Source organism: Somniosus microcephalus, unplaced genomic scaffold (assembly GCF_052327205.1).
Source record: "Somniosus microcephalus isolate GS21.2 unplaced genomic scaffold, FLI_Smic_1.0 scaffold13, whole genome shotgun sequence".
NCBI classification, from domain to species: domain Eukaryota; kingdom Metazoa; phylum Chordata; class Chondrichthyes; order Squaliformes; family Somniosidae; genus Somniosus; species Somniosus microcephalus.
Window position 1 is genome coordinate 342,070 of NW_028225200.1, and position 53,027 is coordinate 395,096.

Here is a 53,027-nt window from a genome sequence, read left to right on the forward strand (position 1 = left end):
GTGGGTTGTCAAAACTGATTATTATGGGGATACCACGCACCTCCCTCATAATGTGGGGTCGCCGGTGGTGGTGGGGGTGGCAATGGCTCCTGTGTGGACTGACCGCCGTTCCAACATTCCTGTTGAGATTGCCAGGCCTGATCATCCTGAGTGTAACCTCCTCTGCCCCTATGTCTGCCACGTCCTCTGAAACCTCCCCTGCCCCTGCCTCTCTGGCCTGGATTAAAACGTGGTCTTGCCCCTTGAAATGACCATTCGTTTTGTGGTCGGGACAGGCAATTCCTTTGCCAATGATGAGGACTACCACAAGTAAAACATCCGGAGTTGGCTGGGGGAACCCATGTCGCATTCATCTGGGGGCCCTGTTGCTTGGGAACCTGGGCAAACATTGTCTCTTTATTCCCTCCCTTACTGTCTTTCTCCTCTTTTTTCTCTTTTCCCAAACTTTCTTCAACCTGTACAAGCCGTTTATGAGTTGCATTTGTAGTTCTCTCCTCCCAATTTTCAGTGGTTAATTTATAGGCAGAGGCAATTTCAGGTTTAAGGCAAGATAGAATCAAGGCATTATACTGAGGAGAGTTTTTGTCTTCATCAAAATCGGCATCTCCTGAGTACTTGCTATAGACCTGAGAGAATCGCTGAACAAAGTCCTCTACCCATTCCTCTTTCTTTTGTTTAGTATTTATTATTTTAGAATAGTTAATCTTCGTCTTCAATCCATCCCTAAATGCACCTCCCAAATAATCAATTCCCTGTCGGTCTGTAACTGCGCTTGTTGGATGACTTATTTCAAAGTCTGTCCATGAGGTGTCTCCTAATTCCATCTTAACAGCATTAAATTGTGGTCTAGTTAGGCAATGTGCGATCAAGTCCCACATATCTTATGCATTTCCCTGATAAGCTACAACCATTTGTTGTAACCAATCCCATGTTCTTTCTGCTCCCTCGGTTTCTAAATTTGGGCAGTCCTTTCCAAGAGCACACAATTCTCCTGGTGAACATGGTTTATACATTTCTACCGTACGCCCTAATCCATCAGGGTATTCCCTAATGGGGACCATTGTAGGGTCTCCGTGTCCTCGGGACCATCCTCGTGGTGTCGCTGGGGACCCGTGGTTAGGAGTACCACTTGGGGTTCCACCAGTTGGGGCCATTTGAGCTCCTAAGGGTGTCAAGGGAGAAAAGGGAGGAGCGGGATTGGTGGAATCATTAGGGTCCATATAACGCGAGGGATCGTATTGTGGAGATCCAGGGGAAAGATTGACTGCTGGAGCCAATGCAGTAGGAGTTACATAGGGTGAAAATTGTGGGATCAAAAGGGGAACTAACATCTAGGGGAGCATGCCTCTGTGGGGCCACATGAGGGTCAGACCCTAAATTTTGAGAGTTTAAATAGGGGGTGGATTGAGCTTGTGGTAATGGAAAATGGCCCCCTAATGGGATCGTTTGTCCTGCTGCCACTGGTGGGGTCGGTAAATTAGATAACCCGAGAAGCTGTTGTTGCCGAGACTGAGCTGAAGCCAATAATCCCCCCAATTTTACCAACATTTGAGTAATAATTTCATCATCCTCTGATGCTGCATCGTATGGCAGTTGTTCAAAAGCTTGTTTCACAGTTAACATATCCTGCTCTACTTTATCCGCAGCCGCCCTCGCATCTTTAGCCGATTTCTCAGCCATCGGGTACATTCCTTCCTTTCGATCTTTTATACCTTTTTCTCATTTTTGTTTTTCACGATCTTGTTTCAGTTTTAAATTGTCGGCTTTACATTCTGCTTTAAGCCTGTCTGGGGATTTTTGCACACCAAACTCACCTTGCAATAATATTCCCTTTGCTTGGGCGTTACTTTGCCGTGAGGCAAACTGGGACTTTTGATCTCCGTCAATTTACTATCTCCTGCCCCCATATACCCGCCCTTAGTACGTACTTGATTTAGTTCTCCGGACTCGAACCGGTTCAATGTGCCTAACCCTTTCCTCGAAGGACTCGAACCTTCTTTATTTATGGGACTCGAACCCAAGGGACTTTAACCTAACATTTTAGTCTGACTTTGAGAAAGTGTTATCTCCCGAATTCCTACCTAAAGGATTCCGTCGGCACGAGGCCAGGATCACAAGCGAATGCGCCAAGTCACTTCGTAACAGAGCAAAAAGGTAAAAATCTTACCTGTGGCCACTTAGTTGCTCAGTCGTCTGAAAGCGACTCGTCAGCCTAGACCGCTGTGATTTAGACCGAAGTGCTTTGGAATCCCATCCTCATCGCCAGAATTGTTAACTCCTCGCAGTCATTGAGGAGGATCTACCCCTCCCGTGGGGGATCAGGGTTTGCTGCTTTAGGAGACTAAACAAGCTGGTCAGTCTATCACTTTCTCAGTAATACACAAAGTCAGAAACTGTAAAATAAGTAAAGTTTTATTAAGGTAATCCGGTACCTGGACTCACTCTGAGAAACCCTTTGTGTCTGCACACAAGTGTGCCTTCGCAAGAGTGAGCCCCGAGACCCACGGAGCTACAACATTTATACATTTTCATACACTGCAAGTCATGGGAAAACAGGAAACTAGGCGATCACGCGTTCCGTGAGTTACTTGTTTTTTTACAGAGTTTTGCTTAAATTTCACATTCTTTTTTAAGACATAAGTGGGCGAACTTTCAACAGATAGTGACCATGAGACTGCTACGCCAGTTATCTTATGTCACCTTGAGTGTGGTTAGGGAGTAGAACATTCTGCTCCTTCTGTTCCTTCTTATCTACTTCTACTGCAGTCCAATAGTCCTGCATCAGTTTTTTTTACATTTAAACTTTTAACCCATGTCAACTAGTCCATCATGCCTTGCAAGGCATTTGTAAGGCAGTATATGATTAACCTAACTTATCACCCCGACCATCAGGAACATCCTTCCTGCATCTAGTCTGTCTAGTCCTGTTAGAATTTTATAAGTTTCAATGAGATCCCCTCTCATTCTTCTAAACTCCAGCGAGTATAAGCCCCATCGACCCAATCGAAGTGTGTGGTGATGCATTTTGGCAGAAGGAACAGGGAGAGGCAATATACACTTAATGGCACAGTTTTAAACAGTGTGCAGGGACAGAGGGATCTGGGAGTTAATAGGTCACATACGAATTAGCAGCAGGAGTCGGCCACTCGGCCCCATGAGCCTGCTCCGCCATTCAATAAGATCGTGGCTGATCTGATTACTCCACATTCCCACCTACCCCCGATAACCTTTCACCCCCTTGCTTATCAAGAATCTATCTACCTCTGCCTTAAAAATATTCAAAGACTCTGCTTCCACCGCCCTCTGAGGAAGAGAGTTTCAAAGACTCACGACCGTCTGTGAGAAAAAAATTCTCATCTCTGTCTAAAATGGGCGACCCCTTATTTTTAAACAGTGACCCCTAGTTCTAGATTCTCCCACAAGAGGAAACATCCTCTCCACATCCACCCTGTCCAGACCCCTCAGGATCTTATATGTTTCAATCAAGTCACCTCTTACTCTTCTAAACTCCAGCGGATACAAGCCTAGCCTGTCCAACCTTTCCTCATAAGACAACCCGCCCTCTGAAATGGCCCAGCAAGCCACTCAGTTGTAAACAACCGCTACGAAAAACAATAAGAATAAAACCGGACGGACCAACCGGCATCGACCTCGGAACCAGAAACGACAACGGCAAACCCAGCCCTGTCGACCTGCAAAGTCCTCCTTACCAACATCTGGGGGCTTGTGCCAGAATTGGGAGAGCTGTCCCACAGACTAGTCAAGCAACAGCCTGACATAGTCATAATTACCGAATCATACCTTACAACCAATGTCCCAGACACCACCATCACCATCCCTGGGTATGTCCTGTCCCACCAGCAGGACAGACCCACCAGAGGTGGTGGCACCGTGGTATACAGTCGGGAGGGAGTAGCCCTGGGAGTCCTCAACATTGACTCAGGACCCCATGAGGTCTCATGGCATCAAATCAAACATGGGCAAGGAAACCTCCTACTAATTACCACCTACCACCCTCCCTCAGCTAATGAATCAGTACTCCTTCATGTTGAACACCAATAGGAAGAAGCACTGAGAGTAGCAAGGACACAAAATGTCCTCTGGGTGGGGGACTTCAATGTCCATCACCAAGAGTGGCTCGGTAGCACCACAACTGACCGAGCTGGCTGAGTCCTAAAGGACATAGCTGCCAGACTGGGTCTGCGACAGGTGGTGAGGGAACCAACAAGAGGGAAAAACCTACTTGATCTCGTCCTCACCAATCTACCTGTTGCAGATGCATCTGTCCATGACAGCATTGGTGGAAGTGACCACCGCACAGTCCTTGTAGAGACGAAGTCCCGTCTTCATGTTGCGGATACCCTCCACCGTATTGTGTGGCACTACCACCGTGCTAAATGGGACAGATTTCAAACAGATCTGGCAACTCAAAACTGGGCATCCATGAGGCGCTGTGGGCCATCAGCAGCAGCAGAATTGTATTCAACCACAATCTGTAACCTCATGGCCCGGCATATCCCTCACTCTACCATTACCATCAAGCCGGGAGATCAACCCTGGTTTAATGAAGAGTGCAGGAGAGCATGCCGGGAACAGCACCAGGCATACCGAAAAATGAGGTGTCAACCTGGTGAGGCTACAACACAGGACTACTTGCATGCCAAACAATGGAAGCAACATGCGATAGACAGAGCTAAGCGATCTCACAACCATCGGATCAAATCAAAGCTCTGCAGTCCTGCCACATCCAGTCGTGAGTGGTGGTGGACAATTAAACAGTTAACAGGAGGAGGAGGCTCCAAAAATATCCCCATCCTCAATGATGGTGGAGCCCAGCACATGAGTGCAAAAGACAAGGCTGAAGCATTTGCAACTATCTTCAGCCAGAAGTGCCGAGTGGATGATCCATCTCAGCCTCCTCCTGAGGTCCCCAGCATCACAGATGCCAGTCTTCAGCCCATTCAATTCACTCCACGTGATGTCAAGAAACAGCTGAAGACACTGGATACTGCAAAGGCTATGGGCCCTGACAACATTCCGGCAATAGTACTGAAGACTTGTGCTCCAGAACTAGCTGCGCCCCTAGCCAAGCTGTTCCAGTACAGCTACAACACTGGCATCTACCCGGCAATGTGGAAAATTGCCCAAGTATGTCCGGTCCACAAAAAGCAGGACAAATCCGACCTGGCCAATTACCATCCCATCAGTCTACTCTCAATCATCAGCAAAGTGATGGAAGGTGTCATCGACAGTGCTATCAAGCGGCACTTACTCAGCAATAACCTGCTAACTGACGCCCAGTCTGGATTCCGCCAGGGCCACTCAGCTACTGACCTCATTACAGCCTTGGTCCAAACATGGACAAAAGAGCTGAACTCAAGAGGTGAGGTGAGAGTGACTGCCCTTGACATCAAGGCAGCATTTGATCGAGTGTGGCATCAAGGAGCCCTAGCAAAACTGAAGTCAATGGGAATCAAGGGGAAAACTCTGCATTGGTTGGAATCATACCTAGCACAAAGGAAGTTGGCTGTGGTTGTTGGAGGTCATTCATCTCAATCACATGACATCACTGCAGGAGTTCCTCAGGGCAGTGTCCTAGGCCCAACCATCTTCAGCTGTTTCATCAATGACCTTCCCTCCATCATAAGGTCAGAAGTGGGGATGTTCGCTGATGATTGCACACTGTTCAGCACCATTCGAGACTCGTCAGATACTGATGCAGTCCGTGTCCATATGCAGCAAGACCTGGACAACATTCAGACTTGGGCTGACAAGTGGCAAGTAACATTCGCACCACACAAGTGCCAGGCAATGACCATCTCCAACAAGCGAGACTCTAACCATCACCCCTTGACATTCAATGGCATTACCATCGCTGAATCCCCCACTATCAACATCCTGGGGGTTACCATTGATCAGAAACGGAACTGGACCAGCCATATAAATACTGTGGCTACAAGAGCAGGCCAGAGGCTGGGAATTCTGCGGCGAGTGTCTCACCTCCTGACTCCCCAAAGCCTTTCCACCATCTACAAGGCACAAGTCAGGAGTGTGATGGAATACTCTCCACTTGCCTGGATGAGTGCAGCTCCAACAACACTCAAGAAGCTCGACACCATTCAGGATAAAGCAGCCCGCTTGATTGGCACTCCATCCACCACCTTCAACATTCACTCCCTCCACCACCGGCACACTGTGGCTGCAGTGTGTACCATCTACAAGATGCACTGCAGCAACTCGCCAAAGCTCCTTCAACAGCACCTTCCAAACCCGCGACCTCTACCACTTAGAAGGACAAGGGCAGCAGACGCATGGGAACATCACCACCTACAAGTTCCCCTCCAAGCCACACACCATCCTGACTTGGACCAGTATTGCCGTTCCTTCACTGTCGCTGGGCCAAAATCCTGGAACTCCCTTCCTAACAGCATTGTGGGTGTACCTACACCATATGGACTGCAGCGGTTCAAGAAGGCGGCTCACCACCACCTTCTCTAGGGCAATTAGGGATGGGCACTAAATGCAGGCCTAGCCAGCCAGCGACACCCACATCCCATCAATAAATAAAAAAAGGATAAGGGGTAAGCCATTTAGAACAGAAATGAGGAGGAATTTTTTCACCCAGAGAGTGGTGAACCTGTGGAATTCTCTACCACAGAAGGCAGTAGAGGCCAATTCATTAAATATGTTCAAGAAAGAGTTGGATATATTTTTTAAGGCTAAAGGGATCAAGGGGTATGGGGAGAAAGCAGGGACCGGGTACTGAGTTTGGATGATCAGCCATGATCGCACTGAATGGCGGAGCAGGCTCGAGGGGCTGAATGGCCTACTCCTGCTCCTATCTTCTATGGCCTAGAAATTGAGTTTTGGCTTAGCCAGGGCTTTAGCGCCGGAAGTTAGTGCCGGCGCTAAGTCCCCCTGCGCGCGCCAAAAATTCAGCAGGGCCGCGCCCAAATGGCTGCCGGCGCTACTGAAGGGTCTTTGCGGCGGTAAATCGGCGCTAACTGCCGTTTCGCGCCGCAATTCCGGCGCTGCGGCACCCGATGCGGTGCGGCAGGCTCGGGAAGTGCAGGCCTCCTCCTTCCCTTAAAGAGGAGCTGCCTGCACCCGATCGCGGCCCGCGAAAATCTTTTAAAAAATGAGCCCGGCACCTCGGACAAGTGCCGGGCTTGCTTCTGTTCTGGGGGGGGGTGGGGGGAAGTCCGGGGAGGGAGCTGCGGCCAGGCGGCCGGCGGGAAAGCGGCCGGCCGCCGCGGGGCCTTTAATGCGCCGGCGCAAAGACTCGTAAGACTCTGTTGCCAGAGTCTTAGTTGCGGCTGTCACGGGCGAGGCGGCCGCAACTGAATTTCGGCGCTGGGGCCCGTCGGCATGGCAACCGGGACGCTGCGCACACCGATGACGTCATCGGTGCTGGCGCAGCGCTACCGGTCTACCGCGGCGTAAGGGCCCCAGGCAATTTCGGCGCCGGCGCCAAATGCAGCGCTAGGCCCTCTAGCGCCGCAAAATCGGCGCTAAGGGCACTCAATTTCTAGGCCTTTGTTTCTATTTATCTGTTCAGCCTTGGTCAGTCTGCAAAAACTCTGAAATGTTTCATAATGAAATCAGGGAATCAAAAAGCTGAGGTGAGGCAATTTAAAAAGACAGTCCCTGACCAGAGATTGCTGGATGCTGTCACTCGGTGCTCACAAGGATAGAATGTCCCATTCCCCAGGCACAGACATCCAGCACCTCGATCACAGCAAAAATTCACAAAACAATGGCAATATAACTTGGAGCAGAGATGGTTAAGTGGAGCTGTGATCGAGGTGCTCAAAATGGAATGCACTGCCTGAATGGGAGGTGGAAGCAGATTCAATAGTAACTTTCAAAATGGAATTGGATATATACTAAAGGCAGAAATTTGCAGGGTGGTGGGGAAAGAGCAGGGCAGTGGGACTAATTGCATCGCTCGTTCAGAGAGCCGGCACCAGCACGATGGGCCGAAAGGCATCCTACTGTGCTCTATGATTCTATAACATCAGCTTCTCTCTGCTCACTAGTACTGAGAGAACAGGGAATAATCTTTAAATCCAGCCCAGTTATTGGGGGCTTTTAACATTAACAAGCCCCAGTTGCCTGAATGTGATTAAAGGCATCGGAAACAGTGGAATCGACCCACCGCAGTCACACTGTGGACACTCTGGTGTGTCAGCGGGTGGGATACACCAGGGAATCCCTTTCCACACACTGAGGTTGACTCTAATGAGCGGGAGTCCCAGGGTTTCGGATACCAGATAATCAAGCTCACAAGAACACAAATTGTCTCTCCAGACTTTATTAAGGGCGCTGCATAACACAGGCCGGGTGATAATTCCCTCAATCTGGAGAATAGAAGTACAGTGGATTCACGCGCGATCTTCTCGAGTCTGTTCCAACTGGCAACGGCTTAAGTGGCCTGTTCTTATACACAAGCTTGGTTACCGCTCAGGAAATGGGATTGTTTGGACCCGTCTGTTGACCGCCTCCTGAACTCCTGCTAATTCAGGGAATTTAGTCCATCTGTGACCAGACTATAACCACAAGCCCGTCTGGTTATCACACCTATACAGTCCGTGAGGTTATTATCAGATTCACACCCAGACGTTGTGCCTTCACTTGTCTGGCACTTCATCCCATAACACGGGTACAGGGGCTCAGTAATGTTTCATTCATCAGAAAAAGACAAAGTACAACAACATACTGGTCAGCTTAACAGAATCTCATCATATTTATGGGGCTATAAATATAAAAGCCACTAAAAGATCCAGGAGGGAATTCAGGAGAAACTTCTTTACCCAGAGAGTGATGAGAATGTGGAACTCGCTACCACAAGGAGTAGTTGTGGACAGCTTTAAGTTCCTCGGAGTCCACATCATGGAAGACCTCTCCTGGTCCTTCAATAGCTCCTCTCTGGTGAAGAAGGCCCAGCAGCGCCTGTATTTCCTAAGGAGGCTGAAGAGATGTAACCTGTCACCGCTGATCCTCTCTAACTTTTACCGCTGCACTATAGAGAGCATCCTGACGAACTGTATCACAGTATGGTATGGCAGCTGTAGCTACTATGACCGGAAAGCCCTGCAGCGGGTAGTCAAAACTGCCCAACGCATTACCGGCACCCGGCTACCGACCATAGAGCACATATACCAGAAACGCTGTTTACGGAGGTCACGGTCCATCATCAAAGACCCTACCCACCCCAGCCACAGTCTGTTCGCCCTCCTGCCATCTGGGAGACGCTACAGATGCATTCGCACCCGTACGACCAGATTTAGGAACAGCTTCTTTCCCAGGTCTGTCATCCTACTGAACTCCACAAATAAACTCTAAAGCCTGCACATCTGCCAATGCACTTTATTATGGTTATGTTTATGTTAATGTATTACAAGCCAAATGTATGTTGAATGTTTAAATGTCTTAATCTAAATGTACACTCTCGGGAGCCGCAAGCCTACATTTCGTTGTACTGCACTTGTGCACTAACAATGACAATAAAGTTGATGATTATTATTATTGAGGCCAATGGTATAGATGTATTTAAGACGAAGCCAGATAAACATAGGAGGATATGTCGGAGGAGGCTCGCATGGAGCATAAACCCCGGCATGGACCAGTTGGGCCGAATGGCCTGTTTCTGTGCTGTACATTCTGTGTAATAACATGAACAGTCCACCGGCGCGCTCGAGGCCTTCCGTGACCGGTGGGTACCGGAGGGACTGGCGTGCATCATCACCACCGAAAATAGAATTTTAATTTCATTTAAGTTTCCTTTAAACTTTTTTTTGTTATGTTACAGGTTTTATTGGTTGTGATGGTTGACTTTTAATAGGCAATTGCCTGTGATAAGGAGAAAAACAAAAATAACATTAACAGTCAAATCAAGGGAATCATCAGCACAACAGATTGAAAGATTAAACAGCAGTCCAAGAATTTATAAAACATTCATCCATTCCACGTTCATGTCACCCCAGCTGTCTGCAGGGCCCTGCGTTACAGAACAGTGTGAACTCGCTGGTGTCTCAGCAGGTGATTGGAGCGTTTAAAGCTCTTCCCACAGTCAGAACATGTAAACGCTCTCTCATCAGTGTGAACTCGCTGGTGTTGCTTCAGGTCCCCGGATCTTTTAAAGCTCTTCCCACAGTCAGAACATTTAAACGCTCTCTCATCAGTGTGAACAAGCTGGTGATCCTTCACATCCCCAGAGCGTTTAAAGCTCTTCTGACAGACCGAACATTTAAATGGTTTCTAATCAGTGTGAACAAGCTGGTGTCTCAGCAGGATAGATGAATCAGAGAATCCCTTCCCACACACAGAGCAGGGAAATGGCCTCTCCCCAGTGTGAACCCGCTGGTGTCTGGTCAGAACCCTGGAGGTTTTAAAACTCTTCCCACAGTCAGAACATGTAAACGGACTCTCATCGGTGTGAACAAGCTGGTGTCTGGTCACAGCCCCGGAGTATTTGAAGCTCTTCCCGCAGTCAGAACATTTAAACGCTCTCTCATCAGAGTGAGCTTGCTGGTGTCTCAGCAGGTGGGATGGATAAACAAATCCCTTCCCACACACGGAGCAGGTGAACGGACTGTCCCCGGTGTGACTGCGCCGATGAACATCTGACGCAGATGGGGAACTGAATCTCTTCCCGCTGTCCCCACCTTTACCCGGTTTCTCCCCGGTGTGACGGTGCACGTGTCTCGCCAAGGCAGGCAATCGGCTGAAGGCGAGTCCACACATGGAACACGTGTGCGGTTTGTCAGCACTGCAATCGCTGCTCTCTCCTTCCATGTGCAAAGGCCGATGATATTCAGGCCCTGATGAATCGAGCGACTCTGTCTGATCCTGAGGTGATGTTTGGTCTGAGCTTCCTGTCTGTAAATGCTCCATTTCTGAAACCCTGTAAAAGGAGTGTAGAAAGTAGTAAGAGGGAGAATGTTGTCTCATGTCGCTCTTTCCCAGCCCAGGGGCAGTGAAGCTGATTTTCAGGTTCCAGTTGCTGTCCCCAGGTGAGAGCAGCTCAGTCAGCACAGAGCTGGGGCTGGAATCTGGGAGAGTGGCCGCAGGCAGCACAGAGCTGGGGCTGGAATCTGGGAGAGTGGCCGCAGGCAGCACAGAGCTGGAGCTGGAATCTTGGAGAGTGGCCGCTGGCAGCACAGAGCTGGGGCTGGAATCTGGGAGAGTGGCCGCAGGCAGCACAGAGCTGGAGCTGGAATCTGGGAGAGTGGCCGCAGGCAGCACAGAGCTGGGGCTGGAATCTGGGAGAGTGGCCGCAGGCAGCACAGAGCTGGAGCTGGAATCTGGGAGAGGGGCCACAGGCAGCACAGAGCTGGGGCTGGAATCTGGGAGAGTGGCCGCAGGCAGCACAGAGCTGGGGCTGGAATCTGGGAGAGTGGCCGCAGGCAGCACAGAGCTGGAGCTGGAATCTGGGAGAGTGGCCGCAGGCAGCACAGAGCTGGGGCTGGAATCTGGGAGAGTGGCCGCAGGCAGCACAGAGCTGGAGCTGGAATCTGGGAGAGGGGCCACAGGCAGCACAGAGCTGGGGCTGGAATCTGGGAGAGGGGCCGCAGGCAGCACAGAGCTGGGGCTGGAATCTGGGAGAGGGGCCGCAGGCAGCACAGAGCTGGGGCTGGAATCTGGGAGAGGGGCCGCAGGCAGCACAGAGCTGGAGCTGGAATCTGGGAGAGGGGCCGCAGGCAGCACAGAGCTGGAGCTGGAATCTTGGAGAGGGGCCGCAGGCAGCACAGAGCTGGGGCTGGAATCTGGGAGAGGGGCCACAGGCAGCACAGAGCTGGAGCTGGAATCTGGGAGAGGGGCCACAGGCAGCACAGAGCTGGGGCTGGAATCTGGGAGAGGGGCCACAGGCAGCGGGCCTGGCAAAGGGACAATCACTGATTGAATAATAAACAGGGGTAAGGGCACACTAACCTCACATCAGATATATCTATAGCTTAAGTAGACAGATTTTAAGCCAAACGATGGGACTGATGGCTGCAATTCCTGTGCCATGCGGGAACTCTGGGACGCTTCACGTGTCCTGGTGAACCGCGTGTGCAGGAAGCGCCTCCCGTGGCTGGAACTCGAGCGCGGGGTCTCTGAGCTTGGGGAGCGGCTGGAGTCACTGCCGGGCAGACGGGAGGCTGAGAGTTTCCTGGAGCGCACGTTCCAGGAGGTGGTCACCCCACAGCCACAGAGAGTTCGTGGGAATTGTAACTGGGTGGCCGCCCAGCAGGGTTTGAGGAGGCAAGGCAGTGCAGGAATCCCCCGGGAGTGCGGCACTCTCAAACCGGTTTTCAGTGCTGAATCCCGGTGAGGGTGACGACACCTCGGGGGGACAGTGCAGTCTAGAGCGCATCCACTGCACTGTGGGGCAAGGCCAATTTCAGTGGGATGAGAATGGATCTGGCCCGGGTAAATTGGAATCAAAGATTGGCAGGCAAAACTGTAGAGGAACAATGGGCTGCCTTTAAAGAGGAAATAATTCAGGTACAGTCGAGGTACATTCCCACTAAGGGGAAATGTAGGGCAACTAAAGTCAGAGCTCCCTGGATGACGAAAGAGATAGCAAGATGAAGCAGAAAAAGAGCGTGTATGACAGATGTCAGGTCGAGAATACATCTGAGAATCAGGCTAAATATAGAAAGTTCAGAGGAGAAGTGAAAAAGAAAATACGAAGGGCAAAGAGAGGGTATGAGAATAGAATGGCAGCTAACATAAAAGGTAATCCACAAGTCTTCTATAGGCATATAAATAATAAACAGGTAGTTAGAGGAGGGGTGGGACCGATTAGGGACCAAAAAGGAGACCTACGCACGGAGGCAGAGGGTAAGGCTGAGGTACTAAATCAGTACTTTGCATCTGTCTTCACCAAGGAAGAAGATGCTGCCATAGACATAGTGAAGGAGGAGGTAGAGGAGATACTGGATGGGATAAAATTGATAAAGACAAGGTACTAGAAAGGCTGGCTGTACTTAAAGTAGATAAGTCACCAGGGCCGGATGGGAAGCATCCTAGTACGCTGAGGGAAGTGAAGGAAGAAATTGCGGAGGTACTGGCCATAACCTTCCAAATCCTCATTAGAAACTGGGGTGGTGCCAGAGGACTGGAGAATTGCAAATGTCACACCCTTGTTCAAAAAAGGGTGTAAGGACAAACCCAGCAACCACGGGCCAGTCATTTTGACCTCGGGAGTGGGGAAGCTTTTAGAAACAAAAATCAGGGACAAAATTAACAGTGTGGATTAATTAAGGAAAGCCAGCACGGATTTGTTAAAGGTAAATCGTGTTTAACCAACTTGATGGAGTTTTTTGATGAGGTAACAGAGAGGGTTGATGAGGGCACTGCGGTTGACGTGGTGTGCATGGATTTCCAAGGCGTTCGACAAAGTGCCACATAATAGGCTTACCAGTAAAGTTGAAGCCCATGGAGTAAAAGGGACAGTGGCTGCATGGGTAGGGAATTGGCTAAGTGACAGGAAACAGTGAGTAGTGGTGAACGGTTGTTTTTCAGACTGGAGGAAGGTACACAGTGGTGTTCCCCAGGGGTCGGTTCTAGGACCACTGCTTTTCTTGATATATATTAAAGACTTGGATGTGGGTGTACAGGGCACAATTTCAAAATTTGCAGATGACACAGAACTTGGAAGTATAGTGAACAGTGAGGAAGATAGTGATAGACTTCAAGTGGACATAGACAGGCTGGTGGAATGGGCGGACACGTGACAGATTAAATTTAATGCAGAAAAATGTGAAGTGATACATTTTGGTAGAAAGAATGAGGAGAGGAAATCTAAACTAAAGGTTACAATCCTAAAGTGGGTGCATGAACAGAGAGAGCTGGGGGTATATGTGCACAAATCATTGAAGGTGGCAGGGCAGGTTGAGAAAGCAGTTAAAAAAGCTTACGGAAACCTGGGCTTCATGAATAGAGGTATAGAGTACAAAAGTGTTGAAATGATGAAGAACCTTTATAAAACACTAGTTCGGCCTCAACTGGAGTATTGTGTCCAATCCTGGGCACCACACTTTAGGAAGGATGTGAAGGCCTTAGAGAGGGTGCAGAAAAGATTTACGAGAATGATTCCAGGGATGAGGGACTTCAGTTACATGGATAGACTGGAGAAGCTGGGGTTGTTCTCCTTGGAGCAGAGAAGATTGAGAGGAGATTTGATAGAGGTGTTCAAAATCAAGAGGGGTCTGGACAGAGTAGATAGAGAGAAACTCTTCCAATTGGCAGAGGGGTCGAGAACCAGAGGACACAGATTTAAGGTGATTGACAGAAGACCCAAAGGCGACATGAGGAAAAACTTTTTGATGCAGCGAGTGGTTAGGATCTGGAATGCACTGCCTGAAAGGGTGGTGGAGGCAGATTCAATCACCGCTTTCAAAAGGGAATTGGATAAGTACCTGAAAGAGAAATATTGCAAGACTTCAGATTCCTGGGGCAGGAGGGACCAGTTCTGGGGCAGGAGGGACCTGTCCAAGGTGGACGGGTTGCACCTCAACAGAGCTGGGACCAATGTCCTCATGGGGCGGTTAACTAGTGCTGTGGGGGAGGGTTTAAATTAATTTGACAGGGGGATGGGCACCAGGATGAAACATTAGAGAAAAGAAACAAGGTGAAGAGAGGACTGGGAGAGACAAGTAGCACTAGAGAGACAGAATTGCTGGTCATCTTCCAAAATTCGATAGACTCTGGAACAGTTCCCATGGATTGGAGGGTAGCTAATGTTACCCCACTATTCAAAAAAGGTGGTAGAGAGAAAACGGGAAATTACAGACCGGTAGTGGGGAAAATGCTAGAGTCCATTATAAAAGATGTAATAGCAGAGCACTTGGAAAACAGTGACAGGATCGGACAAAGTCAAAATGGATTTACAAAAGGTAAATCGTGCTTGACTAATCGACTGGAATTTTTTGAGGATGTAACTGGTACAATAGATAAGGGAGAACCAGTGGATGTGGTGTATTTGGACTTTCAGAAGGCTTTCGATAAGGTGCCGCATAAGAGAACAGCGTGTAAAGTTAGGGCACATGGGATTGGGGGCAAGGTACTGACTTGGATAAAGAACTGGTTGGCAGACAGGAAGCAAAGAGTTGGAATAAACGGCTCTTTTTCCGAGTGGCAGGCAGTGACTAGTGGGGTACCGCAGGGAGCGGTCCTAGGACCCCAGCTATTCACAATATATATAAATGATCTAGACGAGGGAACGAGATGTAATATCTCCAAGTTTGCAGATGACACAAAGCTGGGTGGGTGTGTGTGCTGTGAGGAGGATGCTGAGAAACTCCAGTTTGATTTGGACAGGTTGGGTGATTGGGCAGAAGCATGGCAGATGCAGTATAATGTGGATAAATGCGAGGTTATCCACTTTGGTGGCAAAAACAGGAAGGCAGATTATCAGACCGGCAATAGATTGGGAGAAGGGGAAGTGCAACGAGACCTGGGTGTCCTTGTGCACCAGTCGCTGAAGGTAAGCATGCAGGTGCAGCAGGTGGTTAAGAAGGCAAATGGTATGTTGGCCTTCATAGCGAGAGGGTTCAAGTACAAGAACAAGGATGTCTTGCTGCAGTTGTACAGGGCCTTGATGAGACCACACCTTGAGTATTGTGTGCAGTTTTGGTCGCCTTATCTGAGGAAGGATGTTCTTGCCATGGAGGGAGTTCAGCGAAGATTCACCAGGCTGATACCTGGGATGGCAGGAATGACGTACGAGGAGAGATTGGGTCGATTGGGCTTATACTCGCTGGAGTTTAGAAGAATGAGAGGGGATCTCATTGAAACTTATGAAATTCTAACAGGACTAGACAGACTGGATGCAGGAAGGATGTTCCCGATGGTCGGGGCGTCCAGGAGCAGGGGTCACAGACTAAGGAAAAGGAGTAAGCCATTTAGGACAGAGATGAGGAGGAATTTCTTCACCCAGAGAGTGGTGAACCTGTGGAATTCTTTACCACAGAAGGCGGTGGAGGCCAATTCATTAAATATATTCAAGAAGGAGTTGGATATATTTCTTAAGGCTAAAGGGATCAAGGGATATGGAGCGAAGGCAGGGACAGGGTACTGAATTTGGATGATCAGCCATGATCTCATTGAATGGCGGAGCAGGCTCGAGGGGCCGAATGGCCTACTCCTGCTCCTATCTTCTATGTTTCTATGAACCCCAGGACCAGGCCGTTATGGGGAATAGGTATGCAGATCTAGGTGCAAAACTAGCTGCGGAAGAAATGCAACCAGAGGACGCGTTCAAAAACGAAATAAATATGGTCATGATAGTGCGGCCCTCCCTCAGTACTGCCCCTCCGACAGTGCAGCGCTCCCTCAGTACTGCCCTTCCGACAGTGCAGCACTCCCTCAGCACCGCACTAGCGTGTCAGCCTCGCTTTATGTGCTCAAATCCCTGGAGCAGGATGTGAACCCACAACCTTCTGACTCTGCTATCCACTGAGCCACAGCTGATTCCAGTCTTTTACACAGTTTCATCATAACTTCGTTGCTTTTTGCACTCTACGCCTCTCCTAAAGCAGGGGAATTATGATGAATTGTTAAAGTTTTTTTTGCAGAGTGACCAAGGCTGTGTGTAGGAAACAATTGTGTATTTGAAAGCAGCTTGTATTGTGAAGCTTGTGCCCCTTTGCCAGGCCCGCTGCCTGCGGCCCCTCTCCCAGATTCCAGCCCCAGCTCTGTGCTGACTGAGCTGCTCTCACCTGGGGACAGCGCGTCACAATCGGCCCCAGCGCACCTGAGCTGGAGAGGAGGCCCCGCCCCCTTGCCGCGCCGCCATTGGTTGGAGGACCAGGCCGCCCAGTTCAGTCCTCCCAGCTCAGCCCTCTTCCTATTGGTCAGCGCTCCCGTCAGTCAGAATCACATTGCTCCGGCTCACTCCGCCATCCCGCGCGGCTCAATCCGCTCCGTTCGGCTTCCGCGGAGGTCCCGTCCTCCCGACTCTCAGGTTTGGTTTTACTCGTATTTTACTTTATAATCTCGCTCTCCGATCCCCCCCTTCTCACCTCGATTTAAATCGATTCCCAACACTTGACTTTAGCCCGGCCGCTGATTCCGCCTCTTCCCCGGGCCCGGCCTTCCGGCTGCTCCCCGGAGGCCCCGCGCAGGCGCACTGGCAGGGGAAGGGAGGGTGATTGACAGATGACGATTGATAGAAGCGCCTGCCCGCGCTGTGATTGGTGCAGAGGAAGGCAAGTGGGCGTGTCCGGCCCCCGGGCCCACGTGGGGGAGTCAAAGGCTGGCTGGAGCGCATGCGCAGCCCGCCTCGCACCGTTGGGAAGATTTTCAAATATTTTTTTTTGCGAAACAAATTGAAAACACTCATTAATTTCCCCAACCTCCTCCCCTCTAAAGTGCGATTATTATTATTTTTGTTTTTCCTCATTTGTGTGGGGTGTCTTTCTTTTACCATGCGGTGGCGTGCGCCGATCCAACCGACCCCTGGGCGTTGCGTGCTGACGTCATCGCGTAATCGGAGGGGGGTTGATTGACGCGAGGCGCCCGCCAATCAGGAGCGCGGAAAACGCTGGGAGGACCGGGCGGGCTGACGGTCTTCCAACCAATGGCGGGGCGGGACCTCGGTAGGCTGAAGGCCGCTTTCCTGCTTTCATTGTCTGCAGGAGCTGTTAAAGGGAAGGGGAGGAGGGGGCGGAAAAAACCCAGCTTGTGCGTGTTTATTCCTTTGCATTACCTTTATTGCAAGGCTGTTCATCAACTGCATTCATTTAAAAATAAGTGAACCTTTTCTCTTTTCGACTTTTATCCAGAACAAAGAGCCCTGGTGCTGTGAACATTTTGGTGGGCAGCCACTTTTAAAGGGACAAAGACCAGCATTCTTCCTCCTCTCTCTCTCTCTCTCTTGTGAGTATTTGTGGTGGGTGAGAGGGGGGGCGGGTGAGTCAAAGGGGACTGCGGCCCCTTTTCAACAACAGTGCGTCGGCGGGAATCCTGAGCGGCAGAGCGGGGCTATAAAAGTCCGAGAGACCAGGTAAGGCCTCAGTGCGTCGGCGGGAATCCTGAGCGGCAGAGCGGGGCTATAAAAGTTCCAGAGACCAGGTAAGGCCTCACCGCGTCGGCGGGAATCTCGAGCGGCAGAGCGGGGCTATAAAAGTCCCAGAGACCAGGTAAGGCCTCACCGCGTCGGCGGGAATCTCGAGCGGCAGAGCGGGGCTATAAAATTCCCAGAGACCAGGTAAGGCCTCACAGCGTCGGCGGGAATCTCGAGCGGCAGAGCGGGGCTATAAAAGCCCCAGAGACCAGGTAAGGCCTCACAGCGTCGGCGGGAATCTCGAGCGGCAGAGCGGGGCTATAAAAGTCCCCAGAGACCAGGTAAGGCCTCACAGTCTCCAGTCTGGAAGGAGAGAGGTAAAAAGTAATCCAAGTGTGACGTCACCAGAAAGCGGGTAAGTGATTGGTTGGTAAATATTTCTTCCTTTTAAGCTTAAATCTCTTTGGTTTATAGTTTCTAAGGTGTGATATTCACCATCTAGAATCGGGGCAGAGGATATTTAAGAATAATATTAATAAATTTAATTAATTACATAGAATGGGAGAGCAGGCGATGTGTTGCTGCTGCAATATGTGGGAGCTGGTGAACACCATTGATGCTCACCGTGATCACATTTGCAGTAAGTGTTGGCTGCTCAAGGAACTCCGGCTCCGTGTTGAAGAGCTGGAGTCCGAGCTTCAAACACGGAGACACATCAGGGAGGGGGAGAGTTACCTGGACTCTGTGTATCATGAGGTAGTCACACCAATTAGATTAATTAATTCAGATGTATTCCGTGGCCAGGGTCAGGATGGTGTGACTAGAAGTGAGGCAGGTACGGGGATCCAGGAGGTAGTGTTGGAGGAGCCGCAGCCCTTGCACTTGTCCAACAGGTTCGAGGCTCTTACTCCCTGTGGGGACAGGAGCAGGGACTGCAGGGAGGATGAGCAAACTGGCCACAGCACCGTGGAGCAGGGGGCCATTCAAGTGGGGGGAGTTAAAAGAAATGTTGTAGTGGTAGGGGATAGTATCGTTAGGGGGATAGATAGAGTTCTTTGCAGCCGAGAGCGAGAGTCCCGAAGGCTGTGTTGCCTGCCCGGTGCCAGGGTTAAGGACATCTCCTCTGGACTGGAGAGAAACTTGGAGTGGGAGGGGAAGGATCCAGTTGTCGTGGTCCATGTTGGTACCAACGACCTAGATAGGACAAGGAAGGAGGTTCTGCTGAGGGAGTTTGAGCAGCTAGGGGCCAAATTAAAAAGCAGAACCACAAGGGATTATTACCTGAGACACGAGTGAATTTGGCTAGGACAAATAAAATTAGAGAGTTAAATGCATAGCTCAAAGACTGGTGTGGGAGAAATGGGTTTTGCTTCCTGGGACACTGGCACCAGTACTGGGGCAGGAGGGAGCTGTTCCGTTGGGACGGGCTTCACTTGGCCAGTGCTGGGACTAGAGTCCTGGCGGATCATATAACTAGGGCTGTAGAGAGGGCTTTAAACTAACTAGTGGGGGGGAAGGTTCCTAGAGAGCAAATAATAAAAATGACAACAGAGAAGGTCATAGACTTAGGTAGCAGTGGGGAAATTAAAAACCAGAGCGTGTCAGGAAGGGGCAGAAGGTATGGAGTAAAAGGTAAAGTAAATAAAGGGCAAAAGCAGGAACTAAGTGTCACAAAACATCTTTGAAAGTTCTCTATCTGAATGCACGTAGCATTCGCAACAAAATAGACGAGTTAATGGCACAAATAACTACGTATGGGTATGATCTTGTGGCCATTACAGAAACATGGCTGCAGGGTGACAATGCCTGGGAATTAAACATACCAGGTTATTTAACGATCAGGAAGGACAGGCAGGAAGGAAGGGGAGGTGGGGTGGCTATGTTAATAAAGGAAGGAATCACTGTAATACAGAGAAATGATATTGGGTCAAAAGATCAGGATAATGAAACAGTTTGGGTGGAGGTAAGGAATAATAAGGGGAAAAAAACACTAGTGGGTGTAGTCTATAGGCCTCCGAACAGTGGCAACTCTGTTGGACGGAGTATCAATCAGGAAATAGTTGAGGCTTGTAATAAGGGAACATCTATAATTATGGGGGATTTTAACTATCATATTAATTGGACAAATCAAATTGGGCAGGGCTGCCTTGAGGATGAGTTCATTGAGTGTATTAGGGATGGGTTTCTTGAGCAGTATGTAACTGAACCGACCAGGGGGCAAGCAACCTTAGATCTGGTCCTGTGTAACAAGATGGGATTAATTAAAAATGTCCTAGTAAAGGATCCCCTTGGAATGAGTGACCATAACATGGTTGAATTCCATATTCAATTAGAGGGTGAGAAGGTTGGATCTCAAACAAGCATGCAAGGAGACTATGAAGGTATAAGAGCGGAATTGAGTAGAGTGGATTGGGAAAATAGATTAAAGGGTAAGACGATACATGATCAGTGGTGTACATTTAAGGAGTTATTTTACAACTTCCAAAAAAAAAATATTCCCCTGAGAAGAAAAGGGTGCAAAAGAAGACAGCCATCCGTGGCTAAGTAAAGAAATTAAGGATAGTATTCGACTAAAAATAAGGGCATATAAGGTAGCCAAATCTAGTAGGAGGATAGAGGATTGGGAAAACTTTAAAAGACAGCAAAAAATAACAAAAAGATTGATTAAGAAAGGGAAGATAGATTATGATAGTAAATTAGCAAAAAATATAAAAACAGATAGTAAGAGTTTTTATAGTTATATAAAAAGAAAAAGGGTGGCTAAAGTAAATGTTGGTCCCTTAGAGGATGAGACCGGGAAATTAATGGTGGGAAATATGGAGATGGCAAAAACACTGAATGAATATTTTACATCAGTCTTTACAGTAGAAGACACTAAGAATATCCCAACACTGGACAAACAGGGGGCTAAAGGGGGGGAGGAGCTAAACACGATCAAAATCACTAAGGAAGTGGTACTCGGTAAAATAATGGGACTCAAGGCGGATAAATCACCTGGACCTGATGGCTTACATCCTAGGGTCTTGAGGGAAGTGGCGGTAGGGATTGTGGATGCATTGGTAATAATTTTCCAAAACTCCCTGGACTCCGCAAAGGTCCCGGCAGACTGGAAAACTGCTACTGTAACACCCTTATTTAAAAAGGGCAGTAGACAGAAGGCTGGAAACTATAGACCGGTTAGCCTAACATCTGTGGTAGGTAAAATTTTGGAGTCCATTATTAAGGAGACAGTAACAGGACATTTGGATAATCATAATTTAATAGGACAAAGTCAGCATGGTTTTATGAAGGGGAAGTCATGTTTGACAAATTTGCTGGAGTTCTTTGAGGAAGTAACGTATAGGGTGGATAAAGGGGAACCAGTGGACGTAGTGTATTTAGACTTCCAAAAGGCATTTGACAAGGTGCCACACAAAAGATTATTGCTTAAGATAAAAAATCACGGGATTGGGGGTAATATTCTGGCATGGATAGAGGATTGGCTATCTAACAGAAGGCAGAGAGTTGGGATAAATGGTTCATTCTCAGACTGGCAATCAGTAACTAGTGGTGTTCCGCAGGGGTCAGTGCTGGGTCCCCAACTCTTTACAATCTATATTAACGATTTGGAGGAGGGGACCGAGTGTAACATATCAAAGTTTGCAGATGATACTAAGATGGGAGGGAAAGTAGTGAGTGAGGAGGACATAAAAAACCTGCAAGGGGACATAGACAGGCTAAGTAAGTGGGCAGAGATTTGGCAGATGGAATACAATACTGGAAAGTGTGAGGTTATGCACTTTGGCAGGAAAAATCGTAGAGCAAGTTATTATCTTAATGGCAAGAAACTGGAAAGTACTGAAGTACAAAGGGATCTGGGGGTCCTGGTGCACGAAACTCAAAAGGTTAGTATGCAGGTGCAGCAAGTGATTAAGAAGGCCAATGGAATGTTGGCTTTCATTGCTAGGGGGATAGAATATAAAAATAGGGAGGTATTGCTTCAGTTGTACAAGGTATTGGTGAGGCCGCACCTGGAATACTGCGTACAGTTTTGGTGTCCATACTTAAGAAAGGACATACTTGCTCTCGAGTCAGTACAAAGAAGGTTCACTCGGTTAATCCCGGGGATGAGGGGATGGACATATGAGGAGAGGTTGAGTAGATTGGGACTCTACTCATTGGAGTTCAGAAGAATGAGAGGCGATCTTATTGAAACATTTAAGATTGTGAAGGGGTCGGATCGGGTGGATGCGGGGAAGATGTTCCCGATGATGGGTGAAACTAGAACTAGGGGGCATAGTCTTAGAATCAGGGGCTGCTCTTTCAAAACTGAGATGAGGAGGAACTACTTCACTCAGAGGGTGGTAGGTCCATGGAATATGCTGCCCCAAAAAGCTGTAGAAGCTACATCATTACATAAATTTAAAACAGAAATAGACAGTTTCCTAGAAGTAAAGGGAATTAAGGGTTACCGGGAGCGGATCTCTTGTATTGCACGCTAATCTCTTATGTGGGACCTTATCGAAAGCCTTCTGAAAGTCCAAATACACCACATCCACTGGTTCTCCCTTATCTATTTTACCAGTTACATCTCAAATAATTCCAGTAGATTAGTCAAGCATGATTTACCTTTTGTAAATCCATGTTGACTTTGTCCGATCCTGTCACTGCTTACCAAGTGCTCTGCTATTCCATCTTTTATAATAGATTCTAGCATTTTCCCCACTACCGATGTCAGGCTTTTTCTCGACCACCTTTTTTGAATAGTGGGGTAACATTAGCTACCCTCCAATCCATGGGTACTATTTAAAACCCCCCGAACAGTGCTAGCAAACCTCCCCGCACGGATATTTGTCCCGCTCTGGTTCAGGTGCAACCCGTCCGACTTGTACAAGTACCACCTTTCCCAGAAGCAGGCCCAGTGATCCAGGAAACTAAAGCCCTCCCTCCTGCACCAACTCTTTAGCCACGCATTCATCTGCTCTATCCTCCTATTCCTATACTCACTAGCACGTGGCACCGGGAGTAATCCAGAGATTACAACCTTTGAGGTCCTGCTCTTTAATCTGCTACCTAGCTCCCTAAATTCTTGCTGCAGGACCTCATCCCTCTTCCTACCCATGTCATTGGTCCCAATGTGAACCACGACCTCTGACTGTTCACCCTCCCCCTTCAGAATGCCCTGAAGCCGTTCAGTGACATCCTTGACCCTGGCACCAGGGAGGCAACAAACCATCCTGGAGTCACGTCTACGGCCACAGAAACGCCTATCTGCACCCCTTACGATAGAATCCCCTACCACTATTGCTCTCCCACTCTTTTTCCTCCCTTCCTGAGCAGCAGAAGCACCCCCGGTGCCAGGAAGTTGGCTGCTGCTGCCTTCCTCTGGTAAGTCATCCCCCTCAACAGTATCCAAATCGGTATACCTGTTTGAGAGGGGAATGGCCACAGGGGTCCCCTGCACTACCTGCCTGCCTCTACTGCTCTGCCTGATGATCACCCATTTCCCTTCTGCCTGTGCAGCCCTTACCTGTGGTGTGACCAACTCACTAAACGTGTTATCCACGACCCTCTCAGCATCGTGAATGCTCCAAAGCCCATCCATCCGCAGCTCCAGCGCCGCAATGCGGTCTGCTAGTAGCCGCAGCTGGATGCATTTCTGGCACACGTGGTCATCAGGGACACCGGCAGTGTCCCTGAATTCCCACATAGAGCAAGAGGAGCATAACATGGGGCTGGGCTCTCCTGGCATGACTTACCCTTTAATTAATTTAAATTATTTCACTGTCACCAATTAAAGATAGCTCTAAGGCGCTTGTATGGTCTACCAACAGTCGCTGCTACACCAGAAAAGACCTTCGTAACTATAAACTACAGAGTTAAAGTTTAAAAAAGAGAAATACTCACCAACCAATCACTTACCTGCTCCCTGGTGACGTCACACTCTGATTACTTTTTACCTCTCTCCCCGCTGCTGAGTTAGTCGGGCCTCGCCTCCCTCCTGCTTTTGTACTGCCGCCTCGGTGCTCTCCTGGTCCGATCTGGTCGGGCCTCGCCTCTCTGCTCCTTTTATCTGCCGCCTCGGTGCTCTCCTGGTCCGATCTGGTCGGGCCTCGCCTCTCTGCTCCTTTTATCTGCCGCCTCGGTGCTCTCCTGGTCCGATCTGGTCGGGCCTCGCCTCTCTGCTCCTTTTATCTGCCGCCTCGGTGCTCTCCTGGTCCGATCTGGTCGGGCCTCGCCTCTCTGCTCCTTTTATCTGCCGCCTCGGTGCTCTCCTGGTCCGATCTGGTCGGGCCTCGCCTCTCTGCTCCTTTTATCTGCCGCCTCGGTGCTCTCCTGGTCCGAGTGTCCAGTGTTGGGATATTTTTAGTGTCCTCTACTGTAAAGACTGATACAAAAGGAAGGATATTAACTCGGATGAAACGGAATCTGTATGGGTAGAAATGAGAAATAGCAAGGGGAGGAAAACGTTAGTGGGTGTGATATATAGGCCTCCAAATAGTAATATGGAGGTGAGGGAAGGCATAAAAAGGGAAATTAGAGAAGCGTGCGATAAGAGCACAGCTGTCATCATGGGTGACTTTAATTTACATATTGATTGGACTACCCAAATTAGTAAAAATTCTGAGGAGGAGGAATTCCTGGAATGTTTTCGGGACGGTTATCTGGACCAATATGTCGAGGAGCCGACTCGAGATCAGGCCATTTTAGACTGGGTATTGTGCAATGAGAAGGGACTTATCAGCAATCTTCTTGTACGAGGCCCCTTGGGTCAGAGCGATCATAATATGATCGAGCTCTCAGTCGAGATGGAGAGTGAGGAAATTGAATCAGAGACTAAGGTCCAGAACTTAAATAAAGGGAATTACGAGGGTATGAGACGGGAATTGGGTAAGATTGATTGGGTGGTGTTTCTGGGGGGATTGACAGTGGATAGACAATGGCAAGCATTCAAAGATAGAATGGAAGAATTCCAGAACATGTTTATACCGGTTTGGCATAAAAATAAACCTAAAAAGGTGACTCAACCGTGGATAACGAGGGAAATTAGGGACAGCATAAAATCAAAAAAAAGGGCATATCAACTGGCAAAAAAAAGCACCAGACCGGAAGATTGGGGGCAGTACAGGATACAGCAAAAGAGGACAAAGGGATTAATCAGGAAGGGGAAAATAGAATACGAAAGTAAACTTGCAGCAAACATAAAGACAGACTGCAAAAGCTTTTATCGGTATATCAGGAGGAAAAGACTGGTAAAATCCCAAGTCGGTCCCTTGCAGTCCGATTCGGGAGAATATATAATGGAGAATAAGGAAATGGCAGACCAATTAAACTCATACTTTGGTTCTGTATTCACAAAGGAGGACACAAATAACCTCCCAGGAATATCGACAAACATAGGGACTAATGAGAGGGAGGAGCTGACAGAAATTAGTATCTCTAGGGATATGGTGTTGGGTAAGTTGAGGGGACTGAAGGCCGACAAATCCCCGGGGCCTGATAAACTACATCCTAGGGTACTTAAGGAGGTGGCCCTGGAGATAGCAGATGCTCTAAGGATCATCTTCCGGAACTCCATTGACTCGGGAACAGTACCCGTGGATTGGAGGGTAGCTAATGTTACCCCAATATTTAAAAAGGGGGGTAGAGAGAAAGCAGGGAATTATAGACCAGTAAGCCTTACATCGGTTGTGGGCAAAATGCTAGAGTCCATTATTAAGGATAAAATAGCGGAGCACTTGACAAATGGGGAAAGGATCGGACAGAGTCAACATGGATTTACAAAGGGTAAATCGTGTTTGACTAATCTGCTGGAATTTGTTGAGGAAGTAACTGGTAAAATAGATGGGGGAGAGCCAGTGGATGTGGTGTACCTTGACTTCCAGAAAGCCTTCGATAAGGTTCCACACAAAAGATTATCATGCAAAATTAAGGCTCATGGGATTGGGGGCAAAGTATTAACGTGGATAGAGAACTGGCTGGCGGATAGAAAACAGAGAGTTGGAATAAACGGCTCGTTTTCGGAGTGGCAGGCAGTGACCAGCGGGGTGCCGCAAGGATCTGTCCTGGGACCCCAGCTGTTCACAATATATATAAATGATCTGGATCAGGGAATTGGATGCAATATTTCCAAATTCGCTGACGACACTAAACTAGGAGGAGGGGTGGGCTCTGATGAGGATGTCAGGAGGCTACAGTGCGATTTGGACAGGTTGGGGGAATGGGCGGATACGTGGCAGATGCACTATAATGTGGATAAATGCGAGGTTATCCACTTTGGGGGTAAAAACAGGAGGGTGGATTATTATCTAAATGGCAATAGATTGGGAGATGGGGAAGTGCAGAGGGACCTGGGTGTTCTTGTGCACCAGTCACTGAAGGAGAGCATGCAGGTGCAACAGGCGATTAAGAAGGCAAATGGTATGTTGGCCTTCATATCAAGGGGGTTCGAGTATAGGAATAGGGATACCTTACTACAGCTGTACAAGGTGCTGGTGAGACCGCATCTGGAGTATTGTGTACAGTTTGGTCGCCCCATCTGCGGAAGGATGTTCTTGCCATGGAAAGAGTGCAGCAGCGATTCACCAGGCTGATACCTGGAATGGCGGGAATGACCTACGAGGAGAGATTGAATAGTTTGGGCTTGTACTCACTGGAGTTTAGAAGATTGAGAGGGGATCTCATCGAAACATATAAAATTATGGCAGGCCTGGACAGGCTGAATTCAGAGAGAATGTTTCCAATGGCAGGGGAGCACAGAACCAGGGGCCACAGTCTAAAAATAGCGGGCAAATCATTTAAAACAGAGATGAGGAAGAATTTCTTCACTCAAAGAGTGGTGAGCCTGTGGAATTCCCTGCCACAGAGGGCTGTGAAGGCTAATTCAATAAATATTTTCAAGAGAGAATTGGATATATTTCTGAAGGCTAAGGGGATTAAGGGTTACGGAGAAAAGGCGGGGACGGGGTACTGAACTGGTAAGATCAGCTATGATCTCAGACGAAGATCAGCCATGATCTCATTGAATGGCGGAGCAGGCTCGAAGGGCCGAATGGCCTACTCCTGTTCCTATTTCTATGTTTTTGCCGTCTCCATGTTGCCCACTACTAATTTCCCGGTCTCGTCCTCTAAGGGACCAACATTCACTTTAGCCACCCTTTTTCTTTTGATATAACTGTAGAAACTCTTTCTATCTGTTTTTATATTTTTTGCTAGTTTACTTTCATAATCTATCTTCCCTTTCTTAATTAATCTTTTAGTTATTCTTTGCTGTATTTTAAATGCTTCCCAATCTTCTATCCTCCCACTAAATTTGTCTACTTTATATGCCCTTGTTTTCAGTCGGATACTATCCTTTATTACTTTACTTAGCCACGGATGGCTGTCTTTTCTTTTACGCCCCTTTTTCCTCACTGGAATATATTTTTCTTGAAAGTTGTGAAATATCTCCTTGAATGTACACCACTGCTCATGTACCGTCTTACACCTTAATCTATTTTCCCAGTCCACCTTAGTCAACTCTGCTCTCATACCTTCATAGCCTCCTTTATTTAAGCTTAGTACGCTGGTTTGAGATCCAACTCTCTCACCCTCCAACTGAATTTGGAATTCAACCATGTTATGGTCACTCATTCCAAGGGGATCCTTTACTAGGACATTTTTATTAATCCTGTCTCATTACACAGGACCAGATCTAAGATTGCCTGCCCCCTGGTTGGTTCAGTAACATACTGCTCAAGGAACCCGTCCCTAATGCACTCTATGAACTCTTCCTCAATGCTGCCCTGCCCAATTTGATTTGTCCAGTCAATATGAAAGTTAAAATCTCCCATGATTATAGCTGTTCCCTTATTACAAGCCCTATTTCCTGATTTATACTCCGACCAATAGAGTTGCAACTATTAGGAGGCCTATAGACTATGCCCACTAGTGACTTTTTCCCCTTATTCCTTATTTCCACCCAAACCGTTTCACTATCCTGATCCTTTGACCCAATATCATTTCTCGCTATTGCAGTGATTCCATCCTTTATTAACACAGCCACCCCACCTCCTTTTCCTTCCTGTCTGTCCTTCCTAATAGTCAAATACCCCTGGATGTTTAGTTCCCAGTCATGGTCACCCTGCAGCCATGTCTCCGTAATGGCCACCAGATTATACCCATGTGTAGTTATTTGTACCGTCAACTCGTCTATTTTGTTACGAATGCTGCGTGCATTCAGATAAAGAACTTTTAAATATGTTTTGTGACAATTTATTCCTGCTTTTACCCCCATTACTACTTTACCTTTATATATTCTGTCCCTTCCTGACACGCTCTGGTTTTTAATTCCCCCACTGCTACCTTGCTCTATTGTCTTCTCCGCTGACATTTTTATATTTCGCTCTCTTGAAACCTCCCCCCCACTAATTAGTTTAAAGCCCTCTCTACAGCCCTAGTTATTCGATTCGCCAGGATTCTAGTCCCAGCACTGGCCAAGTCAAGTCCGTCCCAATGGAACAGCGCTCTCCTGTCCCAGTACTGGTGCCAGTGTCCCAAGAAGCAAAACCCATTTCTCTCGCACCACTCTTTGAGCCACGCAGTTAACTCTCTGATTTTATTTACCCTAGCCAAATTTGCTCGTGAGGGCAGGTGCAGCACGGGTTGGATACAGAGTAAAGCTCCTGCTGCACTGTCCCATCAAACACTCCCAGAGCAGGTACAGCACGGGTTAGATACAGAGTAAAGCTCCCTCTATACTGTCCCATCAAACACTCCCGGGGCAGGCACAGCAGAGGTTAGATACAGAGTGTCAGCCGTGCCTCAGGCGGCAGCACACTCTCCTCTTGAGTCAGAAGGTTGTGGGTTGAAGTCCCACTCCAGAGACTCGAGTCTAAAACTCTGTGCTGCCCCTCCAGTGCAGTGCTGAGGGAGTAAAGTCCAGTGCAGATTAAAGTTCCCTCTGCACTGCTCCACTAACAGGCCTGAGCCCCAAACTCAGAAGAGCGCCCTCTGCTGCATTCCACTTGTCTCAGCAGCGGGAGAAGCAGGCGGCGTAAGTCCCGCCCCTCGGACACCCCGATTGGTTCGAGGACCCGCCGCCACCTCAGTCCTCCAAGCTCCGCCCGCTCTCTCCCTATTGGTCGGAGCTCCCGTCAGTCACCGCCGTGGAGTTGATGACGTGCCCCAGTCCGGCTCCCTGCAGAAGACAAGGGGCTGCGGCCGCTCAATCCGCTCCGCTCGGTGCCGGGAGGGCGCTGGGACGGTGCGGTTTGTATTTTCTGTTTATTTATCTCCCCGCCCGCGCTTCTCTCCGCTATATATAAATAAACCCGGATAAAACTCACTTTCCGCCGGTGATCCGGACTCTCGGGATTGGCCGGGCCTGCCCCAGAATCCGAGGCCCTGCGCAGGCGCGGTCGCGGCTCAACTTCGGGAGCGGGCCCGGCGGTGCATGCGGAGTAGGGGGGAGGGGGCGGTGCCTGTTCAGAGGGGGAGGATGATTGACAAGGGCCCAGGGGGTGTGCTGAGCATGCGTGGTGCGGGCCGGGCGCCTGTGGAGCAGGAGAGGGCGGGGTCATGGAGCGCATGCGCGGGGTCAGCTGCAGCTTTAGAGTCACAAAGGGACCGAGTGTCTTCAAATCTCTCCCCTCCTCTTCTAATTTCCTGTAAAACCAGTTTATAAAAGTCATCACTGAAAGTACATAGAAGATAGGACCCGGGCCCAGGGCCTGATTGACGGAAGCTTCCGACCAATAGGGAGTGAGCGGGGCTGGGCTGGAGGAGCGAGCCGGCGGCGGGTCCTCCAACCAATCGGGGAGCCCGAGGGGCGGGACTTGCGCCGGCTGATTGGGACAGAGGAGGCTGACGGGAGATTTAATTTAAATGAATTTAATTTCCCGCCTGCTCCAACCGCCCACCCTGCAACGTCACGACGTCGCCGGCGTGCACTGACTGACACTGAGCTCTCCACCAATGAGCGAGGGGAGGCGGAGCCTGGAGGACCGACCGAGGGGCTTTGGTCCTCCAACCAATCGTGGCGAAGGAGGAGGCGGGACCTGGGATCGGCCTGCCGCCATTTTGTAAAGCGGCCTGGTCAGAATCTGATCCTGGGAAAGTTTATTTTTAATGTTCCTTTCACATTTTACAGCTCAAACTAATTTTCTTTTACAGAAGATACTTGTTTTAAACATAGAAGCATAGAAGATAGGAGCAGGAGTAGACCATTCGGCCCCTCGAGCCTGCTCCGCCATTCAATGCGATCATGGCTGATCATAAAAAAAGCAGTTCATTTTTAAATTGATGAAACAGAAACAAGAAACCCTGTGGAGCAAATGTGAGTCAAAATATTTTTTCTTCCTGAATTAATTTTTTAAATATTAATTTTCTGCGTTTTTAATTATTAATTTCAAGCACTTAGAAATATGGGAGTGGTGGGGGTTCTCTTAAAGGGACAGGCGCTCTCTTCTATGAGATTTTCATTGAAAGGACCGCGTCCCCGTGGATGACTGATTTTAAAGGGACAGCGTCTCCCTTTTTATAATGTATATTTAAGAGACTGACATTTAAAGTAGGGCAAATCCCCTGCTCCCGTGAGTGCTTGACGAGAAATCAGGTGCTGTTTGCTCTCGCCCCCTCCCAATTTTCTGCCAAGGGACAGAAAGCAGAGAGTAGTGGTGAACGGTTTCTTTTCAGACTGGAGGGAGGTAAACAGTGATGTTCCCCAGGGGTCGGTATTAGGATCAATGTTCCCTCCTTTTTTTTTAGATGCGTGGCCCCTTTAACGGGCTGCACGGCCCATTCAAATTTCCACGCATGCGCGTTTATTCCATTTATAGGGCGGTGAGCCGGCTGCGCGGGACCTCCAGACCGCTGCGTGGCCGCGCAACTTAACGTGAACGTTGATTCAGACCACTGCTTTTTTTATATATATCAATGATCTGGACTTGGGGATCCAGGGCAAAATTTCAAAATTTACAGATGACACGAAACTCGGAAATGTAGCAAACAATGAGGATAGTAACAGACTTCAGGAGGATGTAGCCAGACTGGTGAAATGGGCAGAAACGTGGCAGATTAAATTTAATGTAGAGAAGTGTGAAGTGATTCATTTTGGTAGGAAGAATGAGGAGAGACAATATAAACTAAATGGTCCAGTTTTAAAGAGGGTGCAGGAACAGAGAGGCCTCGGGGTGTATGTACACAAATCTTAGAAGGTGGCAGGACAAGTTGAGAAGGCTGTTAAAAAAGCATACAGGATCCTTGACTTTATTAATAGAGGAATAGAGTACAAAAGCAAGCAGGTTATGCTAAGCCTTTATAAAACACTGGCTAGGCTCCCGCTGGGCACCACACTTTAGGAAGGATGTCAAGGCCTTAGAGAGGGTGCAGAAGAAATTTACTAGAATGGGACCAAGGATGAGGGACTTGAGTTACGTGGAGAGACGGGAGAAGCTGGGGTTGTTCTCCTTAAGCAAAGAAGATTAAGAGGAGATTTGATAGAGTTGTTCAAAATCAGGATGGATTTTGAGAGAGTAAATAAGGAGAAACCGTTTCCAATGGCTGAAGGGAGAGAAACCAGATTTAAGGCGATTGGCAAAAGAACCAGAGGTGACATGAGGAAACAGATTTTTACACCAAGTTGTTGTGATCTGGAATGCGCTGCCTGAAAGGGCGGTGGAAGCAGATTCAATATTATAATTTGTTATGTTATATCCGAGTAGTAAGGTCCAATTAATTGATGTGAGACTTCAGGAACTCCAAAGTTTACTTTTAATTTACACAGAATAAGGAGAAAACAGAGCTCTTACAAGCTACAGGCATGCACTCTGTATTTCTTACTGCACGAGCAAACCAAAATGGAGGATGCTATGATGTCATACCCACAAGGCCACATTACCTAAATATTTGTGTAGCAGGGCTTACCTTAAAACACTGGTAAATGAACCCTTAGCATTTGTCTCCATCTAGTGGATAACTTAAGCATTACATCAGAGATTACTATATCCCCCCCTCTTAAGTTACAACAATTCTTAACAACATTCTTAAAAGTCCATAAGGAAACTCCTTTAACGATAGTCCATCCTGAACGAATTTAGCAGGTCGTGATCAGTCGCTCTGGTGGCTTGTGAGACCTTGTTGAACGTCTTACAGTCAAGTCCCTGCTTGGTTGTGGTAGAGCCACCTGTTGCTCCTGAGCAGTACTGAGAGTATCTGACTCTGCTACGATGGTTTCCTCTTGATGAAGGGGTCCAGGTATAACTGTCACTGTTCGTGGTGCTGGTACCACCAGTGCATTTGAATAACTGGGGACCAACTTGTCCTCCAGCCTTTCCTCTGGAACCTCCAGTTCGATTTCCCGTGGTCTGGTCAGCATCTGATCCACATGTCTGCGTACTACCTGACCAGTTCCCAACATGACCCTATATGAAACTGGACCAGTCCTTGAATCTATGATGCCAGGAATCCATTTTGGACCATAACTGAAATTTCTGGTAAGTACCGCATCTCCTTCTCCAAAACTGTGGCTCTTTGTCCTTCTGTCGTGGTTCTCCTTTTGTTTGAACTGTCGGTTTTCCACCTTCCTTTTTAGATCTGGGTGAACCAGGTCAAGAGTGGAGCGTAGTCGACGTCCTAACAATAACTCAGCAGGAGAGAGTCCTGTGGTAGATTGAGGTGTTATTCTGTAGCTGAACAGAACTCGTGACACCTTTGCTGTCAAACTCCCTTCTGCACTTTTTTTCATCATCTCCTTAAATGTTTGTACGGCTCTCTCCGCAAGTCCATTTGAAGACGGATGATATGGAGCTGAAGTCACGTGCACTATGCCATTGTTTCTCATGAACTCTCTTGTTTCTGTACTCACAAAACACATGGCATTGTCACTTACTACGATCTCCGGTATCCCTTGATTACTAAAACTCCTACGCAGGCAGTCTATAGTAACAGTAGATGAAGCAGAATTTACAGGATACACAGCCATCCATTTGGAATGTGCATCAATGATTATGAGAAACATCTTTCCCATGAATGGACCCGCATAATCTAAGTGCAATCTCCTCCATGGTTTATCTGGCCACTCCCAGGGGTGGAGTGGAGCCGCTGCTGGTGCCTTCCTGTGTTCTTGACAAGTGCTGCATGTCTTGACAAGATTTTCTATCTCCTCATCTAGCTTTGGCCACCAAAAGTAACTCCTTGCCAAGGCTTTCATGCGCGAAACTCCAGGATGACACTGATGTAGTTGCACTAGGATAGACTGTCGTGCTGGCTGTGGAATAATCACTCGAGCTCCCCACAACACGCAACCATCCTGCACACTCAGCTCTGTTTTCCTGACACTGTAAGGTGTGAAATCAGTCCCTTCGGATGTTGTGGCCAACCCCTCATTAAATATTCTCAAACTCTAGACAGTACTGGATCCTTACCAGTCCAAGTCCTTACTTGTTCTGCGGTCACAATCGCCGTGTCCGTGTCCTCCAACATCAAAACTCTGTCCTCTGGAGCTGCACGGATAGGTGTACCTGGTAGTGGAAGATGGCTCAAGGCATTTGCGTTCCCATGGTACTTGCCCGCCTTGTAAACGATGACATACTCATACGCTCTCAACGTCACTGCCCATCTCTGGATTCGGGCTGACACCATCTGTGGTACTGCTTTCATCTCATTAAAAAGAGATAGAAGAGGTTTATGATCGGTGCATATGGTGAATTTCCTGCCATATATGTACTTATGAAACCTCTGTAACCCAAACATTACTGCTAACCCCTCTTTATCCAACTGGGAATAGTTTTTTTCCGCTGAGGTCAGAGTTCGAGACATAAACCCTATCGGTCTTTCAGTTCCATCTTCCATACAGTCTGAAAGAGCTGCCCCCACCCCGTAAGGTGAAGCGTCACAAGAGAGAATGATGTCTTTCTCTGCATTGTAGTGAACCAGCACATCTGAGGACAGCATCAGTTTCTTGGATTGTTCAAATGAAACCCTCTGTTCCTCTTCCCACTGCCACGGTGTCTCCTTGCGTAGTAGTTTGTGAAGAGGTGCTAACACTGTTGACAAGTTTGGCAAAAACCTGTTATAGTTTAGCAGTCCCAGGTAAGCCTTTAACTCAGTCACATTTGTAGGATCTGGTGCCTCCTGCAGTGCTTTTACCTTCTCCTTGATTGGATGGAGCCCTGTGGCGTCCACTCTGTGTCCCAGGAACATGGCCTCATTCCCCATGAAAGTACACTTCTCTTGAGCCGTAACCCAGCCTTATCCAATCTTTGCAGTACCTCTCTGAGTGCTCAGATGCTCCTGGTCGGTTCTTCCCGTCACCAGAATATCATCCAAATAGATGGAAACATGTGGAATCCCTTGCAGTACACCCTCGATTGTTCTCTGGAAGATAGCTGGACTAGATGAGACACCGAATGGCAAGCGGTTATAGGTAAACAAACCATTGTGTGTATTTATGGTTATATACTTCTTGGATTCCTCATCTAGTGTAATCTGCAAGTATGCATGACTCATATCCAGCTTCGTGAATTTCTTCCCTCCAGCCAGGTTTGCAAAAAGATCCTCAGTTTTAGGAATAGGACACTGTTCTAGTTTAGACACCCTATTTACAGTCAATTTATAATCTCCACAGATTCTTACCGAATTGTCCGGTTTTAAAACAGGTACAATGGGAGCTGCCCATTCTGAACATTTCACGGGTTCCAGAATGTTCTCCCTCAAAAGACGATCAAGCTCAGCCTCTACCTTCGGTTTCATGGCATAAGGCACAGGTCGTTGTTTAAAAAATCTTGGCAGTGCCTCCTTGTCAACATAAATCTTAGCTGGGGGGGCCATTAAATGTTCCAAGTTCTTCCTTGAACACGTTCTCATGTTCAATCAAGACTTCTTGCAAAGACAACTGTTTGCCTCCTTCCAATTGATTTATTGCTCCCCAATCTAATTTAAGTTCTCGTATCCAGCCCCAACCTAACAAATTTGGTCCAGAACCCGATACTACAACTACAGGTAGCTGTTCCACGGTGTCCCTGTGTTTCACAGTTACAGTAGCTGTACCCAAGGTTGTCACTCGTTCACCGGTATAGGTTTTAAGCTTCATAGAGCAAGACTTTAACTCTAGAACTTTTGCACGGTTCCACAATTTTGAATACTCTTCCCTGTTCATTATGGTAACACCACATCCAGTATCCACCTCAAAGTTGACCTTAGTGTCATTTACTATCAGTTGCAAAATGATAGGATCCACTTTTGGAATGTCCCCTACCATACTATGCAATATGAACACGTCGTCTTCTTCCTCAGCTTCTCCACTGATGTGATGTGCTCCCTGTTTTTTTCACTTCTCTTACCAGGTTTTGCTTCTCTCCCCCTTTAGGTTCGTATACCTCCAGGGTAGCTTTTGCCCTGCATGCACGTTTTATATGTCCTTTTTTCCCACACTTGTGGCACTTTTCCTCCAGAAACCTGCATTCCCTTGCCAGGTGATCTCCATTGCATCTATAACATGCTTTTATATGCTCACGTTGTGGTGTACGACTCATATTTAACTTGTGCACCAGCGTCTGACCTGCAACTTGCTTCGTAGTAGCCCAGTCTGAACCTTGTATTTCTTTTACATCACGGTTAGCTGTCTCTATTAATTGAGCAGGTTCCAACGCTTTTTCATACGTAAGCCCAGTCTCGGACAATAATCTCCTCTGCATTCGAGCATCCATTATTCCGCAAACCAGCCTATCTTTCAGCATGTCTTTCAAACTGTTCCTGTAATTGCAATCATGTGCCAGTTTTCTCAACACCGCTACATAATCCAACACAGACTCTCCCGGTATCGTGTTCCGTGAATTAAATTTGAAACGCTGTACAATCTCACTCGGTCTGGGATTGAAATGTTCCTTTAGCAAGTCCACTAATTCAGTAAATGATTTATCTCCAGGCTTTGCAGGACTGCATACGTTTCTCAGTAAATTATACGTCAGACTTCCCACCGAAGTTAGCAAAATAGCTCTCCTTTTTCCAACATTGACAATATCATTTGCTACAAAGAAATGCTCCAATAACTCACAGTACTCTTCCCGAGTTTGATTTTTAACATCAAAAGCAGAAATCTCTCCTACTCGAGTAGCCATGATTCCAATGCAGTGTTCTTGTATTTTCCCTTCTTCAAGTTGAAACAGTTAATCCTCGTCGCCAAATGTTATTTCCGAGTAGTAAGGTCCAATTAATTGATATAAGTGAGACTTCAGGAACTCCAAAGTTTACTTTTAATTTACACAGAATAAGGAGAAAACAGCTCTTACAAGCTACAGGCATGCACTCTGTATTTCTTACTACACGAGCAAACCAAAATGGAGGATGCTATGATATCATACCCACAAGGCCACATTACCTAAATATTTGTGTAGCAGGGCTTACCTTAAAACACTGGTAAATGAACCCTTAGCATTTGTCTCCATCTAGTGGATAACTTAAGCATTACATCCGAGATTACTATATAATTCAAAAGAGATTGAGGTAAATACTTGAAGGGAAAACATTTACAGGGCTTTGGGGAAAGAGCAGGGGGAGTGGGATTAATTGGATCGCTCTTTCAAAGAGCTGGCACAGGCACGATGGGCCGAATGGCCTCCTTCTGTACTGTATCATTCTATGATGCTATTCTACACAGACACACACACACACACAGTCAGACAGACACACAGACACAGATACTCACTAAAATACAGTCAGACACACACTCACATTTTTTCTGCATTAACTTTTATTATTAATTTCAAAGACTTTACGAAAAAGCTGGGAGTGGTGGGCGGAGGGCTCTTAAAGGGACAGGGACTCTTCTTTTCAATGTGATTTTCATTAAAGGGTCCGAGTCACTCCTTGCCTGTGGAGGACCAATTTTAAAAGGACAGCGTCTTGAAATCAGGTGCTGTCTGCGTGTGAACCACCTCCTCCCAATTTCCTGCCAAGCGATCCCTGCGGGCACCACTCCACTCTAGGAGTGGCTCCTAGAATCATACAGCACAGAAGGAGGCCATTCAGCCCATCGTGCCTGTGCCGGCTCTTTGAAAGAGCTCTCCATTTAGTCCCACTCCCCTGCTCTGTCCCCATAGCCCTGAAAATTTTTCCCCTTCCAGTATTTATCCAATTCCCCAGTGAACGTTATTATTGACTCTGCTTCCACCGCCCTTTCAGGCAGCGCATTCCAGATCACAACAACTCGCTGCGTCAATAAAATTCTCCTCACCTCGCCTCTGGTTCTTTTGTCAATGACCTTATATCTGTGTCCTCTGGTTACCGACCATCCTGCCACTGGAAACAGCTTCTCCTTATAAGCTACAGCTATACAAAGCCCTGGTTAGACCCCAGAGAGTCATAACGGCACAACAGGAAGCCATTCGGCCCATCGAGTCCGTGCCGGCTCTCTGTAGAGCAATCCAGTCAGTCCCACTCCCCCGCTCTATCCCCGTAGCTCTGCAAGTTTATTTCCCTCAAGTGCCTATCCAGTCTCCCCTTGAAAACATTGAGTGTCTCCGCTTCCACCACTTCCGTCGGCAGCGAGTTCCAGGTCCTCACCACTCGCTGCATAAAAAAGTTTTTCCTCACATCCCCCCTGTATCTCTTGCCCAAAACCTTAAATCTGTGTCCCCTAGTCCTTGTACCATCAACTCGTGGGCACAGCCTTTCCCCGTCTAGCCTATCCAAACCCGTCATAATCTTGTACACCTCTATCAAATCACCCCTCAACCTCCTTTGCTCTAATGAAAACAAATCCAGCTTCTCCAACCTGTCCTTGTAGCTAAGATCCCCCATCCCCGGAACCATTCTGGTAAATCTCCTCTGCACCCTCTCAAGGGCCTTCACATCCTTCCTAAAGTGTGGTGACCAGAACTGGACGCAATACTCCAGTTGTGGCCTAACCAGCACTTTATAAAGGTTCAGCATAACTTCTCTACTTTTGTACTCAATACCTCTATTTATGAAGCCCAAGATCCCATATGCTTTGTTAACCACTCTCTCAATATGTCCCGCCACCTTCAGGGACCTACGCACAGTAACTCCCAGGAACTCCCTGGAGCACTGTGTACAGTTCTGGGCACCACACCTCAGAAAGGATATACTGACCTTGGAAGGAGTGCAGCACAGATTCACCAGAATGTTACCCGGGCTCCAAGGGTTAGATTATGAGGGAGAGATTACATAAACTAGGCTTGTGTTCCCTGGAATCTAGAAGGTTAAGGAGTGATTGAGGATTTTAGGATTTTGAAAGGAATTGGTAGAGTAGATAGAGAGAAACTTTTTCTGCCGGTGGGGCAGTCGAGGACAAGGGGACCTCACCTTAAAATCAGAGCCAGGCCATTCAGGAGAGAAGTTGGGAAACACTTCTTCACACAAAGGGTGGTAGAAGTGTGGAACCCTCTCCCACAGAAAGCAGTCGATGCCAGCTCAATTAATCATTTAAAATCCCAGAGCGATAGATTTTTGCTAGACAAGGGAGCAAAGGGATATGGAGCCAAGGCAGGTGGATGGAGTTAAGACACAGATCGGCCATGATCTCATTGAATGGTGGAACAGGCTGGAGGGGCTGAATGGCCTCCTCCTGTTCCCATGCTCCTATTTACTCTATCAAAACCCTTCCTGTTTTGAACACCTCTATTAAATCTCCGCTGCACCTTCTCTGCTCCAAGGAGAACAATCCCAGCTTCTCCAGTCTCTCCACGTAACTGAAATCCTCTGTGTATTTGTCGTGGGGCAGCAGGCTATAGCAAACAGCTTTCTTAAGAACATAAGAAATAGGAGCAGGAGCAGGCCATTCGGCCCTTCGAGCCTGCTCCGCCATTCAATAAGATCATGGCTGATCTCCTACCTCATCTCCACCTTCCCGCCCGATCCCCATATCCCTCGATTCCCCATGAGTCCAAAAATCTATCTGTCTCAGCCTTGATTATACTCAATGACTGAGCCTCCACAGCCCTCTGGGGCAGAGAATTCCAAAGATTCACCACCCTCTGAGTGAAGACATTTCTCCTCATCTCAGTCCTAAATGGCCGACCCCTTATTCTGAGACTGTGACGCCTGGTTCTAGACTCCCCAGCCAGGGGAAACAGTCTCCCAGCATCTACCCTGTCAAACCCTGTAAGAATTGTAGATGTTTCAATGAGATCACCTCTCATTCTTCAAAATTCATGGGAATATAGGCCCAGTCTACTCAATCTCTCCTCATAGGACAATCCCCCTATCCCAGAAATCAGTCTGGTGAACCTTTGTTGCACTCCCTCTAAGGCAAGTATATCCTTCCTTAGGTAAGGAGACCAAGACTGTACACAATACTCCAGGTGTGGTCTCACCAAGGCCCTATATAGTTGCGGTAAGACTTTACTCTTATACTCCAATTCATTTGTAATAAAGACTAACATACCATTTGCTTTCCTAATTGCTTGCTGCACCTGCGTGTTAAGATGAGAAATGATAAAGGCAAGAAGTCACTTGTGGGAGTGGTGTACAGGCCTCCTGACAGTAACCACACGGTAGGATGGAGTATAAAGGAAGAAATAATGGAAGCTTGTCAGAAAGGTATGGCTATAATCATGGGGGATTTTAATCTACATATAGACTGGAAAAATCAGATGGGCCAAAGTAGCCTAGATGAGGAGTTCATAGAATCTTTTTGGGATAGTTTCTTATAACAGCACGTTCTGGAGCCAACCAGAGCAGGCTATACTAGACCTGGTATTGTGCAATGAGATAGGATTAATGAATGACTTCATAGTGAAGGCGCCCCTAGGTAGCAGCGATCATAATATGATTGAATTTTACATTCAGTTTGAGGGAGAGACGAGTGGGTCCAAGACTAGTATTTTAAACTTAAATAAGGGCAATTATGAGGGCATGAAAGCAGAGCGAGCTAAAGTGAACAGGCAAATTAGGTTAAGGGAGAGGTCAATAGAGTTGCAGTGGCAGACATTTAAGGGGATATTTCAGAATACACAGAATAGACACATTCCAACGAGAAAGAAAAATTCCAAGGGGAGGACCCACCATCCATGGTTAACTAAAAAAGTTAAAGATAGTATCAGACTTAAAGAAAAAGAATATAACTGTCCAAAGATGGCTGGCAGGTCAGAAGATTGGACAGAATATAAAAAACAGCAAAGAATGACTAAAAGATTAATAAGGAGAGAAAAATGAGAGTACCAGAGAAAGCTAGCTAGAAATATAAACACAGATAGTAAGAGTTTCTATAGATATTTAAAAAAGAAAAGAGTTAACAAAGTGAGCATTGGTCCTATAGAAAGTGAGTCTGGGGAATTAATAATGGAAAATAAGGAGATGGCAGTTGAATTGAACAGGTATTTTGCATCAGTCTTCACTATAGAGGATTCAAGTAACATCCCAGAAATAGCTGTAAATCAGGAAATGGAAGGGAGGGAGGAACTGAAGAAAATTACAATCACCAGGGAAGTGGTACTGAGCAAATTGTTGGAGCTGCGGGTTGACAAGTCCCCGGGGCCTGATGGACTTCATCCTAGGGTCTTAAAAGAAGTGGCTAGTGAGATCGTTGATGCGTTGGTTTTAATTTTCCAAAATTCCCGAGATTCGGGGAAGGTTCCATTAGATTGGAAAATAGCAAATGTAACTCCTTCATTCAAAAAGGGAGGGAGACAGAAAGTAGGAAACTACAGGCCAGTTAGCTTAACATCTGTCATCGGGAAGATGTTAGAAGCTATTATTGAAGACGTTATAGCAGGGCACTTGGAAAAGTTCAAGGTAATCAGGCAGAGTCAACATGGTTTTGTGAAAGGGAAATCATGTTTAGCCAATTTATTGGAGTTCTTTGAGGAAGTAACATGTGCTGTGGATAAAGGGGAACTGGTGGATGTACTGTACTTAGATTTCCAGAAGGCATTTGATAAGGTGCCACATCAAAGGCTATTGCGGAAAATAAAAGCTCATGGTGTAGGGGGTAACATATTGGTATGGATAGAAGATTGGCTAGCTAACAGGAAACAGAGAGTAGGCATAAATAGGTCATTTTCTGGTTGACAAGATGTAACGCGTGGTGTGCCACAGGGATCAGTGCTGGGACCTCAACTTTTTACAATTTATATAAATGACTTGCATGAAGAGACCGAAGGTATGGTTGCTAAATTTGCTGATGACACAAAGATAGGTAGGAAAGTAAATTGTGAAGAGGACATAAGGAGGCTACAAAGGGATATAGATAAGTTAAGTGAGTGGGCAAAGATCTGGCAAATGGAGTATAATGTGGGAAAATGTGAAGTTGTCCATTTTGGCAGGAAGAATAAAAAAGAAACATATTATCTAAATGGTGAGAGATTGCAGAGCTTTGAGATGCAGAAGGATCTGGGTGTCCTAATGCATGAATCACAAAAGGTTAGTATTCAGGTACAACAAGTAATCAGGAAAGCTAATAGAATGTTATTGTTTATTGCGAGGGAAACTGAATACAAAAGTAGGGAGGTTATGCTTCAGTTATACAGGGCGTTGGTGAGACCACATCTGGAGCACTGTGTACAGTATTGGTCTCCTTATTTAAGGAAGGATGTAAATGCGTTGGAAGCAGTTCAGAGAAGGTTTACTAGACTAATACCTGGAATGGGCGGGTTGTCTTATGAGGAAAGGTTGGACAGGCTAGGCTTGTATCCGCTGGAGTTTAGAAGAGTAAGAGGTGACTTGATTGAAACATATAAGATCCTGAGGGGTCTGGACAGGGTGGATGTGGAGAGGATGTTTCCTCTTGTGGGAGAATCTAGAACTAGGGGTCACTGTTTAAAAATAAGGGGTCGCCCATTTAAGACAGAGATGAGGACATTTTTTCTCAGAGGGTCGTGAGACTTTGGAACTCTCTTCCTCAGAGGGCGGTGGAAGCAGAGTCTTTGAATATTTTTAAGGCAGAGGTAGATAGATTCTTGATAAACAAGGGGTGAAAGGTTATCGGGGGTAGGTGGGAATGTGGAGTAATCAGATCAGACATGATCTTATTGAATGGCGGAGCAGGCTCGAGGGGCCGAGTGGCCTACTCCTGCTCCTAATTCGTATGTTCGTATGTAACCTGTGCAGCAGCTGGGGCCTGAAAATCAGCTTCACTGCCTCTGGGCTGGGAAAGGGGGACATGAGGTAACACTCTCCCTCTTACCCCTTTCTACACTCCTTTTACAGGGTTTTAGAAGTGGAGCATTTACAGACAGGAAGCTCAGACCGAACATCACGTCAAGAACAGACAGAGTCACTCGATTCATCAGGACCTGATTCAATCGCTCCTCCAGTCTGCTGGCACACCAGCGAGTTCACACTGATGAGAGACCTTTTAAATGTTCTGTGTGTGGGGAGAGCTTCAAAATCTACAAGTACCTGAAGCAACACCAGTGGGTACACACTGGGAGAGCCCGTTCACCGGCCCCGTGTGTAGGAAGGGATTCACTCTGTCATCCGCTCCGATGATACACCAGCAAGATCACACTAGGGAGAGACCTTTAACCCGCTCCGTGTGTGGGACGGGATTAATTGCACCATCCGTGCTGCTGAGACACCAGCTTGTCCACGCCGATGAGAGACCGTTGACCTGCTCCGTGTTTTTGAAGCGATTGTCTCATTCTGCCACCCTCCTGAGACACCAGCTTGTTCACATTAAATGTTCTGACTGTGGGAAGAGATTTAAAAGGTCCCAGGATCTGAAGAGACACCAGCTGGAGAGAGCAGGAGAGATTCTGTTCACCTGCTCCGTGTGTGGGAAGCGATTCACTCGGTCCTCAAATCTGCTGGCACACCAGCGAGTTCACACTGGGGAGAGGCTGGTGAAACATTCTGACTGTGGGAAAAGCTTTCAAATGTCCCAGGAGCTGAAGGGACACCAGCTGGAGAGAGCAGGAAAGAGGCCATTCACCTGCTTCGTGTGTGGAAAAGGATTCACTCAGCCATCAAACCTGTTGAGACACCAGCAATATCACACTGATGAGCGACCATTTAAATGTTCTGACTGTGGGAAGAGCTTTAAAACCTCTGGGGATCTGAATAAACACCAGTTGGTTCACACCGATGAGAGACCATTTAAATGCTCTGTCTGTGGGATGAGCTTTAAAAGCTCCAGGAATCTGAATGGACACCAGCGTGTTCACACTGGGGAGAGGCCATTCACCTGCTCCGTGTGTGGGAAGGGATTCACTCAGTCATCCCACCTGCTGGCACACCAGCGAGTTCACACTGGGGAGAGGCCGGTGAAATATTCCGACTGTGGGAAAAGCTTTCAAATGTCCCAGGAGCTGAAGGGACACCAGCTGGAGAGAGCAGGAAAGAGGCCATTCACCTGCTCCGTGTGTGGAAAAGGATTCACTCAGCCATCAAACCTGTTGAGACACCAGCAATATCACACTGATGAGCGACCATTTAAATGTTCTGACTGTGGGAAGAGCTTTAAAACCTCTGGGGATCTGAAGAAACACCAGTTAGTTCACACCAATGAGAGACCATTTAAATGCTCTGACTGTGGGAAGAGCTTTAAAAGCTCCAGGAATCTGAATGGACACCAGCATGTTCACACTGATGAGAGACCATTTAAATGTTCTGACTGTGGGAAGAGCTTTAAAACCTCTGGGGATCTGAAGAAACACCAGTTGGTTCACACCGATGAGAGACCATTTAAATGCTCTGACTGTGGGAAGAGCTTTAAAAGCTCCGGGCATCTGAATGGACACCAACGTTTTCACACTGGGGAGAGGCCATTCACCTGCTCCGTGTGTGGGAAGGGATTCACTCAGTCATCCCACCTGCTGGAACACCAGCGAGTTCACACTGATGAGAGACCATTTAAATGCCCTGACTGTGGGAAGAGCTTTAAAAGCTCCAGGAATCTGAATGGACACCAGCATGTTCACACTGATGAGAGACCATTTAAATGCTCTGACTGTGGTAACAGCTTTAAAAGCTCCGGGCATCTGAATGCACACCAGCGTGTTCACACTGGGGAGAGGCCATTCACCTGCTCCGTGTGTGGGAAGGGATTCACTCGGTCATCCCACCTGCTGACACACCAGCGAGTTCACACTGATGAGAGACCATTTAAATGCTCTGACTGTGCTAAGAGCTTTAAAAGCTCCGGGGAGCTGAAGAGACACCAGCGAGGTTACACTGTTTAGCACAGGGCCCTGTAGACAGCTGGGGCATCATGAACATGGAATGGATGAATGTTTTATAAATTTTTGTACTGCTGTTTAATCTTTCAATCTGTTGTGCTGATGACTCCCTTCGATTGTTGATGGTGTTACATAGAATGTACAGCACAGAAACAGGCCATTCGGCCCAACTGGTCCATGCTGGTGTTTATGCCCCACACCCACCCTACTTCAATTAACCCGATCAACATCTCCTCCCATTCCTTTCTCCCTTATGTGGCTTCCTCATAAATGCATCTGTGCTGTTCACCTCAACTACTCCCTGTGGTAACGAGTTCCCCATTCTCACCATTCTCTCGGTAAAGACACTTCTCCTGAATTCATTACTCGATTTATTAGTGACTATTTTAAGTTTGTGGCCTCATAAATATGATGAGATTCTGTTAAGCTGACCAGTATGTTGCTGTACTTTGTCTTTTTCTGATGAATTAAACATTACTGAGTCCTTGTACGCATGTTATGGGATTAAGTTTTTTTTAATTCGTTCATGGGATGTGGGCGTCGCTGGCAAGGCCAGCATTTATTGCCCATGCCTAATTGCCCTTGAGAAGGTGGCGTTGAGCCACCGCCTTGAACCGCTGCAGTCCGTGTGGTGAAGGTACTCCCACAGTGCTGTCAGGGAGGGAGTTCCAGGACTTTGACCCAGCGCCGATGAAGGAATGACAATATACTTCCAAGTTAGAATGGTGTTTGACTTGGAGTTGGTGGTCATAGAGTCATAGAGTTATACAGCACAGAAAGAGGCCCTTCGGCCTATCGTGTCTACACCGGCCATCAAGCCCTGTCTAATTGTGGTAAACCACTAATCTGCCTGTACAGAACATGTCTGGGCATGCCTCAGCTGGCTCCGCCCCTGGCTCCACCCCTAAGCCCAGGTATAAAGGTGATTGACCTCCAGTCCCCCTGGCTTTAAGGATCGGTCTACCAGCAGAGACATGCTCGTATTCTTTTGTTAATAAAAGCCGACATGTTGTAAGTTTAACTTAGTCTTCTGGAGTTATTGATGGCGCATCACTAATCTAATCCCATTTTCCAGCACTTGGTCCATAGCCTTGTATGCTATGGCAGTTCAAGGGCTCATCTAAATTCTTCTTGAATGTTGTGAGGGTTCCTGCCTCTACCACCCTTTCAGGCAGTGAGTTCCAAATTCCAACCACCCTCTGGGTGAAAAAGTTTTTCCTCAAATCCCCTCTAAACCTCCTGCCCCTACCTTGAAACTGTGCCTCCTGGTTATTGACCCCTCAGGGGAAAGGTTCCTTTCTACCTACCCTATCTCTGCCCCTCATTATTTAGTACACCTCAATCAGGTCCCCCCTCAGCCTTCTCTGCTCTAAGGAAAACAACACCAGCCTGTCCAGTCTCTCTTCATAGCTGAAGCGCTCCAGCCCAGGTAACATCCTGCTGAATCTCCTCTGCACCCTCTCGAATACAATCACATCCCTCCTATAGTGTGGCGAGCAGAACTGCACACAGTACTCCAGCTGTGGCCTAACTAGCGTTTTGTACAGCTCCATCATAACCTCCCTGCTCTTATATTCTATGCCTCAGCTAATGAAGGCAAGTATCCCATAAGCCTTTTTAACCACCTTATCTACCTGTCCTGCTGCCTTCAGGGATCTATGTATTCTATCAGGTGTTCCCAGGCACCTGCTGCCCTTGTCCTTCTAGGTGGAAGAGGTCGCGGGTTTGGGAGGTGCTGCCGAAGAAGCCTTGGCGAGTTGCTGCAGTGCATCTTGTAGATGGTACACACTGCAGCCACGGTACGCCAGTGGTGGAGGGAGTGAATGTTTAAGGTGGTGGATGGGGTGCCAATTAAGCGGGCTGCTTTGTCTTGGGTGGTGTCGAGCTTCTTGAGTGTTGTTGGAGCTGCACTCATCCAGGCAAGTGGAGAGCATTCCATCACACTCCTGACGTGTGCCTTGTAGATGGTGGAAAGGCTTTGGGGAGTCAGGAGGTGAGACACTCGCCACAGAATACCTAGCCTCTGACCTGCTCTTGTAACCACAGTATTTATATGGCTGGCCCAGTTAAGTTTCTGGTCAATGGTGACCCCCAGGATGTTGATGGTGGGGAATCTGGTGATGGTAATGTTGTTGAATGTCAAGGGGAGGTGATTAGATGCTCGCTTGTCGGAGATAGTCATTGCCTGGCCCTTGTGTGGTGCGAATGTTACCTGCCACTTATCAGCCCAAGCCTGAATGTCATCCAGGTCTTGTTACATGCGGGCATGGACGGCTTCATTATCTGAGGAGTTGCGAATGGAACTGAACACTGTGCAGTCATCAGTGAACATTCCTACTTCTGACCTTATGATGGAGGGAAGGTCATTGATGAAGCAGTTGAAGATGGTTGGGCCGAGGACACTGCCCTGAGGAACTCCTGCAGCGATATCCTGGGGCTGTGATGATTGACCTCCAACCACCACAACCATCTTCCTTTGTGCTCGGTCTGACTCCAGCCAGTGGAGAGTTTCCCCCGATTCATTTGCATTGAGGCAATAGTGAGAGTAATAGAAATATAGAAACATAGAAGATAGGAGCAGGAGTAGGCCATTCGGCCCCTCGAGTCTGCTCTGCCATTTAATGAGATCATGGCTGATCATCCAAATTCAGTACCCTGTCCCTGCCTTCTCCCCATATCCCTTGATCCCTTTAGCCTGAAGAAATATATCTAACTCCTTCTTGAATATATTTAATGAATTGGCCTCCACTGCCTTCTGTAGTAGAGAATTCCACAGGTTCACCACTCTCTGGGTGAAGAAATTCCTCCTTATCTCTGTCCTAAATGGCTTACCCCTAATCCTTAGACTGTGACCCCTGGTTCTGGACTCCCCCGCCATCTGGAACATCCTTCCTGCATCTAGTCTGTCCAGTCCTGTTAGAATTTTATAAGTTTCATTGAGATCCCCTCTCATTCATCTAAACTCCAGTGAGTATAAGCCCAATTGACCCAATCTCTCCTCATACGTCATTCCTGCCATCCCAGGTATCAGCCTGGTGAATCTTCGCTGCACTCCCTCCATGGCAAGAACATCCTTCCTCAGATAAGGTGACCAAAACTGCACACAATACTCAAGGTGTGGTCTCACCAAGGCCCTGTACAACTGCAGCAAGACATCCTTGTTCCTGTAGTAAAACCCTCTCGCTACGAAGGCCAACTTACCATTTGCCTTCTTAACCGCCTGCTGCACCTGCATGCTTACCTTCAGCGGCTGGTGCACAAGGACACCCAGGTCTCGTTGCACTTCCCCTTCTCCCAATCTATTGCCATTCAGATAATAATCTGCCTTCCTGTTTTTGCCACCAAAGTGGATAACCTCACATTTATCCACATTATACTGCATCTGCCATGCATCTTCCCAATCACCCAACCTGTCCAAATCATACTGGAGTTTCTCAGCATCCTCCTCACAGCACACACGCCCACCCAGCTTTGTGTCATCTGCAAACTTGGAGATATTACATCTAGTTCCCTCGTCTAGATCATTAATATATATTGTGAATAGCTGGGGTCCAAGGACCGATCCCTGCGGTACCCCACTAGTCACTGCCTGCCATTCGGAAAAAGATCCATTTATTCCAACTCTCCCCATATCCCTTGATCCCTTTAATCCCATGGTAGTTTTCTAAGGGCCAATGAATTTTGTCCCGGATAATTGTCTCTAAAAGTTTCCCCACCACCGACGTTAGGCTGACTGGTCTGTAGTTGCCGGGTTTATCCCTCTCCCCTATTTTAAACAGGGCTGTAACATTTGCAATCCTCCTGTCCTCTGGCACCACCCCCATGTCCAAGGAGGATTGGAAGATTGTGGCCGGAGCCTCCGCAATTTTCACCCCTACTTCCCTCAGTAACCGAGGACAAATCCCATCCGGACCGGGCGACTTTTCTACTTTGAGGACTGCCAACCTTTGAAGTCCCTCCTCTTTATCTATTTTATCCTATCCAGTATCGCTCCGGCCGCCTCCTTTACTGCTGCATTGGCAGCATCCTCTTCTCCAGTGAAGACAGATGCAAAGTTCTCATTTAGTTTTTAGCAATTCTCCAGTCCTCTTGCACCACCCCAGTTTCTAATGAGGATTTGGAAGGTAATGGCCAGTACCTCCGCAATTTCTTCCTTCACTTCCTTCGGGAACAGTGCCGATGGATTGGAGGGTAGCTAACGTTACCCCACTATTCAAAAAGGGGGGTAGGGAAAAAGCAGGTAATTACAGACCTGTAAGCCTTACATCAGTTGTGGGCAAAATGCTGGAGTCCATCATTAAGGATGAAATAGCGGAGCACTTAGCAAATGGGGACAGGATAGGACAGAGTCAACATGGATTTACAAAGGGTAAATCGTGCTTGACTAATCTATTGGAATTTTTTGAGGGAGTAACTGGTAGAATAGATGGGGGAGAGCCAGTAGATGTGGTGTACCTGGACTTCCAAAAGGCCTTCGATAAGGTCCCACATAAAAGATTAGCATGGAAAATTGAGGCTCATGGGATAAAGGGGAAAGTTTTGGCGTGGATAGGGAACTGGCTGTCAGATAGAAAACAGAGAGTTGGAATAAACGGCTCATTTTCTGAATGGCAGGCAGTAACAAGTGGGGTACCACAGGGATCTGTCCTGGGCCCCCAGCTGTTCACAATTTACATTAATGACCTGGATCAGGGAGTCGGATGCAGCATTTCCAAATTTGCAGACGACACTAAACTAGGAGGGGGGGTGGGCTCAGAGGAAGAGACCAGGAAGCTCCAGAGCGATTTGGACAGACTGGGCGATTGGGCGGATAAATGGCAGATGCACTATAATGTGGACAAGTGCGAAGTTATCCACCTTGGGTGCAGGAACGGGAGGGCAAATTATTATTTAAATGGCAATAGATTGGGAGAGGGGGAAGTACAGAGAGACCTGGGTGTTCTTGTACACCAGTCACTGAAGGCGAGCATGCAGGTGCAACAGGCGGTCAAGAAGGCAAACGGTATGCTGGCCTTCATAGCAAAAGGGTTAGAATACAGGAACAGGGATACCTTGCTGCAGCTGTACAGGGCACTGGTGAGACCACACCTCGAGTACTGTGTACAGTTTTGGTCGCCTCATCTGAGGAAGGATGTTCTTGCCATGGAGGGGGTGCAGCGGCGATTCACCAGGCTGATACCAGGAATGGCGGGAATGACCTATGAGGAGAGACTATGTAGTTTAGGGATGTACACACTGGAGTTTAGAAGATTGAGAGGGGACCTCATAGAAGTGTATAAAATTCTGACAGGTCTAGACAGACTGGATGCAGAAGGAATGTTTCCCTTGGCGGGTGAGAACAGAACTAGAGGACATAATTTAAGGATAAGGGCTAAACCATTTAGGACAGAGATGAGGGGAAATTTCTTCACTCAGAGAGTGGTGAACCTGTGGAACTCATTGCCACAGAGGGCAGTGTACGCCAGCTCATTAAATATATTTAAGAGGGAATTAGATATATTTCTACGGGCAAAAGGGGTTAAGGGTTACGGAGAGAAGGCGGGGACGGGATACTGAATTAAAGGATCAGCCATGATCTCATCGAATGGCGGAGCAGGCACGAAGGGCCGAATGGCCTACTCCTGCTCCTATCTTCTATGTATCTATGTATCTATACTAGGATGCTTCCCATCCGGTCCTGGTGACTTATCTACTTTAAGTACAGCCAGCCTTTCTAGTACCTTGTCTTTATCAATTTTATCCCATCCAGTATCTCCTCTACCTCCTCCTTCACTATGTCTATGGCAGCATCTTCTTCCTTGGTGAAGACAGATGCAAAGTACTGATTTAGTACCTCAGCCTTACCCTCTGCCTCCGTGCGTAGGTCTCCTTTTTGGTCCCTAATCGGCCCCACCCCTCCTCTTACTACCCGTTTACTATTTATATGCCTATAGAAGACTTTTGGATTACCTTTTATGTTAGCTGCCATTCTATTCTTATGCTCTCTCTTTGCCCCTCGTATTTTCGTTTTCACTTCTCCTCTGAACTTTCTATATTTAGCCTGATTCTCAGATGTATTCTCGACCTGACATCTGTCACACTGTGGCGTTACCACATTGGGGAAACACTGTGTGTATGTAGATAAACCTGTATAATCCCCTATTAACTGCTGTATTCCCCTCCCCCCGCAAGATAGTTGCAAGCTGAGAGGAATAAGGCATGTTCAGACTTGCCTGCTGCTGAGAGAAGGAAAACCAATCAGGTTCCAGCAGGTGACCAATCCGTGAGTCATCACAGGTTCGCGGGCTTTACGAATTCAGTACTGTATTGTGAGAGTTGGAGTAAAGACCTATTTCTTGTAGCTCGCTGTGTTGCCTATTTCTTTACGCGGGAGACCGTAGTCCCTCACATTGGTGACCCTGAATGTCGGCGGCCGAAGCCCCTGACTCACGCAGCCCTACAGAGGCCAGCAATGACCCGACAGCAACCAGCAGCAGCCCGATGTCGGCCGGCGCCGCGTCCTTGAAGCTCCCCACCTTCTGGGAACACCAAGCACCAGCTTGGTTCGCGCACACGGAGGCCCAATTCACCCTTTGCAGGGTTCAAGACGATGAAGAAAGGTACCTCCACGTAGTCTCAGCACTAGCAAGCTCCACCGCCGCTGAAGTTCTCGACCTGTTGGGGAACCCGCCACAGACCGGCAAGTACTCAACCATTAAGGGCCGCTTGCTGCAGGCTTACGGCCTGTCCAGGGAGGAGAGGGCCCGCAGGCTTCTCTCACTACCAGGCCTCGGCGACTCTACCCTGACCCAGTTGATGAGCCAAATGCTTGCACTCCTGGGCTCTGAACCGCAGTGCTTCTTGTTTCGGGCCCTTTTCCTCAGCCTGCTTCCTCAGCAGGTACAGACTGCCCTCGCGGGGTCCCCGATCACGGACTGCGTACACCTGGCAGCCGCCGCAGACAAAGTCTTCGCTGTCGCCCAACTTGGCTGTACAGCCGCGAGGTTCCCCGACACCACCGAGTGCGCGCCGCCACGCCAGGCCGCAGAACTATGCTACTACCACGCGCGTTTCGGCCACAAGGCCCAACGCTGCAGAGCACCCTGCTCTTTCGATCAAACCAAGATGGCCGCCCGGCCCAACGCACCAGCCCTGCGCCGCCGCCTAGGCCCGCTCAACCGCACCCCTGCCGCCACGATGGCCATCGGCACCGCAGGTAAACTGCTGTACATAACCGACTCCCTTTCAGGGCGCAGATTCCTTTGCAACACCGGAGCCCAATGCAGCATAATTCCTGCCTCCCAGCTCGACATCCAGGCAGGCCGCAGCGGCCCACCCCTCGTGGCGGCAAATGGCGCAGCCATCGCTACTTTCGGAAAGTGACGGGCCGAGGTTTGTTTCAACGGCCAGCGATTTACGTGGGATTCGTGACAGCCTCGGTGGCACATCCCTTGCTGGGCGCCGATTTTCTTTGCACCCACGGACTCCTGGTCGACATCCGCGACAGGCGCCTGATCGACGCAGCAACTTTCGCTTCACTGGCCTGCCAATAGAGCAACAGCCCGGCCCTCGTCGGGTCCTGCTCCACCCCGGCGCATGACGACTACGCCCGCCTACTCGCAGATTTCCCGAGGCTCACACAACCGACCTTCTCAGCCGCGGTAGCCAAGCATGGTGTCGAGCACCACATCGCCACTACGGGACCACCAGTGTTCGCCCGAGCCAGCCGCCTGGACCCAGCCAAGATGGCGGTGGCCAAGGAAGAATTCGCTACGATGGAGAAACTGGGCATCAGCTGCCGCTCGAACAGCCCCTGGTCATCCCCCCTCCACATTGTGCCCAAGCCGGGTGGTGGCTGGTGCCCCTGCGGCGACTACAGATGGCTCAACGATGCCACCACACCCGATAGATACCCCATTCCGCACATCCAAGACTTCTCGGCACACCTAGCAGGAAAGTCCGTCTTTTCCAAGGTCGACCTGATTCGCGGCTACCATCAGGTCCCTGTCCACCACGCAGACATCCAGAAGACGGCGGTCATCACCCCCTTCGGACTGTTCGAGTTCCTGCGCATGCTCTTCGGGCTCAAGAACGCCGCACAGGCCTTCCAACGGCTCATGGACTCCGTCCTATGGGACCTGAGCTTCCTGTTCGTCTATCTGGATGATATCCTCGTGGCCAGCACCAGCAAGGCCGAGCACATCGCGCATTTGCGCTCTCTTTTCCAGCGCCTCAGCCAACACGGGCTAATCGTCAACCCGGCCAAATGCCAGTTCGGAGCAGCCCAAATTGACTTTCTCGGCCACAGAATCTCGCCAAGGGGAGCCATTCCCCTACCTTCCAAGGTGCAGGCGGTGGCGGACATTCCCCAGCCCACCTCGGTCAAGGTGCTGCAGGAATTTTTGGGGATGGTCAATTTCTATCACCGTTTCGTGCCGAAGGCCGCCGCACTCATGCGCCCCCTCTACGAAGCCACCAGGGGCAAAACGGGCAAAGAGCAACTCACCTGGTCCAGCGAGATGGCGACAGCCTTCCACCAGACCAAAAGTGCCTTGGCCAACGCCACACTACTGGCCCACCCCATCCCGGGCGCCAAGACCGCCCTCACCACGGACGCCTCAGATTATGCCGTCGGTGCCGTCCAGCAACAGTGGGTCGAAGGCGCGTGGCAGCCACTGGCATTTTTCAGCCAACAGCTGTGCAAGAACGAGCAGGCCTACAGCACGTTCGACAGAGAGCTCCTGGCCCTGTTCCTGGCAATCCGTCACTTCCGTTTCCTCCTGGAAGGCCGGCCGTTCACCGCATTCGTGGACCACAAGCCGCTCACTTTCGCCATGGCCAAAGTAACCGAACCCTGGTCCACGCGCCAACTCAACTTCATCTCGGAGTTCACCACGGACATCCGCCACGTCGCCGGCAAGGACAATTTGGTGGCCAACTGCCTCTCAAGACCC

General features: G+C 48.3%; 1 protein-coding gene and 1 long non-coding RNA gene across 2 annotated transcripts; one reads left to right on the forward strand and one right to left on the reverse strand.

The window, feature by feature from the left end:
- Positions 1-9,219: 9,219 nt before the first annotated feature.
- On the reverse strand, positions 9,220-17,107 carry LOC147083935 (uncharacterized). Its single transcript, XM_085980012.1, has 2 exons — positions 17,016-17,107; positions 9,220-10,906 (listed from the first exon to the last, which is right to left on the reverse strand). Exon 2 carries the CDS (start codon positions 10,894-10,896, stop codon positions 10,261-10,263), a length of 636 nt encoding a protein of 211 aa, XP_085836138.1. The 5' UTR covers positions 10,897-10,906; positions 17,016-17,107; the 3' UTR covers positions 9,220-10,260.
- Positions 17,108-17,576: 469 nt separating this feature from the next.
- On the forward strand, positions 17,577-30,412 carry LOC147083936 (uncharacterized). Its single transcript, XR_015075944.1, has 3 exons — positions 17,577-17,676; positions 17,778-17,871; positions 30,131-30,412. It is a non-coding gene; the product is annotated as an uncharacterized LOC147083936 (long non-coding RNA).
- The last annotated feature ends 22,615 nt before the right edge of the window (positions 30,413-53,027 follow it).

What these genes read in the sequence shown, in the direction of transcription:
- LOC147083935 (XM_085980012.1), bottom strand. Translation starts at nt 10,896, where the DNA reads ATGGAGCATTTACAGACAGGAAGCTCAGACCAAACATCACCTCAGGAT.